The following is a 72089-nucleotide window of genomic DNA, read 5'->3' on the forward strand; positions in this document are numbered from 1 at the left end:
TTAATAAAAATTAAGTATTATTATGAATTAGGCATACTTACTCTTGTGATATTTTATCGGTGGTAGTATGAGATGTTTAATTACCATCCTAAATGTCTGTAGATGTAAGTAAGGAAGTAATATCAAGCAACCTTATACAAGACACTCATTTCTACTGAATGGCAGTTTCAGAGTTTCTTATCTTTAGTAAATAAGACATAATTATATAACAAATAAATATATTTGAACAAAAATACAACACAGTAAATGTCACAGCTGAAGTTAAATTCAACAAGCTCTATATATCACAAAATTATGTCCGGGTTTCACGTTCTCGGAGAATGAAACCAATATTCGGTCTCCAGTCCCACAATAGCCCGGAAATGAGGAGTTTGGCCAGCTGCTTTGCCTGGACATTTTTATATCACCGTCACCTAGGCTTCAGGGCTAGTACTTAGCCACAAACAAAATTTCAGTAGTTTTGTCAATTTATTTTAATATGTTAACTGGCTAATAAAAACCAATCCTTTATAACATAAAATAACACTTTATTCTTTAATAAGTAATTGTAAGTAGAATTTATCATGTTTAAGTAAGGATAATGTTTTCCCAAAACATATAATCTCCGTTAAATGTATCAATTGTTAATCTACAGTGAGTGCTGATTAGCAATGAAAAGTGCAACTTTAACCTGTTTCTGTGAAAGTAGTAGCAAGTAATGGCGATATACCCTCATAAGGGGAGCAGACCACTTTAAAATTTAATTTTTATGGGTTTTCTGTTCTTGATACTACTGGAAAGATTGAAGTTTCCTCTTTAAAATGATATATAACATGATATGGTTAGAAATTGTCTTATTAAAAAAAAATATATTTGTAAGGGCTTGCAACAAATGTCTGCTATCGAAAACACCGCGCAAAAAAGCAAAATTCACATAATGTACTGGAGTGTGCTAAATATGTTGAACTGTTTTATTTGAGTGTCTTTGGAATCAGCTGTTCTAAGCATGTTGAGTCAATGAAAGAGAATAGTTAGTAAATAGCAACTTTTAGGTTATGTTTAGTTTACTAATGCTGAATAATTGTGTAGTTGTGATTTAGAAGTGAATTAATTGTGTTATTAGTGTTATGTTTTCATAGTACTTTATTTATTTCTCATCTACTTCTGTGATTCTATTTGGACTTATGGGTCTAATGCCAAGACAAACAAAACTTTTTTTTAAGAAACGAAAAGCTATTGGTAGGCAAAATCGTGATAAACCTAGGTCTATCAATTCTGAGCCTAACCTAGACCAGCCTGGAAAAGCAAGTATTGATGACGTTCCCTGCCCCAAAGACAGCACATCCAAGGTGAAATTGGGCAATCTATTAGAGTACGAGCAATTTACAGAAACATTCAGATATGAAATAGTAGACCTTAGTGTTGTTGAAAGACTAATCTCTGGAATAGCTGTGAATTCTTAACATGAGAAATCAAGACATTGACACGGTAATAGTTGATTTTCAGATTTTTCTAACAACCAATTACACGACCAGTGTAGTTTTATAAGCCAAGATCCAAATTTTTACGTTTTGTGCTTAGAATAAAATATTGGTAAAAATTAGTTAGTATATATATATATATATATATATATATATATATATATATATATATATATATATATATATGTATGTGTGTGTGTGTGTGTGTGTGCGTGTGTGTGTGTGTGTGTGTGTGGGATTATTTTTTATTTTATGCTTTAGTGGTAGCACGCTAGTTCGGTATTTGATAGATCCGGGTTTGAATCCCAGCGGTATATATTAGTAGCAATATGTTATTAGAGTGCTACTTAATTTTTCAGGAGAAGAAGTACAACTTTATTGGTACAAAATTTCTTTATATACATAACCGCGGAATGTTCTGACGAACCTTTGGTTTTGTCAATTGGCTGAGAGGGAAGTCACATCGTCCAAACCCATTTGTTATCAAAAACCAATTCGAATATGGTTTCGTGAGATGGAAATACATTGTGTGGCTGACAATCCTATATTTAATACAACCCTGTATACCTTTCCTGAACATACATATTTTTTCATTCTAAGAGACTCACTTTATTTCTAAAAGGCAGGGTAGATTTTATGTGGGTATACTTATTTATTCTATTATCAAATCAATTAGGACGAATTAACTGATCAATTAAACCTAGCAGCGTATATTTCTAGCAAGCAAAAGCTTCCGGAATTATCGTGCAAAACTGGAAGTGTCCTCTGATAAATTAATCTGTAATAAAGAGAATATTGTTTGACCTGATTAATATGGATTGTTTGCACTTTCATATAGGTACAATTTGTGAGAAAATAAAAATCTTGCTTTAGAGGATGAATTAGTATTTGAACGATTCCCTTCAATTAGTAGTAATAAATAATATAGAGACACCACTGATGTTTTACTATTCTTTTCCTGTACGACAAGAAGAATGAACCAGTTTTAGATTGATCGTTATTCGTTAAATGAATAAATGATGAATTCATATGTACTATTGGATATTTGAGTAAATAGTGACTTAATTTAATTTTAAGGTACTAAGGTTTTAAGGTTATTATGTGTACTATCTCCAATTCGTTAATTCGTGTTCAGAACCAGTAATATTAATTTTTAATTTAATGAACTTACGATTCGAAGTTTTGAGCTAGTCCATTATAACATAAATATTTTAGAAAAAAAATTTCAAATATTGTAATTGATAAAATTGTAAACAATAATAAACAATATTATTCTTAGTCTTATCCCAGTTGAGCTTGTAATAAAAGTTGCACCTGCCTGTCCGATAATAATAAACAGTCGTTTTTACAGTAAATTAAAACTGGTTTTACTGCTTCGCTAATAAACTCGCGACGTAAAATTCCCACACAATTCAATGTTCTTTCAAGCAGAAACAACGATTGTTTACTATATTCTATAGTATATATGTGTGGTGTGTGTGTGTGTGTGTGTGTGTGTGTGTGTGTGTGTGTGTGTGTGTGTGTGTGTGTGTGTGTGTGTGTGTTTGTGAAGCAATGTTTGCACTAAAAATTCCAACTTAAAAGATCCCTAAAGACCAAAAGGTAATACATCAGTATAGGTGATTATTTACTTTTTAATAACAAATTTAATTTAAAAAGAGACAATAAATATTGTTTAAAGCAGGTCATTTATTTATTTACTAAAAGCTTATAACAAATGAACCGTTCACTGAAACGATTCTATAAAACCATCTGTTCTAATTGTGGCCTTAAAATATGTTAGTAAAATAAGTTATTATACTACAATAAGCTCAAATAGCAGATCAGTGAAATTTTAAACGCTCGTTCCAAACTCAGCTTGGTTGAGAGTTTTATTGGAGTAATTAAATTACTTGCAAACGTAAAATGTATAGAACATCGAACCAAGAATTTAGTACTTAAAAAAACTGATACACTTATAAATACACGAGTGAAATTATCTAAGTCTCTTTTGACCATAACAGGGTCCACTCCTCATAATTCCTCTAGCTTCCACATATTGGATTAAGAAAGGATTTGACTGATCTTATACAGCTCTGTTAATTCTTCACGCTTCACCTATTGAAATTCTTTGCAACAGTTTAATGGAATCTAATGGAAAACTGAGATGTGATACCGAAATATATTTAGAATGACAGAGCAACCTAACCGAACCAAGGAAAAGTTATTTAACTTGACCTAACCTCTAAATTCTGATAATAAACGTAATCTTAAAATTCATAACTTGTGCCAGATGACATTTGGACCCATCTGATCCCTTGCTTCTTAACATGGCCTTTGTTTCAAGCTCTATGGCCCAAAAATTTGCATGTATTTAATTTGCCTTTCACATTTTCTATTTGCAAGGACCTTTTTGAACATACTCGAGTCTTTACCTTTTTTGTGGTACAACACTTTGACTAAAAATGTCTCGATTGCGTAAACATTTGGTACTTTAGTCCTGTTATTCAATTTTGACCTTGAAAGTCTCTCCATTATTTTAATCCTTTTGAAGCAAAGGCATTTGGGTTATCATAATTCACTTAATCCTGTATACTACATGACCTCACTATACTAAGTCTCTTTATGAGCTCTGGGATTAACTGTAAACTTGGTTAGTAGGACAATCCCAACAAATTCCTTCAAACAAGCTTCCAATACGCGATAACTTATTTGTTACATCTTATCTTATTATGTAATGATATGCGGTGAGTAACCAGAAAACCAAGTAATCTTGGATGTTTTCTCATGTATTTTAAACCTCCTCACTCATAGATGTTTTGAGGCACTTCATTTTAGTGGGTCTTCCAGCCAATATTTGAAAAACATCATTTCATATATTATTATTTAATAACTATTACCTGAATCGGGTTTTAAGGACACGTTTCTATAAGCCTGGAATCCTTTCTTTGTATCTACAGATGTATTGTTATTTAGATACCTTATTTCGTTCAAAATATTTTAACATTTTATTTAGAAATATGCAATAAAGAATCTGAGGATATTTTTACGTACTTACAGTATTAGTTTCCTTTCTCCAACAAAAAGTAAATGAGGTTGGGCAGCTCAAACTTTGTGAATAGTTTTACCTATTGGAATTAACTTAAACATTAAAAAAAAAAACTTGATTTAAATATGATCAACGACACAAATAAATCCAATTCATGATTATTTGTACTAAATGTATACAGAGCGAGTTATATTTATAATGGAAGCTTTATTAGATGAAGTAAATTTAGAGATATATATTTTTCACAGCCCTTCATGTTTTTGTTAAGATCTTAAAAACGCATTATCGCACGAAAAGACGTGACGAATGCGTTATTAGGATAACATCCCAAACTTAATGTTAATGTGTGACATAAACAGTTGAGCATTGCTGCAAAGCTGAGAATTTTTGAAAAGATGAGCGTGTGTTGGCAGTTCTTGCGATTGATGTGACGTAGTGTTGTGTTTAAAAGTTGTATTTAATAAATGTCTATTCTGGTTTATTGAAGTCTTTGGTTTAGGAACGACACAAAGGGATTAAACATTTATACCCCTACAAACTCCCATGTTTTGGAGATAGCTACTATTTAAACAGTAACACCATCTTGTAAATCTAATTTTTAAAATCTAGGTAAGAAATAATAGTATTCTTCATGTTATCCACAGTATATGAATATTACATGTTTTTCTTAACAATAATATGAAGCTATTTTATAGCTTCTAACACATAAGGTATAAGACATGTGTATAAAATCTGTATGTCCAAACTAAAAGAAATGTAAATAAAGATAATTATATAGACGAATAAAAACAAGTGGTTTTGTGATCACTTAAAATAACGTGATTAATCTCTTTTTAATTAAGACTACAATTTTAAAATAAGAAATACCATTGCAGTCAGATGTGCGTATATGGAATTAAGTTTATTAATAACATAATTAATTCACATCGCACTACAATCTTAAATAAAATGTAGTAAATTTTATATTATAAATAAATGAACTACAATAGATTTCCAATTCCCCCCCACCCCCCCCCCCCCCCACCCCCCCCCCCCCCCACCCCCCCCCCCCCCCACCCCCCCCCCCCCCCACCCCCCCCCCCCCCCACCCCCCCCCCCAGTTCCAAAAAGGGTATTTTTGAGATTCAAGTTGGGCGTACTTTGCAATTTATCAAATGAGAAATCGATTCCCCTTTCAGTGTGAACACTATGAAAATATTTTAAACAAATTTACTTATTTATATAAAAAATTATATTACAGAACAGAAAATGCATTCTAATTGATATCTACTGTTATATTCTGAGAGATCCCAAAAAAGTATTACAAAACTATTAATTAATAATAATTAGTTTCCTTTCCATTCACATTTTTGTTAAAGTATTTATCATGAATATCAATAGGAACATAAGAACTATGTGAATAAGTTATTATACATTTGATTTGTAATTTTACATTCATATTCATAAATGAGTTATTATATTAATTTACATTTACAAGTTTTACTATATGTATGTACAGATACAGATGTATTTATGCATATAAATATATATATATATATATATATATATATATATATATATATATGTATTTTAGATTCATGAGACAAGAAATTTAAAATAAGTTTTGTTGCGTTAAACATTTACATATATTATATGGTCTTGCAAGTTGTATTTCATTTAAACATCATACATTATCCCTTAAAGTCGGTATTTTGTGCCAATGTTAAATGTATTATGTTTTCACCAATACACAGCAACAATTCAGTTAACTATCCCGGCAATGTGACCAAGGCTGGTACCACGGGCTGTTTTACCATACCTGATTTGCATTACCGATCTCCTATTGGTTATGCAAATTGCAAAATTTAACAGCCTGTAATTGTCCATAAGTGTTTATTGAATTATAATGTGTACATAATTGTAACAGCAGGCCATACATTGACAACGTTTCAATATAAGTATTATGAAGATAATACTATAAGTTAACTAGTTAAAATACACTTTTAAATGTTACAGGAAATAGCCTGTAGTAGTTAATTATTATTTATAATAATTTTAAAGTTGTAGATTAAAACATTTTACTGACTGAGATGTCCGATAGATCTTATTCCAGTTCAACTGTTCTGATTTACTAAAAAGGCATGATAATATGTATATGCACGGTAATACAAATATCTATAATATAATACATTAAAACGGTATATCGTAGTATATGTTTTCATTTATGGATAATTGATTGTTGGTAATAGTTGTATATTTATAGTTCACTGTTACATATACAGGTCATATATCGAGACAAATTTGCATTGTTACGCAAACAACCTGGTTTTTCTTCAGATTTCCCGGGGAAAAAAAAGAAATCGTTCATCAGCAGCACTAGTTTTCCTGGCGATCCAAATAGCAGGGTTTCAAAGTGAAATTTGAGTGAAAAATTTGAAATGATAATTTTTTCTTATCATAATTTTATCTTAACTTACAGATTCAATCGCAACAGTCACGCATGTGAATAAATATTTTAATAAAACATATAGATAATATAAATATTGTGATGTTCAATCACTTTATCTGGTTAATATGACAGCGATATATAACAATTTGCATTTTATAAGTACTCACCCGGGCTTTTTTTATTGAAATGTAGAAAAAATTCGATCGTCAGCCACACTAATTGTGGTGGAGGTTGCAATAGAGTTTATTAAAAGTATTAAACATTATAACACGATAATTTTTTTCATATCATATTTTTTAATTAATTAGGCTAATTTTACAATTATCCCTCTAAAGCATAGTCGTATCATTGTCAGAAAGTTTCTTAATCTACTACAAGACAATATTTTAAAGATTTGAATATGGTTAACTGATACTGATTTAACATCATTATCATTACTATTTTATACGATGTACAGTATTACTTTTTAAATATCTCTAATTAGTACATGTAAATACTTGCTGACGTCTACTTAGCGCTGTATATAAAGCGGTGCTTAGACCTAACACACTGCAACAATACAGGCTGAAGATGTTAATGACAGAACTGCTTCGACTAATTCCTGGAACAAGAACTCCTGGAGATGAGCCAGAACTTCTCGCAGAGATATATCACTAGAAAGGGGGCTCAGTGAGTTATGATGATCATAGTTTACGTTAGTTGCCATCGAAGGAATATATTTATAAGATACCAAGTAAGAAATTGGTATTTGGGTATATTTGATAAGCTTTGGATATAACATTACGTAAGCTTACCACGAAATAGCATTTTTCATTACTATATACATCTATCAACAATTACAAATTTGGAGGTTACAAAATAAAATTTTTCATTTAGTATATACAATTACATTTCAACTTGATTCTTATATATAACATAATAATAAAAATTATATAAATAGGATGGCTTGTAATCATTATAAATGGAAATTCAGACAAAAAACAAATTATAATTACATAAAACATGTCTTATTTTATCTTTCCTATATGTAGCTATTTGTGCTATAGAAATCTATTAGCATATATGTGAGAATTAGCGATGCCACTCGAGGAGCTGGGAATGTTCATTTCTGTCATTCTACCTGTCTCCATGATATCTCGAAAACAAAGTAGCCTAATTGACTTGAAATTTTGCAGCAAGCCTCATATTTATATAAGCCTATTATTCAATAGGATTTGTCTGAGCGTTAGCAAAATAATAAAGGTGAAAATGATAGCAGGACCTGAGAATAAATAAATGTCTACAAACTGAAAAGGCATTTTACCATGTGGCATATTAACTAAGCCCTAATTAAATGAGCAATAGACTTGAATTTTCCATGCAACCACAGTGAAGTCTGTTCCACAAACATGTGGTTTGGCGTGCTCTACCTTATAAATACTAGAAAGACTGCAGCTATTGTAACATGGTTGCTCTAATAAATATGTATATTATTAGTTATACACTGTATCCTCTGGTGGAGATACTCCATGACAAATAATTATAACCAGATTATTTGTATTGTATCATAAATAATAATATTTAAATGGAGTTTGTGTTCTGTCAAATGAAATTGTAGTCTTGTTATGTTAACAATTATTTTTTTATTTATCTTGTTTCAATCTTCAATCGACAATTAATTTGATGTTTTTTACATTTTTACATTTCTTAATATAATTTTAGTAAGAGTACATTTCATCATAAATTTTCAACAGTTAAACCATTTTATATTCCTGACTTAAGCTTGAATTTTTGTATCCAACAAAAATAAAATACTTCTTCTTATTATATACTGAACTAAAACACTCACACCTTTTATTTGGTTTCTTGTCCGGTTCACCGAAAACCCCGTAAACTGGGGTGTTCTTTCAATCCGCACTACTAACTATGTGCCTACAAGGCTAAACTACACAAGATAATGAGCAGAGCTCTCCAGTAGTTTTGTTCTAACATTACAAGACAAGTAACCAACTAGGTTTCCTATTGGTCAGCAAGTTTTAGAACTCTGAACCAATAAAAAAATTTAGTTTCTTACAATGGAGTACCATTGCTTTAAATGTACTGAACTGAACTTGTCCAATTCAAGCTATTTCAGGGATGCCTTATTTTAACATTATACCAATCTTAGTTTTATTTATTTTTTTTTTTTTAACAAAGCATATTACATATAAAAATATTTGGTTCAATTTTCCATTTATTTTGTATTAAACAATGTATTATTGTAACTATTCGCAATCTTTAAACAACTATACTATTTAGCATTTAAAAGTGTGTAGTATCATTAGAAGGTAAATTATGCCATCGATCTGCGGTGTCTGTAACGATCAGTGTGACAGAGACGGAAGTGAGGTTATGTGTGTTGGAGTTTGTGGAGCATTATTTCATAACAAGTGCATTAAAGGAGATTTAGAGGGGAAGAAGCTTAGATCCAACAGAGACTGGAAGTGTAAAGGGTGCAGAGGTTCTACTAACCAAACTAACGTGAGTACAACCATAGATAATGATTTAATAAAGAGGCTTACTGAAGAAATCTCCAATGTTAGGTTAGAAATGAATGAGCTTCGCACATCAGTGCAGTTCATGTCGGACAAAATCAACTCCTCAAATAAATTAATGCATGATATTAAACAAGAAATGAGTACACTCAGGAAAGAAAATGAAGAAATTAGGCTTAAAAATCATAACCTAACCTCTGATGTACGTAACCTGAAGGAGAGAGTACGGTCGCTGGAACAGTACACGCGAAAAAATAACCTAGAAATAAGTGGGGTGCCAGAAACTCCTAATGAAGACACAATATGCCTTCTAAAGGACATTGCTAAAACTATTGGAGTTGAAGTAGATGTAACCCACTTAAATGCTGCACACTGTATTCCTTCCTTCAATAAGCGCCGACCACCACCCATAATTGTACAGTTCCAACAAAGAATAATAAAAGATATGTGGTTAAAGAAATTCAAGGAAACACGAAACCTAAGTGCCAAGCAAGTAAAACCCCGCATATCCAGACCAACGAGTGTACATCAGTGACCACCTTTCTCCGGAAAACAAGCAATTTCTAACAAAGCTAAAGGCAAAATGCAGTGAAGTGGGCTACAAGTTCGCATGGACCAGAGATGGTAAATTCTTTGTGAGAAAGGATGAAGGGGACAAATGTCAAAAAAATTGATACTGTTGAGGACATTGAGAAGTTGAAATAAACTACTAGGCCTGTCAATTTACAATTTTTCATGTAAGTTTATTTTATGTTATGAAAAAATATTTTCTGTTTTAAATAACTAGATCCCTAGAATAACATTTTCTAAATAATATAAATGACATCAGAGAATTTGCAAGTAAGCCTTGATTCCTTTTTTCTCTTCTACTGTTAGTGATGGTTATATCAATCTGATCCATGTCAATATAAGAAGTCTTAGAAGAAATTTCAATAGTTTTCTAGCAGAGATTCATTGTGTCAAAAATAATGTTCATTTCATTGTATTGAGTGAGGTGTGGATTGGGTCCGATGAGCTAAATTTGTACAACATCCCAGGCTATAAAATCCTAGCAACTTGTAATGAAGACTACAGGGCAGGAGGGGTTGTATGCTATGTGAAGGATGATGTACAAGCGGATAAAGTAAACTTAAGCATGGTAACTGCTGATGTACTTATCATTGATATTAAGAGTGTGAGTTTGTACTTTAGATTGGTATGCATTTATAGGTTACAAAGTTTTCCAGAAAATGATTTTATTAATGAATTGTCAAATATCCTACCAAAGCTTAGTAAAAATGTAATCTTGACAGGTGATTTAAATATTAATTTACTAAATGATTGTGTAACTACCCAGAATTACCTTAGTTTGATGGATGGTTGCGGTTTTCAGTCTATGGTCAATACTCCCACAAGAATTACACACAGTTCACAATCTTGTATCGATCACATTTTTATTAAACACAGAAAATTAAATTCATTTAAAAGTGCTGTGTTCGATATTGATCTGACAGATCACTGTGCCATAGGTTTGAAATGGGCAATAAACTGTAAGGCAAATAAAATTAAGGAAGACCGATTAAACACACAGGTTAGTCTAGATTATAACATGGTTAGAGAAAAGCTCGAAAAAACCAATTGGGAACTTTGCTACAAATTCACTAATGTGAATTATTGTTATGACATTTTCAACCAAATTTTGACTGACATAGTAAATAGTAGTAGCAAATCTAATAATACAAATTCCAAGGTGATAAAGGCAAAGTCAATTAGTCCGTGGATGACAGCTAGGTTATTAAGCAAATTGGAAAAAAGGAAAAAACTATACAGAACTTACCGGAAGAGGCCTTATGATAATGTATTTAAAAACTATTACATTCGATTCTGTAATAACCTAAAACTTGAAATTGACACCGTGATTAGGCTATTCCTAAGATTTTATTTTTGTACTGTTTTTGTAATTTTTTGAAGGAATAAATCATTATTCTCATAAAAAAATATATACGGTACACTATTAGTTATAACAGTATTATAAAGTAAGTTAGGTTTTATTATATAATGTTCAAATTAGACTATAAGAACAATTTATATCTCAAACACATGATAAGTTTAGCGTAATATGTAGTGTTATATATATATATATAATATATATATATATATAATATATATATATATATATATATATATATATATACTTGATACACAGCTATACACATTATTTAGATTAGATTTTATTGGTTAATTAAAAGAAATTGGAGAGTTTTTAGTATTTTATATTAATTGCATAGTGAATATTTGTATGCACAGCTAAAAATATCTAACCTTATTCCTATTTCTACTTAAATAATGCATATATTATTAATTTAATACTACGTTCAATAAGGTTTAAAATTATCAGTATATATATATATATATATATATATATATATATATATATATATATATATATATATATATATATCAGGGCTAATATGTCTTGCATGAAAGAGTTAATTTATAGTACGACTTTTTTTGCGGACATGGCGCGCGAGTTGTATATTAAACAGTAACGATAAACAGGGTTGCGAAAATATGTATTATATAAAATACCACTGAGTAACGGTACAAAACAATAAATTGTAAAATAAATCAGTTAAAATTTAAGGGTTCAGCTCACTTACTTTTGACCGTGGAGTTGGGTTTGATACACGTTTCTACAGGGTTGGTCCCGAAATTGTTTTCGTCCCATCAAAATGAAACTCTTGTTACGGTTTCTTAAGATTCTATTTAGTGTTCTGCAAAGGAAGAAGTCTGTTTAAAACAAAGCGAAAATAATAATGGACGAAATAAAGGTTTATGGAGACTACCGACTTTTAGATGGGAGTTAATAACAAAATGTAAAGCGACAATTTTTGAGGTTCCTAAGAAACGACTTCAAGCAGTGGAAACTGGACAAAGTCTGTAGTATCAGGAAAGAATTACTTTGAGATTTTAAATTTCAAAGTGGTTTGATTACTGATGTAATAAAGTAAAAATGTTTTCTTACGATTCAAATTTAGTAGATTATGCTTTACTATAATACTTCATTACGTTAGTTTTCTTAAATTAGGAAAAAAATTCATCCTTAATTTAGCATACCTTGTAACATGTTATTTTTTTAACATACAAAATTAAATTTAAATTAAAAATATTCATTAGTAAAATTGAAAAATTAGAAACAGACAATTTTTTTAATATTACGAATAACGACTTCAGTTTTTGAATTATCATTAAAAGGAGCGAAATAATTATTTTACTGACGCTGAGTCAGACGCTATCTGGCAGGTCCGTGCCCGCACGGATATCGCCGCTTCCCCTCCGATCACGGCGAAAGGAGAAGGCTTCCCCCACCCCCCGCGATCGCGCGAACCTATATAATGACGGCCGATTGAAGACACAAGAGAGACAGCCAGTGACCGCGACACCGCCGACGACCGCTGCTCACCACTACTTCGACCCCTTCCCCCGACCCCGCTTGCTGAACGACTACATCGCGACTCGACGCCCGCCGCCGATATCCAGCACCAGGTAAGGAACAACGACCCTGTTCACTTACTAAAGTGTTTTATCTCCGCCATCAACAATTCTTCCAAATTTTTTTTATGTGAAACAGAATTTAATATTTTATTTGTCATTTATGAAAATTAATCGATCTGAAATATATTAGTAATGTTTGATGGTTATAGATTTATTTTGATAAGATAATTGTTTTGATTTTAAATATACTCTTAATAATTTATTTGATATTTAAGGGTATCATTAAATGTAAATAGAATATATTTGACTTTCTCAATTTACTGAAACTTTAATTACTTTTTCAACTTGAATTACTAAAGTTATTCTTTTCTTCAATTTAACTTATATTTAGAATTTCAATTACTCAGATCATTTTTTTTGTCATTTCGACTAAATTTTAATTACTGTGTTAAAATTTTCCTTTCTAAATTTTTCAGATCTCGCATTTCTTTTCCTGGCGATCGATCTGGCACCTCATCCCGAATTTCCTTTACGAACTTTCCTACCAATTATCTCCTACCCGGAAAAAAATTATAACAGTCGGGACTCGCCCTACCACTGCTTTCTTTCCGGCGATAGTACTGGCATCCTATACCCACGACTTCCTTTTATAAATAACTTTCTTCCCACCGACCCCGTCCTCATAAACTAAATCTTATGTTCAATCGATGTAAATTTTTATATTAGAAATAAAGTTTTCTCGACCATCATTCTGTTGTCTGATTATTATCACATTTCTTGGCGAATCTCTAATCTACGCGGAAATATTTTTCTTCTTCTTATTGAAGTTCAAAATAATTTTCATTTTATTAATTATTTATATTTTTGTAAGTGATTATCTTCATTTTTTCTCCTTTATCTATTTCGGGACTCGCCAACCCTTTCTTTTTATTTTTGCGAACGTCCTGACACCCTCACCCCGATAACCTCCATCAAAATATTTATTTAACGATATTTTAGTTTATTTTTCTGGTGAACTGTGGAGATAGGGTGAGTGTTCAATTTTTCTTTGATATTCATAGAGCCCTAATATTTATAGTAATTTAGCTTAGTAGCCTTATTGCATGGTTTAAATCATTTACCTTTATCTTAGCTTCCATATGGTAGGGTTAATTCTGCATGGTGTGTTATAAGTGATTACTTTGTTTTTTTATTTTCCAAAATTATATGCCTGAGAAAGTAAACTTGATATTTTATTTTGGAGCTATACACTTGCCTACAGAATAAATACAGCTTAGTATATTTTTATATTATAAATTCATCTTAGCTTTTGCATCCCGTAGAAATATTTTTTGTTAATGGTTAGTGCTTGCTTTATGTATATATAGTAGTTGCACTGTGATATTGGTGCATGGCTAATTTCTAATTTATAAGATTGTATATTTGCTATTGGTGTCATTTGAATATTGCTTTTGTTTGCCATTGCTATTCATATTTTGCTTCGATTTTGTATTTTGCTTCTACTAACCATCATTATTTAACCGATTACCTATTCCAACCCCGGGCTCTTACAATAATTACTGTATACGACTCCCCGACCCAGTTATCAGTGGAGACTACTCAGCTTACCTCACTGACCGACGTATTAATAAACAATACAGTTGTTTCCGAAAATCGAACTCGCTTGAAACAATAACTTTCCTAGAACAAGAAATTTTTATTTTCTGAGCAAGATTATTTTTTTATTTTTTTTACGTCTTCAAAATTTTATTGGAGTTGACCGTGATGAAGTAAGCCCAACGTTATTTTGGAAGTATCAATTTCTTCCGCAGGGCCCTCTGATTCGACTCCTAACAATAAATCATGAAGGTAAGCCCAACGTTATTTTGGAAGTATCAATTTCTTCCGCAGGGCCCTCTGATTCGACTCCTAACAATAAATAATAGTTATATGAAATTCTCGAACCCTGGGAATTTTCTAACCCAGCTCGACTGGCTATCTGGCAAGTTGCGAATATTTTCGCTTGCCCCGAAAATAACATCGCAACCTACTGCTTAAAACGTGCAGAGTATAAATAAAAATGTATTTATAAAAAATTAAGACCTTAAGAATAATATTACTTATTAGTTATAACTTCTCCATTTTACAAGTTTGGTGTAAAAATTTCATGTAAAAATTTGGTTTTTTATTTGTATAAATTTGTATATTGACGGTGGATGATTTGAAATAATAATATTATTTCTTACATTTGCTGTGATTATGTGTTACGAAAATTAAAACTATGTTTCGAGTATTAAATTCAGACGTCTTCTCACATGTCACAAACTGTAATAATAAGGTTTAACACACAAAATATAGTTAAAAATAACAAGTGCGACAATGAACGTTCCAAACATTAAACTAAATTTTACAACATAGTATGATGACGAGATTAGATTTTTCGTTAACGTGATATTTTTACATTTAATACATTACCACAATATAAAATATAACATTAAGACATTAAAATATTATGTTATAACACTATTAGAACCGTTTTGTAAGATTAAGCTTCAGAAAATCTCAGAAAAAGAAAGAAACCAAATGGATGGTTTGCAGAAATTAGAAAATCTTTGATGTTTTACTAACACTAACTACAATATGATATTTTTGTCGTATTAAATTCTTGAAATATTGAGCAGACAATACTGATAATTATTACGAGTATATTGTTTGAGGTCTGACAGAATACCATTTATTTGCGATTTCTTTAAAGTTTTATATGGTTGTGAAGATAGCTTTTCTACGAACGTTTTTAATGCTATGTGACTTATTAAAGCGTTATAATTATCCATAGATTATGAACATGTTTACTATCATAACAAAAAGTCTAATCTGAAGATCTCCCACTTACATTTTCAATTATAAATCACTTCAAGATCTGGCCCAAGTCCAGTGGTTCTTGTTCCAAGATAAGCTGGTGAACTCTACATCCGTCAAGTGTTGTTGTATTGTTGGTTGAGTTACGTTTAAAGGGTCTGTATCCAGTTTTGTTGAATGCACGTTGGATGAATGGCGTATGCAAAGTATTGTATTTTTTCATATCAGTATTCAAATAGTTTTCCAGGGGTGGAAAAAGTTCAAGTTTAACACTTTAGGTGATCGCTATACTACAATAAATTGTCAATATAAAAAAGTATGATAAAAATTATATTCATTACATTTTATAAAAATGTAAATAAACAATTTATTTTGAAACAAAATAATTACGTAAATGGAATATTTTTAACTTCCCACGTAGTTTTTAAGATAAGAATAAATATTTACTTCAGTTTCTTTATTCAGATTAACATTTTTCATCGTCATGTCAAAATTAAAATATGCAGTAGCTTCGCATGTAAATGTATTATCTTCCTTATGTCTTCATCAACTCTACAATAAGTTTTATTCTATTTTGGAACTTTTAAACAAGTTAGATGTACGCCTCACCATGTGTCGTAAGAGGCTTTGCTGAGATTTTTATGCAAAACTTAAAATCTCTTACGCCATGTGGAGAGATGTCCTGGAAATAGTTCATACATAGAATCAGACAAAAAGGTATAAGGTATAATCCCATATATTAAGTTGATAAAAGAAGGATAGAGTAATACAAGTCATATATAGGAAGTTATCACGCTAGTAAAATCTAGTATAGGTTAAATTTTAATCATATAGTGTTCCACCGAGTCGAATAAATTTGTTATACAATTCGTTATTGTTTGCCAAAAAGCAAAAGCTTTTATGGAAAAAAGGAGCAATTCTTTATATTTAGTAATAATTCTGACTTACCGTGTTTAAAATATTGTACTTACTTCTTTTAAAGTCTACTTAAATATTTACCTAATTAAATATGCCTTCTACCACCACTAATAAATAAAGACCAAATGAGTTCCTGACTGATGTATCGTTTTTCAACACATTATTCAACACAGGTTTGGAGTGTAATTGAAGGTTTCCGAGAACAGATAAATACTCTAGGCATTCACTCAACCGCCCACACGGATCAAACCTCCTGTTGGGATTAACTGACTCGTTCCAGGAAGACATGATTAGAGTTGACTTTGCTCCGAGGCAAAAACGTAAACGAAACACAGGCGTCACCACTCGACCCACTGTTTTAACGGTGTTAGTATTTTATTAGCCCTTGTTTACGAATTCCAATATTAGAAAAAGTGAATGGTATATAATGCGCGTAGGTAACTGATTTATTATTATATTGCATTAGTTTAAATATATTCCTATTGCATGTTTATACTACCATACAAATTACTACAATGATTTTTGCCTTTTTGAGATGATATTTACAGTTTCAATCTTACAGATTTTTGGTTATTCAAACTATGCCGGGCCCCGTTGTGAAGGGTACTATGTTTTCACGAAGTGAATAAAACTTTATTGGCCTTCTACTTATCGCCTAATTCTGAGATATAACATATATGAACAAAATAATACACGATGGTTGTTGATTCATACAACCTAATTGTGAGTTGATAACAAACGGTCTTGGGCTAGATCTTGCTGTTTAAATATAAAAAGCTACAAAATGTTTCAGTCACCAATTTTTAGATTGTAGAAAAAGAAAGAAATTGATTTTCTCTCGAGTTATCTTGTTATTGGATTAGAAGGAACCGAGGAATCGGATAATCCTAGATTACTTAAAACCAAACCTAATCCTACCAGTTGCTATATTACTTAGAAAACTATATTATTGTTACGCAATATACACTAGTATTACATCATATGTCACAGTATTTTCTTTCTCAAATTACAATAGTTCAATGGAAATGTGACAATACACGATAAACTATTAATATAATGTTTGATATTTATTTTTTACTTAAAATTTATGATTTTTCTACAGCATTACAAATTATTAATTAATTTACTTTTGTATTGAGATATTTAAAGGTAAACTGTTATACACGCTGGAGGGATCTTGTAAACTATAATAGATACAGCAATGATTAAACGATGCTAACAAATCAATGTAGTTAAGTTGATTATTGGTTGAACCATTCACTTGCTTCGATGAAAGAAAAATTTTTTTGGTAAAAATTACAAAACAGCACAGTTTTTTATTAGTGCCTATAATAGAACTTTTTTTATAAAACTGCATACAAGACAAATGTTCCTAAGGCAAGGAGTCAAGTGATGTAAGTTTTAAGTATATTTTTACGCAACTATCTATATTTCACTTCACAAAAAAGAAAGTTCGTAATTATTTACTGACACCAAATATACTATAGTGTATGTTATACTTTACTTGTGCGTTTCATCAAATAGTTAATAAAACAACAGTATTTGTATGATATAGTTATAAGGGGACTTTTATTATACTATTCGGATGGTTGGTAAACACATAGTGTAGGGATAAGCTGTTTAAGTTCAGCCAGAAATAATATGACAAGGTCAGTCTAAAAATAATTGTTACTGACATTTTTGTTACTGATTATAGTACAATAAAATGTTAGTTTGAAAATTTATAATATATATTATAATCTTATAAATAATCTAAATAAAAATCATCGTACTAATATTTAAACAACATACGTAAATTTTTAACGGAATTGCTTATAATCTAACAAAAAAATATCTGCTGTCCCACATGTTAACAAGACGCCTTTCATTTTTTTGGATAAAATAGGTAAAAAAATGTATACGCTCACAGCAACATATATTACTTATTATAACATATTTTGAGAAGTTATAATAAATAAATAAATATGTGTACACACACACACACACACACACACACACACACACACACACACACACACACACACACACACACACACAAAACCACGCACGCACGCCCATGTGAAAATTGAACACCGAAAATAATAATATCAGTTTCGTATTAATTTAAACATGACAGACATAAATGAAACATATATCTCTTTCAACTGCTTCTGAGTGAATGTTTAAATTCTTAAATTAGTAGTATTTTACCAATCCTAGTTATACATATTGTGTCTATAACTGCAATTAGATAACTGCTTTTTCATAGTTGGAACCTTCCAGTGTTAACTCTACTGTGACGATATATTTCAATTAAAATAATAGCATTACGCTATCTTATTGACCGTCTGAAATTAAACCCCTGCTGTAGCACTTTTTTATCTGGTTTATTGTACTTAAAGATACAAAGATATAATTATATTAAACTCATTAACTGGGGGTAAATTCTCTGCGCGTGGCAACCCTTGCGATTGCATTGGCTTGTTGCCTTCCAATCTCATCTCTCTATTTACATTCATCCCCCCAGCCATGTGTTTGATAGTCCGAACTGAAATTCCTATTTAGTGACCATCCAAAATCTTTCTGGAGTCCATGCAGTTTTTTGGGCTCCTAATGTAACAAATATACCGTCAGGTCACGAAGTATTTAAAAATAACTATAAACAAGTGATTTAACAAGAAGCATTTCGCGCCGATTGTATTACATGTTTTAATGAGTGTGGTATATGGCAATTAAACAAAATTTAAATAACAAATAAATTGCTGTACGTTGGCATGTTTTTACGTAAAACTGTAGTTAGTACCAGAATAAGTTACTAACAGAAAATTTAAAAAAAAGATTTACAAAAAAAACAATCCTTTACAGTTCACTCAATGCAAAACGTTAAATGTTTAATGTTCCGGAAATAGGTAACTGTCTCTGCCAGCTTCAGGAACAATTCCAGATTTTTAAATTTATTTGGATCAGGATTTGAAATCGGTTTTTTGCTGTTGGATATTCATTGCTTATATCCCTCAGTATAGGTGGTTAGGGTTGTATAAATAGTCAAATGCAGTTAATTAGTTAGTTATAAACCTATTTAATAAGCAATTATTTACTCCTATTATAATTTTTGGTTCCTATCTGAACAATATTTAGGCCAGATTTAAGACTTATTTAAAGAAAGAAATTTCGTAACTCTTTGACTACCCGCTAATTTTTAATTTTCTTTCCGACGATAATCATTGATATACTATACCAGAGGCAGAGTATCTACTCAGATTTCTACAAGTGAGAGATACTGGCCGCTGTGCAACTTTTTATGTAATTTCCTGTACATTCTTTTATTTTTAGTGAAAATTCATGATTTTTAAAATTGTAAAAAAGAAATTTTTTAGTGCCTCAAATTCGAATATTACATTAAAAAAATACAAAAACCAAAATACATATTGCACTTACCTAAAAAAAGTTTCCATTTGGTATTAAAAATATTGTTTTTTTAACTTGACCGTAAAAGTATTTCTGTTTACTTAATACTGCAGCTAAAAATATTCACATGACAATAAATTGATAAATTTTACTTAAATACAATTTTATAACACTTTGAAAAAAAATGTCGCATCTTTGTACCAAATGCTTTGTTGAAATTGCCTTCCTATATTTAATCAAAATAAACAATAAACAAGAGATAACTATGTTATTATGATTATATATTCTTAATATTTAATATGGATATATATTTTATATGTCTCGTGAAAAGTTTAGTACCTTTTTTAGTTACACAACCAATACTGTTAGTTATGATCAATGTAACTGAACAGTAACAATACAAAAACTAAAATAAGGATCTTTCGTTATTTTAACGTTAGTATTTCTCAGCACTTCTGAAAACGCTTAGAAATCCACATGTAACCAACCATAAGGTTTAAATAGTAATTTAAATTTTAAATGTAATGTCTCATAGGAAATTCCAATATTTTTGTTATTTCAAACGAATAATATAAATAATGCTACCTTAAGTGTATATATTACTTAAATATCGTATCTTGAAACTGTATTGAAGCTAATTGTCGTTTTATTTTGTAACTACTCGTTATTCTTGGTTTCACGCGTAATTCATCACGGTATAAAGAAATTTTCGGAGTTATACATTTTTAAATGGTATACATATCAAGAACTCTTAAGATAAGATATGACCAGGGTAGGGTATCTTGACAAACCAAATATATAAAAAATTACAGCAAGTGAGTGTAGATAAAACCCTTATATAACTCAATATAGATAATCATAATTAATGGTAAAATGTTATCGATTGAAAGAAAGTTTGATGAAACTTAATTATTATCAAACAAGCCTTTAGAATTTGTTACATTAATGAACTCTCTGAGTACCGTGTAATACAAAAATAACCAAGGCTGTAAACGTAAAGGTGAATCAAGTGATCATGTAAATTCCAAATCTGGTAAGTGATGGACTTATGTGAGAAGATCTGGCTTGTCTCCAGGAGTTCTTGTTCCAGGATATAGTTCAGTTCTGTCATTCACATTCTCAGACTGTATTGTCTCAGTGAGTTAGGTCTGGGCACTGCTTTATACAGCCTCATAGATACCTATAAATAGCAATAGCCAATTTATTACGAGTTAGTTGAATTTATTTGAAAATGCCGTATTAGGATCAGTCACTGTTACTGTTTTGATACATTGAATCATGCGTAGAATAGAGGAGTCTACAAAATCAGAACACTGAATCTCGAAGGTTGAAATTCACTCATACCTTTAGTTGTCAAAATATAGTAATACATAATAGAACAGTACTTTTCTGTGATTAAAGTCTACTCCCTTTATTAAGTGTCAATGAACTTTTGACACTTGATAAAGAGAATAGATTTGAATCCTCGAAATGTAGAGTAAGCTTTTTGTACCATTTGACGATTGCAAATTAATCATCAGTGGCAAACTTTAAAAAATCGTTGGGTACATATAAAATCGAATAAGTATTCATTATTAAAGCAATAGAACTACGCATCATACGCTTACACTGTATTAATACGCATCATCATTGATCACATCTTGAAACATTCCGGTATTTTGCAATTTTAAATTTACTGATTCTCACTTGAAACTCTTACAGAAATTGAAATAATAGCTTAAGATCTTTCAGATTATACAATACAAGGTAGAACAAGATAAACTCATAGTGTCCACAGTGATCTGTCTAACTAAAGTTTTGCAAACACTTGTAAGATAAACCGTCAATGACAGATGCAAAGTTTGACGACGTATTTGTGTCGCCTAGAAGTAGTGACATTCAAACTTAAACCAGGATTTACTATACATCTCATCTTCGAACTATTCTATTAAAATTCTTGAATATCCGAAGTTCTTTCTTTTTTTATTTCCTCATAATTAACACAGTTTTAATACCTTACCAATTATTGTATATAGATATATTCTTATACAGATATGTATTTATTTGCTTAATATGGTGCGGTGCTATAATAGTTATTTATCTGGCAAACAATGCCAACCTAGCCTTCAATAATTAAAAAAAATCTGAAATAGAGACCAGGAAAGGTCTTAAAAATGTTTACTTTAAGTTATTTGTTTTATGATATAATTAATTAAAAAATAATTTTATAAGACAAATGTTGCTCTTGGGCAGAGATCTCAATAAACAGAATACTACACAATATACATCCGTTTTTGGTATTACCGGTTCTCTTCATCGGGCTTAAAGTATTAGTGTACTAGTACATATAAAGTATTGGTGTACTAGTACATATAAAAGTATTAGTGTACTAGTATATTAAAAGTATTAGTGTACTAGTACATATAAAGTATTGGTGTACTAGTACATATAAAATTATTAGTGTACTAGTATATTTAAAGTACTAGTGTACTAGTACATTTAAAGTATTAGTGTACTAGTACATATAACTCATATATATACCCAGAATATGCAGCTGAGAAACTGTTACTCTAGCATACGGTTTTACTAGTAGAGGGTTGGTAGTGACTCCATGGGCTCATACAGGTTAAAATATTAGTGTACTAGTACATTTAATTGCAACATGAAAAATTAAGTAACCACATTCAATAAATCTGATATTATTACAGAATTGTATTTTGTATTTTAAAGTGATTATGCAGAGTGAACAAATAATTTAACTTCTATATGACATCAATGAAGTGACTAATTCTTTTGCGGGCTATATATGTATGTTTTGCATGGGGGAAAAAACTTTCGTTTCCCGTTCACGCTTCTTTCGCTCTGCAGCCGCTAGAGGTGGGACTGTCAGGGTGGGCTTTTCTCCATCCAGTGGCTATCCAGGTGTGCTACTGAGAAGTGTCGATTTAAAAAATGTAAGAATTTACAAAATCGATTCATATTCTGCTTTTAGTAGCCATAATGACGTTAACACACTAAAAAACTTCCGATGCCAAAAAATTCTGAAATACAGGTTAAAATACTTGTTTGATTAAATCTATGAACTACTAATTTATTTATTAATGAATCCAACGTAAAATTGATTAACTTACTGCATCATTTAATAACAGTAATTAAAGCTCATTGGATTATAAATTCCATATCAGCCCGGTTAATATTAATTCCTATTCGAGTTCACTACTACTTTCATCCTGACAAGATTTAATAAAAGTATTAAAAATAAACTAGTAATTTATTTTCTAGCTAAAGAAGCAGTAGTGTAATTTAATCCTGGGGGAAAATAAGCCTTTCTCTTGACTATAAATATAACCTTTACTCAATTACATTTGTCCTTACCTTACATTCCCTTAAAAATAAATAACGTAAAAACAGATTTTAATACAAGTTTAGCTGAAAAAACGTCAAAAGTATTAATTGGATTTTCAAAAGATGAATTAAATTAATAATTTCAAACGATAAAGACATAAGTACAAGGAGATATGGAACAACAATAGATGCAGTGTTAAAAATATATTTAGCAAAAATTTATCTTCGACCTTTTATTATTCTTATTTCAGTAATTTAACTGTAAAATTTCATTTTAAAATTATAATGACAATGCAGTTGAATCGCTTCATGCAAAAAGGGCTTCAGTCAGCCAGTTTTTAACTTTTGAGTAATTCAATAAAAACTTTTCTATTTCTATAAACATTTTTTTAAAAACCTCTTATTATTTTTTATATTTGATATGAATTACACACCTTTCAACAGTACTAGTGAGGGAAAACTAAAATTGTTATTTTCATAGTGAAAAATTTTTTTTTTACTAGCAGACTGAAGCCCTTTTTTGCATGAAAATTAAAATGACCCTTTTAAATATGATATAAAACTTTATTTCTTTAATTATTTTTTACTTTTTATTACATTAAAATGTATTTTTACTATTTCAAGCTTTTGATTATGAGTATCTGTAATCAAAATTCCAAAGGTATTATTAAACAACAGTTTTTTTATACATTTTATTGATTGAAAAATGTACTACAAACACCGTGTGGAAAAAAGAAAATTAGTACTAATAAAAATAATATGTTTGAAAACGTAATCAATCATCTGGAACTTCAGGTGCAATGTGGTCAAGTGTAGGCCAATTCATAATATCTTCGTAGAAGTCTATGTGTTCATGGGCAACGTACGGTAGAAGATTCCTGACGTCGTTGATTTTTGAAGCTTTTATGGGTACTTTACCAGCTGGATAACACACAGGTGGTGGCAATGTTGGTTTTTGGTTCTGGTCCTTACACATTTTAAAAGAATGAGTTACAATGCTGTCAATGGTTTTACTGGCTAATATTATACCAAACTGATTTTTATCAAAGGTCAACTGCTATAACTGCTTATTTCAAATCTGATTTTCTTTTCTTTTGGAACTCGCTTCGATCTTGTTTCTTGAGATATGCAGCTTTTTTTGTAGTATGTTTTCCAAAAGAGCTTGAAATCAAAGATGTCTTTTGTCTCAACTTCTTTGACAGAAAACTTATTGATTCCTGGTTTTGCGCTGCTGTTTTCTATGAGTTTTCTGATTTCACCCACAGAGTAAATTCTGTCATACTTTTTCACATGACGCTTTATCGTTGCAAAGTCCCCTGTCACAGGGCAAAAAAGAATGGCCTCTGACAGGAAAATACATTGTTATCTTGCTGAAACGGCCGGTGTCAGTAAGAAGCAACAAAAATCTACTCAGTGCGTGATTTTTGTTCTGCCCGCTGCAGTTATCAGAGAACAGTCGTAACTCTGTATATTCTGGGGGGATGGATTTTGAGATAATCCCATAAGAAAGAGCACACTTCATTAGGTGTCTTGCTGGCTGTACCTTCATGGTATACATACACTTTTGCTGACTCTTTTTTTATATCATGAATAGAGAATACATTAACCGTGATTTGTCTTAAATAAAACGTTTCTTGTACGGGAATTTGTGGTATACTGAGATTTTGCATGAAGTCCATACAAAGGGAAAGTACGTGTGGGCTCGTTCTTTGAGTTAGCTTCATTTGTAATCTTGATAAAAAACTTTTTTGCTCGTCTTTTATGAATGATAAGCTCGGCAGCAGCTGATCTCTTTGCTACATCATTCAAGTGAGGACTCTTTAGCTTTGTGTTGAGCTCTTCACACGTGCAGCAACAATCAATTTGCGGTCTGCCAAATCTTAAATTGTAGTTTTCATTGAAAAACTCATAAAAGTAAGCAGAACTACAAATTCCTGGATGTGTTTGTCGACCAATGCACGATATAAGGCGTTTGTGCAGAGTCTAGCATCTAAATATTTTCTAGTTTTCCCAGAATAAATGACTAAGTTTAGTTGGGTAACTTTCAATATGGTCCCTAATGATTTGTTGTTTTTCAATACTCAAAGTGTTTGCGCTCTGAGACTTTCCTCTTTTATCAATAGGGTTTTTTCCTTCCTTGGCAAGGGCTCTCAAACCGTTTAACTCGTTTGTCGCTTATTGATAACAGAGACAAAAAAGCTTTGTAACATACCTGCGTCCTTTGGTTACCAACCAGGAGAAAGTATGTATACATTTTGTCAACATTGCGTGCGTCTTCTCCTTTCCTTGGACGTCCTTTTCTTGACGTCATGAATTTCAATCAAGTTCTGGATGTACAGGTCCTGATCATTTTTTGATGGAAGGTCAAGAAGGGCGTTGCAATATGTTGATTTGGTCAAGTTCAGTCAATCCATCAAAGCATTTAAAATCTCTTGCAGCTGAAAAAAAATATTAAAAATTAGTGGTGACAAGTACAGTACATATTAACAAAATAAAACCTTAATAAATTTAGGAAAAATTTATAGTTTATATAAAATTAGGTTAGATTGGGTGTGCAATATACGTACTAATATGACCATTGCAAGAAATTCAAGCTAACAAAATTGTTAATAAATTAAAATGTAAGGACTCTTACTTGCATGGAGGCCCTGTTGTTTTTAGCTGGAAACTATCCTCCCTTTATAATCTTCATACTCCAATCCCTTGCACCTTGACACTCTCTTAGTATTTCTTTTCCATTCTGATTCTCTTTTTACACGTTTCCTCCCAACTACTACTTCATTTTCTTGGTCACTCTCGGAATCCGTCTCACTAACCATATTGAATACCTATTAATCTATAAACTTTAATAATTAAGTGATTTTCAGATCAGTGTAATAACAGTTAAGCAACACATAACCTCAAAATGAAAACCTAACTAAAACAAAGCAGGTCTACCAATCGAGCGAGACATACAACTAATGACCAACAATGCAATCAAAACAGATGTTTTAATATTCTAGGCAAAAAGGACTTCAGTCACTGACTGAAGGCCTTTCTGCATGGAAATATTAAAATTTTACTCTGGTTTTAAGACATTGGGAGCAATGGGGACTAAAAAGCCCTTTATGCGTAAAAATGTTGGTACAGTCATTAGCAACGATAACCTATAGCTAACTCAATTTCGCCATTTTGGTGACTGAAGCCCTTTCTGCATGAGGCGATTCAGTTGCCGTGTAAAAAAATTTAATAAGGCTTTATCTCTAAATTTTAATTTCTTATTTTAGGTAATATAAACCCATAATTTTATTTTTAATTATAATGAGAATGAAGTAAATATTTTGCAAATACAAGATAGAAGTGAAAATGATACTGCCCAAATTGTATAAACTAATATAAACAATAATAATCAAAACGTATAAATATTTATTACTTTAATATTTATAAGACACTGACCATTGTTATGTATGATATGTAAATAAATATTGCAAAATATGTATTAAATTAATAGAAAATATAAAACTATAATTTACGTACAAAACCTGAGTTTATGATGTTTGCATTTCAACAACATTTTATTCAACACAGCAAGGTACGAGTATTTACACGCAATATTATTATCTAAAGCAAAAATATTCAGCAGGTTAGTTACTAACTATAAACGCATTAGATAAAACTAACAAGGACAGCCACGGCCGGGTGACAGGGAGTAATTTGGATGGAAATGAGCTCCACATAGTTTACGTGATTTTACTTTTACACGGTCACAAACCATGTTACAGTGATGTTTAAATACTCTTAGTTAATTAAATTACTACAATATTAAAAAAAATTAAAAATAGAACTCACATATTCAAATATCATGTTTATTTCATAAATATACACAATTCGGAAAATAATAGTAATATATACGTTTTATAATTCAAATTTAACCAACACTAAAGAGCTGTTGAAACTTTCAATAGGAGTTATAGAGCCACATACGTATATGGTGTTTTATATAGTTGTTATTGTTTAATAAGGCAAACTCAGCTATGGCACCGTAATTGAATTAAAACGGCTAGAAGTATTAAAATTTTACTGAGCTAGGTTTCTAACTCCCGCGTATGTATATTATATTCTCTTCATTGGGACTACTTTTTATTTGTATTTTCTTGAACGAAGCAAGAAGCTAAAACTAGCTATGTCGTGGGAAATACTGTATGATCAGTTCAAATGCTTGTACATGTGCAAAACATGATATAAGTGTCAAGTAATACTCTGATACCCTTCGCCATGAAAACTGCTACAATATATAATTAATTTATGTTTACTTACGACTAGAAAATATTTTACAAGTCCATTTATTACATTATAAATGCTTTTAATAAATAGTATTGGGTTTTCTAAATTGCGTGCAAAGCAGTGGGTAACAGCTGGAATGTAGTATACCATAGACCATAGTGGTAGAGGAACGTTTTGCTTATTTTCACCTATTTAACCATATTCCAGAACAGTTATCCACATTTTAGATCACTGTGTATATACGGAGTAATTTATAAAGTTCTCCTACACACTTTATTACTACAAGGTAGGAATACGCTACACTACGTGTCGAGTAATAGAGTCTATAGCTCATTTCATTCTTGCGATGTCTTGTAGAGCTCTTTTTCTTATTAAATGCTGGCTGTAGTGCACTAGCCATGAGTGTAAAACCCACAAGCGCAAGCTTAAACTTAACACGCTTCTATGCGCTTACTTTTAGTCGTAGAAAATTTAAAATAAAAGTATCATTTGCTTTAAATAATCAATAACAATATTGAAAAAAACTAAAAAGTGTTTAATGAGTTTTCATTATGTTTAAAAATAAAAATAATTCATAATTGTAACACTAAAACTAAGGACGTACAAGTGTTAAACTTTGAAAATGTTCTTAGGGCCTGATACCTGATGTCTTCTTCATTGACCAGCGTTGCTGGATTGAAAGCGTTACAATAAAATAAATAACTAACTAAATTTTACTATTTACACTATTTACAAATGCAAGAGGCGGCAAGGCTAGGCTACGTTGCTCGCGTTCTCAAAAAAATCTTTGACTGAGTAGAGAGGGTTGGCCAGACCCTTGGTTTCTACTTTTAGTCGTAGAAAATTTAAAATAAAAGTATCATTTGCTTTAAATAATCAATAACAATATTGAAGAAAACTAAAAAGTGTTTAATGAGTTTTCATTATGTTTAAAAATAAAAATAATTCATAATTGTAACACTAAAACTAAGGATGTACAAGTGTTAAACTTTGAAAATGTTCTTAGGGCCTACAAGCATGATTACATCTAGATTGTTGACAGTTACAAATGATAAGGCCACAGTAATAAACTGAAAAGAAACTACTTTATTATTTTCACCCTCATACATATTTTAGATCTCAGTAAAATATTGCAATACGAGTAAATTCCCTGTCAAATCTTCGTCAAAAGAAGCAGTAAGTGGTACGTTAAGTCACAGGCCGGGGATTTGTACTAATGTCCGCCAACAAAGAAGTAGGTGAGAAATATCCCGACAGCTTTACAGCGTGGAAATACAGCCCGCTTACCCAGTCACTCGAGAAGCAAGACTGTCACGTTTAAGAGTAAATAAATAAATAAGGACTTTATTTTGGAGCGGTTTTCAACAATAATTGCTGGTTTACAAAACGACTCATGTCTTATTATAGTTCTTAAAAAATTAAAAGCTTATTTTATAGTTATTAATAAATAAAACATAATATTAGACATACAGTTATATATGGCTATATCACCTTGTATTGTACATTAAATACTTGTATATATTTTCTTTGTATGTCGTTTCAGATACACCCTGGCCTGTTACGCTGGAGGACAGTTCATTATATAATTTGGGAGCAAAGTACGCAAATCGCTTTCCTTCAAATTCACGGCGAACGCGAGGCATCTCCAACACTTGATCCTGTCTAGTACTGCGAGATCGGACTTGAGACCTGCTTTTTAGTTTTTCTCTCAGATATCCCGGCCTGCCAGTGGTCAGGATTCTGTAAACCAGGCATGAGGAGCGCAGGGTACAAGTATCAGCTACAGTCAACAAACCCAGCGATCGTCGAGCCTCCGAAACATGGTCAAACCTTCTTAAACCACATACATAACTTACACACATATTTTGGACCCTCTGTAATTTTTCTAAATCTCCTTTAGACACAATGTTGCCATAGACAGGGAGGCAATAATCGATCACAGAGAGCACAAGAGCCCGGACAAGGCGAAGCCTGGTCTCTCTAGGAAACATGTGCCTATGCTTGTATAGCATTCTCAGTCGACCAAGTGTTCGCCGACAAACAGCACTTACATGACCAGATAGTGTGAGGCCACTATCAAGCATGAGGCCCAAGAGCTTTGAGGATTCACACTCCTTCAGTCTGACACTGCCAAGCAACACCTCACCCACTGTCTCCGAACCCACATTGGAAGGAATCGACAACACACTACACTTTTCCTTGTTCAGTTTAATCCCATGCCTCTCAGACCAATCATGGACAAAGCTTAAGTCAGCATTCAAAATGGAAACTGCTGAGTCAGCTCTTCCGGCTTCATATGAAACACACAGTTGAGCATCATCGGCGTATGAATACAAGCGACTATGTTGCAAGTCTGAACCCATAGTGGCGGAAAACAGGGTGAATAGAATGGGCCCAAGGCAACTTCCCTGTGGAACACCAGCAACTCTACTTAAATATGAGGAGAAATCCATCCCAATTTTAACCTTTTGTCTCCTATTCACCAAATAGGAATCAAACCAAGAAACCACCTCTGGTCGAAAACCATAAAAATGCATGACAGCCAACAACATCCTGTGGTCTATTGAGTCGAATGCATGTGAAAAGTCCAGCATTGCAAGAAGAGATGCTTTCTTATCCGCCCTTGCGTGAAGCAACTCGTCACAAACGAGCAAAAGCGGAGTTGCAGTACTATGGTCCTTCCTGAACCCAGACTGTAAGGCTAGAAGGATATTCTCCGACTCCAGAAATTGTACCATTTGTGAAACAACCAGCTTCTCCATTATCTTCGACAGGGCAGGCAATACCGAAATTGGACGCAGCTCGGACACAGATGAAGGTGCTTTGACTTTGGGAAGAGGCAGTACAATTGCCTCCTTCCATGCACCCGGAAAAGTGGAAGTGGCCAATGACTGGTTAGCTAAATGTGTTATGGCATCAATACAATACGGACTTATCATTTTAATCATTTTTATTGATATGCCATCAGCTCCAACTGCCTCTGATGTGATGCTATTCAAAGCCTCCTGCACTTCTCTCCTTGTAACACTCCTGAAATAGAAATCACAAGTGACACTCTCTGATTTGTTTCTTTCATAGAACTGTACGCAATCATCATTTGCCATGATACCTAAGCCCATACTAACGAAATACTTATTGATTTCTTCCAAATCTTTTACAAAGTTGGGTATGGCTGGATCGAATGGATCAGTGACACCACTTGTCCTTATTTTAGTCCAAAAGTCTCTAGAGCTTTTACATTTCTCCATTTCATTTCTAAAATAATTTTGTTTTGATCGTCTTATTTCATTGTTGAGCATATTTCTAACCTTACAATATGTTTTTTTTTACAAGTTTCATTTCCTGTATATAGCATTTTCTTCTTATAATAATCTTTTTCTATGGTTAGTTGAATGATTTGTTTATTTCTCCATGGAGATTTCTTTCTGGTCACTCTCTTATGTACTAGAGGTGCATTTTCATTAAAAACTTGAATAATAGCAGAATTAATAAAATCTAGAATGTAATCTACATTATTCATAGACATATCATCTTCCCACCTAATACTGGACGTACAATGTATCATCTTGTCAATGTCAAATCGGGAGAAGTCACGATAAGTAACAAATCTAGGAGGCCTTCTTGATTTTTTTGTTTTTATATCGACATATGTCATCTTGTGATCAGATACTCGAACACCTCTTGAGTCATAGATGGTTGACATATCCACGACGTCACACTGTACGTATTTAACATTGCTATTTACAATAATGTGATCAATCAAAGTTGCACAGGTTTTAGTAACCCTTGTAGCAACTTTAACGAACTGAGTCACCTCAAGGCTCTTAAAGAGTTTATTTGCAAAGCGGGTTTCTGGGGATTATAAATCTAACAAGTTAATATTCAAGTCACCCATTACAACAATATTATCTGCGGTACTGCCGCAGTGGCGTAAACTAGTTTGATTGCGCCCCTATCTGCAAGTTTCATGGATACTGCTTCGCTACATACGGCATTGTACAATCCTATCCAATTAGAGAAAGATATATGATTGATACTAGGTTATTTAGGTGTATATCCTGTCCAAAAATGACGGTATTTCTAATTTTTTTAAGTTTTATAATCAAATGGATTATTAAAACTTATGATGTTAATGACTTTTTTCTGTTTTGTAATTTCTTGGTCATATTAGTTTCAAACTTAAGTAAAATTTAATTTCAATCATTCAATCACCTGGGTAATTGGTAAAACGTAAACACTAATGTTAAATTTGGCAAAAAACACCTGGTAAATGTTAACACCAATGATTGAATACTTTTGTTTACATTTACATGTTTTGATTTGTCAAAGATTATGTACAAACATTTCAATTAGGGCTAAACTACAAAGACTAGGATCACTATTACTTACTTTCAATTAATTATTGTGTACTTTTTAGGGACGATTCAAATAAGATACTTATTTTACTTTTTACATTTATTCAGTGACATATAAAAATGATGTGTAAGAAGCTCCAACATTATCTTAATGTTAATTTTATGACTTAAACATGAAACATAGACCATTTGGAATTGAGAGTTTTAATTCCTACTCCCACTCCCTGACAAAAGCCCCTACGGCTTTTGTTTCAGGAACGTCTTCTAGCTAACCTTTATACAATCTAAAGACCCGAGCTCTCCTCACGGGTCAATTCTAATTACACTAAGGTCACACAGTCTAGTTATGGACATAGAAATTTCTTAAGTAAGTTCTTAATTAAATTTTTAGTTTGGAAAAAAAAGACCTTTCACTAACTTGCCACAGTCACGGGTAAATGTAAGAAAGACATTATGAATGCAGTACATACGTTTGCACACTTGATGAAATAAACTTATTTTCAATCACTAGATAATCAGCAGCTGGCTGATTTGCTTATTTTATTACTTCTGATGTCGTCTTTGACTAGTATTCTAAAGCAAATGACTTCGTTAACTAAAGCATGAGTCACATCAGATTCATTATTTTTTACAAAAGTCAGAGGCTGACTGTACGAGTTGTTCGTCAGAAAACCGTAACAAATTATTCGGGTTTAAAAAACTGAAACGTGTCAGTTATACATAACATAGATTTAAAACCTTTCGTTTAACTGTGAAATTAAATATCAACAGCTCTCACAAATACCCTACTTGTAAGCAATGCAAAGGATCAGTAAACTCATAGTCACTAGAAAGTTCGTCAAAATAAGTCTTTACTTTTCTTTTACGTTTGGAGTGGTCATTCGACGAACTCAATATTCACTTAGCAGCTAACCTATGGACTTGATCTAGGACATCGTCGAAATTTCCTTCGCAGTTGTCACAGTATTTTTTAAAACACTTCTGAAGGAGATTCTTAGCTTCGGGTCTAGATTAACGTCGGACCTCTGTAGGAGTTTTCACGAAGTGATCTGGATTCTTTCTAAAAATTCGACTTTGAAACACTAACATCAAAAAAACTCAAAGAAGACATTTCCTTTATAAGGACCAAGTAGAGCTTCTGCGACTTAATTGTTCTTGCTTGAAGTCAAAATTATTTCGATAGACATTCAGCACAGCGACAAATTTACATTGATTGATAGTAAAGCGTCGTACCTTGACGACCACCTAGGAGGACAGAGTTTTTTCAAAGGTTAACTTGATAACACATGAGGTCGGTCAACTCTTTTTTTAAACATGCCTTCTGGTAGGCTTTGGCCGAAAATTACATAATTAATGTTTATTGTATCAAAGAATGATTGAAATCTCTGAAATCGATTTCCACACTGTCGTTTAAAACTAAATTTAAATATTGTGACTAGCACCATGGACAGTACTCAGCGTTAGGAGACTTTGATTTTTATTCTGGTCTGCAGTACTGTGTAATTCATTCATGACATAAGAAGCGCCTAATATCCTTGACCTCGGCACTTATCAAAAGATATTTTCTTTTCTTCTATAAATTTAAAACTACAAAGTTCCTTAGTCACTTCGGCTCTGACTGGTCTGTACTTGCCCAAAGGCCTTAAAAGGATTCCATTATTCAAGCTGATTTAGGTCTGGTTTGTTTTAAAACCATATTCTTAATATTATTGATAACTGATCAATTTTCGAAATGTCTTCTGTAGTATCTAAAATGAGAGAAAAAAATGGAGGGGACTGTTGAAACATCAGTCAATATTTCACTCAAAATCTGATGTGATGTCAAATGAATAAGCTCGTTTGAAATTGAAGGGCTTAAGTATTTTTACCCTACTATCTTCGTTTTCCAGGTAATTCTTTTAAAAATAGGGTCGTATCTAGAAAGGGGATCAAGTAATATTCAGAAATTTTCCTGTACTCACTCTTAAATTTTTTAATGGCTCTCAGATCGACTTGACCTCTAAGAGCTAGGATTACAGGTTGACATTGTTATGATACATACCAATAAATTCTCTTTATTACTTCAACAGTTTATCTTCTTTGTATAGGAAAAGAGTTTTGATATCTGCTATTATTTTTCTTATTCCATATGGCGATACATGCATTAATATGGCACTTACTCAAATTCGTGGTCTTTAATTTTTGTTGACAGATTTCTCCAATCATTAATTTTCACATTAGACCATGCATTGTTAAAGTTTTTATCAAGTCTGTTAGCAAACCAGCCACCATGGTTCACTAATACCACGCCATTTAAAGACGGAGAGGTAACAAAGCACAAAAGCGCTCAATTTTTTGACCAAGTTTCGTTTCGGAAAAATAATAATCTTTCGAAAAGGATCTATTTTGTTTTAATGTCTTTAGGGTAATGGCCCTTTAGGTTCTACACGGTTCGGAGTTCAAATTCCGAGATTCTTCAATTCATCATTGTTAATATCTTCTGAGAAAAGGAGCTATGTCTGTACTTCTCTACTCCACCTTCATTGCAGATTTATACCAAGACTCAGTTTTTCTTGTACTTGAAATACTTCCGCCAGTTGATTGATGTAGAAGGGAGCAGTAATATGTATAATTTTAAATCAGCAGACATACTTCACATTTGGTGACTTCTGTGAAGTGTGCGTTTATCGGAAGAACATTCAATTCCGACGATATTTCTGACGTGGATATTTTACCCCCAAAGCCACATTCATTATCACCAACACCATCGTCACTGATTGACTTTGAAGAAGGTATCAGCAAAATCCCGTTTTTTAAAAAAACGTGTTCAATCTTTGGTAGTTTATTCACTTTTTCTTCTTCTTGTTTTTTTCCTTTTTCGGAACTCGGCACCACTAGGTCTTTTGTTCGTACCATTTCGTTCAATCACAAACATTCATAACGAAATCATTAAAAACGCACAAATTTATACGGTAAAAACGGTCCATGATTTAATGTGTTATAACAAATACACAGACACAAAATTGTTTTGTATAAAAACTCACACTACTGAACGCACAATCGTTGACTAAACAAGGACCCCTCCCGGATACCCCCCCCCCCCCCCCCCCCCCCGCCCCACCCGCCCCCTCCCCCCCCCCCCCCCAGCCCTCCCCCGCCCCCCCACCCCCCCACTCCCCCCACGTCCCCCCCCCCCCCCCCCCCCCCACCTCGCCGCCCACCACCCCCCCCCCCCCCCCCCGCCCCCCCCCCCCCCCCCCGCCCCCCCTCCCCCCCCGACACCCCGCACCCCCGACCCCTTCCCTCCCGCCTCTCCCCCCCCTTCCCACCCCGCCCCCCCAATCCCCCCGCCCCCCCCCCAACCCCCCCCCGCCCCCCCCAGACCCCCCACACCCCCCCTCCCCCCCCCACGGCCCCACACCCCACGAACCCCACCCCCCCCCCCCCACCTCCCCCCCCGACACGACACCCCCGACCCACCGCCCCCCCCCCCCCGCCCCCCGCCCCCCCGCCCCCCCCACCCCCCCCACCACCACCCCCGACACCCCCCCACCCCGACCCGCCCTCCCCCCCCGCCCACGCCACCGTTCTCCCCCCCAACGACCCCCCCAGCCTCGCCCCGCCGCACGCCCCCCCCCCCCGCCCCCCGGCGCCCCCCCCCGACCCCCACCGCACCGCTCCGCCCTCCCCCTCCCCCCCCCCCCCCCGCCCCCGCCCCCGCCCACAGCCCCCCCCCCCCACCCCCCCCCTCACCCCGACACCGCCCCCCCCCCACACACACCCCGCCCCCCGCCACCCCCCCCCGCCACCCGATACCCCCGCGACCCCGCCCCGACCCGCCACCCCCCCGACTCACCCCCCTGACCCCACCCCCACCCCCCACCCCCCGACCCCCCCCCCCCCCCACCCCCCCCCCCCCTCGACCCCCCCGCCCCACCACCGCGCCGTCACGACTGCACGCCCCTTCCCCTCCCCCGACCGACCCACCCCCCCCCCCCCCCCCACCCCCCCCGCCAAATGACCCCCCCACCCCCCCCACCCGCCCACCCTCCCCCCCCGCCCGCCCCCCCCCCCACCCACCGACGCCCCCCCCCCCCCCCCCCGCCCCCCCCCGCCCCCGCCCAACCCCCCCCCCCCGCCCGCCCCCCCCCCCCCCCCCCCCATACACCACGCCCCACCCCCCCCTCCCCCCCCCCCGCCCCCCCCCCCCCCACCGCCGCCCCCCCCCCACTCCCCCCCCCCCCGCACCCCCGTCCCCCCAGCCTCACCCCCCCCGGCCCCACCCCCCCGACTCGCCCGACCCCACCTCCCCCACCCCCCCCCCCCCCCACCCTCCCCCCCCCCCTCCGCGCCCCCGTCCCCCCTCCCGCCTACCTCCCCGCCCCCCCCCGACCCCCAGCCCCCGATGCCGACCCCCCCCCCCCCCACGCCCCAACCCCCCCCCCCCACCCCCGCGCCACCGCCCCCGCCGGACGACCCCTGCCCCCCGCCTCCCCAAGACCCCCCCACCCCCCAGCCCCCCTCCCCCCCCCCCCCCCCCCCCCCCCCCGTCCCCCCTCCCCCCCCAAAGCCCCCCCCCGACCAGACCCACCCCCACTCCCGCCCCCTCACCCCCCCCCCCACCCCCCCCCGTCCCCCCCCCCCCCCCGCCCCCCCCCACCCCCCCTCCCCCCCCCCCCCCCCCAACCCCCCCACCTCCCCGCCCACACCCCCACCCTCCCCCCCCCCCCCCCCCCCCCCACCCCCCCCCCCGACTGTGCGCTCCCCCACCGCCCGCCTCCACCCCGCCCCCCCCCCCCCGCCCCTCCCCCGCCCCCCCGACTCCCCGCCCCCACCCCCCCCCCCCGCCCCCCCGCCCACCTGTCCCGCACCCGCGCCCACCCCCCAACCCCCCCCGCCCACCCACTCCCCCGACATCCCCGACCACCCCGACCCTCCCCACCCCCGCCCCCCCCCCCCCCCTCCCGCCCCCCCCACCCCCCCCCCCCCCCCGCCCGCCCCCCCCACCACCCCCCCGGCCACCCCCCCTCCCCGCCACCCTCCCCCCCCCCCCCCCCCCCCCCACCCCCCTCCGGCCGCCCCGGCCCTCCCCCCCCGCCTCCTATCCCGACACCCCCCACCAGCCCCGCCCCACCGCCGCCTCCTCCCCCCGCACCCCCCCACGCCGACCCCCCCCCCCCCCCCCCCGCCGACTCCCCCCCCCCCCCCCCGCCCCCCCCCCCCCCAACCTCCCCCCCCTCCCTCCCTCCCCACCCCCCCCTACCCCCCACCCCCCCCCCCCACGACCACCCCCCCGCCCCCCCCCTTCCCCCCCCGCCCCCACCACCCCCCCTAACCCCCCCCCACCCACCCCCCCCCCCCCCCCCCCCCCCACGGCCCTCCCCCCCCACCCCCCCCCCTACGGCCCACCCCCCCCCCCCCCCCCCCCCCGCCCCCCCCCCCCCACCCCCCCCCCCCCCCCCCCCCCATCCGCCACACCCCCTCCCCCCCCCCCCCCCCCCCCCCCCCGACCCCCCCCCACCACCCGCCCCCCCCACCCGCCCCCCCGCCCCCGCTCCCGCCCCGACTGACAGGACAGGGTGACTAGTCTGTGAGTGCGCCAGCGGCCACCCTCCCCCGCCGAGAATTGGACTCGCCCCAGGCACGGCACATGTGAGGGGAGGGGCGGCGGCCTACTACCATGCCCGCATGACCTTGAAAGATGCGCAGCAGTTACGGCGTAAAACTGAGTGTGTGGGGACAGCGCGCGGTCAGTAGTGTCCTCAACATTTTCAAACTGAACGTATCAGTCGGCATAGTAACATCGCAAGATAACTAGACTTGAGTGGACTAGTTATCATATTTCATTTCAAAAATATTTACTTCATCATGAGTATATTTTGTAAATAGTGTATTAATAGTTCATACTGTTGTACTGTTTAGAAAAATAACGAATAACAACTAGGTGGTCAAATGTTTTGTTACCCACAAATTGAGCTTCAATCAAAAAAAACAACACTTTTTGCGCCCTTCTAGGCCTGCGACCCCTGAAGGGCCTGCGCCCAAATGCACCGCATTGGTTGCATTGGCGTTTGTTACGCCAACCGGTACTGGGCCATATCATAAAATACAAAGTGGAGAGCGGGCTCTAGACAAGTGTAAGGCATATCTCCCGGTCTGTAGATAATGCAAATACAGAAAGATTCACTTTTACACTTCAATATTCCACAAATATGCTCTGGAAAATTACAATCTTCAAATTGAAGTGATTTCAGCGAAAATTGTAGGCAGTTCTTCACATATAGTGCCACTCCACCACCTCTGGAGGCAACTGCATTTCCCTTTCTGTCGCTCCTAAACAATGAATATCCACTCATCGCAAACTCATCAGAAGATTTACTTTCATTCAGCCAAGTTTCCGAAACACCAAAAACATCCAGGTTTAAATCCTCTACCACGGCACGCATCTCTTCGAAACCCGTGGAAAGAGAGTTCATATTTAGATGTGCTATCCTGATAAATTTATCAAGTTTACATATCCGTTTTTTGACTGCACCACATTCCCATCATCCACAAGTCTCGGCAAGCCAGATTTGTCACTGTCAACCGAAAGTTCAACATTCAATACGGCTTCAACATCGTCAACTACAGTTCCCAGCAACCCAACCCCAACATCATCCACCTCAAGCTCACCCCTCGTTACGGCGTCTACACCGTCAGCCACAGGTTTCAACAAGCAACCTCCGACAACATCATCTGGAAGCACACCACTCGTCACAGCGCTTTCATCGCTAGACAAAACCCCATCCGAAGCCATTTCACAGGATGTAAGCTGCTCGTAGACATTCAAAAAGTGCTGCTCCAAACACAGACACCCCCTTTCTGTTAAGGTGTCTGCCATCCCGAGCAAGATGGTACCTTCGCACCAGCTGATTCCAGTTCAAGAAAACGACACCAAAGTTTCCAGACATCAGCTCCAACTGCTCATTAAATTGTGCTAATGCAGTTCCACTTATGTCAGACCTTGGCAAAATGCTGTCAACTAAAACAACACTGTTTGGAAAAACGGATTCGTGTTGTGTATAACAGGTCCGCCATACAGTGCAATACCTCGCGCTTGCCGCATCCCCCATTGTACCCAGCACCACCGTTATATTTCAAAGGCAAGTTATTGGTTCCTACATTAAAATGAATTATTTTAGGTTAGTGCTGCAAGAAACCCATCAACTTATTTTTTTACATCTTTGATTTTCGCCCCAGGGTGTACCCTAACAGTACAACCATTTTACTTACAAAGCTTCCCCGAATATCGGAGAAAATCACCTATAAGCAAATAATCAGCATTACTTTGCTCAAGTGGTTTGAGAGAGTGATTGTCCTCCAGAGTAGTCTGGCCTGCACATTCTACAGCCGGTAACATGTCATGAGTGGCACACAAACCACTCAAAACCATTGCATTATTTAGGCCTACTGTACAACTACTACTTTCAACATTTATTTTACTCTTATTTTTAGAGGGGTTTCTTTTATCTTTGCTTTTCAAAGAGTCTGTTTTACGTTTTTCCTTGCATTTTACATGACCAGAATTTTCATTCCATACACCTGAAGAGCTCTTAACAACCTTAACAACTGACTCAGTAACAGAAGTGTGGTTACTTAAAACTACAAATCTATTTTTACAAGGTACTTGATTATGTTTATTCGGATTTAAGTTTCGCCTGGCACATTTTTTACCTTTCACAACTTTCCACACTTTATCATTTGCCAAATTTGACCTAGAATTATTACTACTTCGAGAACTTGGTACAAGAGTGGCATTAGTACTACCATGTGTCTCAGAGTTGTCAGTGTGATGCAGTGTGTTGTGAGTCAATGCGAATCGGTCGCACACCTGACCGAGCAACAGCCGAGCGTTAACAAGAACGTGAAACACCACATTCAAAAGACTCTGTCTGCTGAAAAGTCTGCCCCTCACTTATTGGAACACTATCTAATCCAAGGTTGACAAGCAACGCTGCAGCATGCCGCTCGTTCAGGCCGCGCACCGAGTCGTAGTGTACTGCTGTTCGTGTTGTGTTATCAAGGAGCAGTAGGCTCCAGTGTGACCCACCATTCTGCTCAAGACCTTGGTCACAATTGTTTTAATACAAAAAACACCCAGGATTTGTTATAAAACGACATGTCACTTAAAGCCTGATCTACATAAGTTCTACTATGCAGTTTGAGAAGTTGCGTCAAAGTTGGATCAACAAACAAAATATCATTTTGAATTCTAGTGACTTCAGAATTCAGTAACCTGATATGATCAGTTATAATTTCATCTGATAACCATTTATTGTTTAAAACCTTCAATGAAGATTCAAGTTGAACAATCTTATTAGTGTTTACTAGCAGCTTATCTTTTAAAACATTACAAATGCTTTCATTTTTTTCGACCAACTTTTTTAGTCTTCTATTTTCTACAATTAGCTTATGATTAGCACATTGAACTGTTTCATAGTCATTTACAATGTTATCATGTTCTGCTTGCAGATTTCTCAACAGAGAATTTGTATTTTCGGCCTTAGACAAACTTTTTACTAATGTCCTTAATCTTAAATTCTAAAGTATTCTTTTCATTAACTAAATGGTCATTATTGCTAAGAGAGATATTTAATTCAGAACGGTGAGAATTCCTTTCTACATCCCTCTGTGCACTCAAATAGTCCAGTTCTTTTTCAAGCGCTCATATTTACCACACACGTCATTCAGCTGTCCGCAGACGTCATCAAACTTCAAAACAACGCCAGAAGCTCCATTAATCAATTCATTGCAGTCATAATCACAATTTGATACAAGTTTATCTAGCTGAATACAAAATTCAGAAAACTAACGTACTAGCATCATCGTTACAATTAGCACAGTCAAATATAAAGCTATCCATTGCCAATAATAACTTTATTCAAATTTAAGGCCGATAAAAAAAACCAAATTAAATCAACTGGTCTGTTTCTCACAGGATACAAAATAAAATAAAATCAATAAAATAAAATAAAATCTTCTATACAAATGTCAAAACAATAAAATATCTAACCTAATCTAATAATAAATAATAATAAATATATTTTAATAAAATATTAAAATAGTCAATAAATAAAATAAATTAATTTAAAATGTAACATAAAATAGCAACAATAATATAGTTATAAACATATAAAACAAAAACAATACTTAAAACCTAACAACAACAACGAACAACTACAAATAACAAGGCTTCAATACGAAAAATGTAAGACATAAAATATATTAGTCTATACAGATGCCTTCAAGTTAAGCGGCGATTTAAGTAAAACTCAGATGTTGTTAGGTTGCGTCAATTTATTGAAGGCGCAAGATAAAATCCACCGTAGCAGCAGAGTGTAGTACAGCAGGCTCGGGCGTGACGAAGGTTAATAGTGGGACAACTAGTGCGGCGATGTTGGTAGCGCCAGCTGTGCCTTGCAGATGCGCAGTAGTCCCGCTTGCCGTTCCGTCTGACAGGCCGCTACAGACTTTCCTTCTCCGCTCCAAGTATGTTAGTGACGAGACTGACATACACTACTTACAGCTGCGTGTCGTTTTCTTTGGCAACTTGGAATGTTCTCCTTTGACACTTATTAATAAATTAAAAAACTTCCGTGACCAAAATAATAACTATAACAGTTTAAAATATACAACAATCACGGAGCATAAAAATAAGTAGACTTGCAAGGCTGAGCAGGTCTACCAACCTCTGTACAATGCGAGTAAGTACAATGCGAAGTTTCTCAGCTATTTTTCCTAAGTGAAAAAGTTATGTAACCCAATTTCTATTATTGCATAAAATGTTAATTAGACTCTGATTATATCGCTTTTTAATTTATCAGATTATAAATTTTTTATATATCTACTATCAGAGATGATGAAGAATTAAAGACCATATTTTTGGATACAAGTGGAAATCAATCATCACCTTTCAATCAATACAAAACAGTACGAGATTTGTTTATTTTTAACAGTTTTTATTAACTTAAAAAGAAAATTGTTATTCATTTTTAAGAATTTTTACTACAACCAATTAAACAATTGAAACAATTTCCCGAGGCAAGTGTGTACGGCTCTATGTGTATAAAGTAACTTTTTTTAATTAATTAAAATTCAGTTATTTCGTGGTCAACTCTGACGCGTTTTAATTATGCACCATTAATTACAGTTGTTTATAATGTAAAAACAATTCAGTTTTATGAGACATATTAATATCAAGAAGAGAATTTTATGAAGAGTAGGCAAACAACATATTTTTTCTAACTGTACAATAAAGAGTACAGGGTAGGACACACCATCGTCTTTGTTGAGTTTGTTTGCATAATTTCAAGTCTATAACTATAAGTGTTACTAAGTGTCTTGTTAATGTGTAACATTTTTCTCGGTTTATTAACACATAAATGTTTTCTATAGTACTCCTGTTGCCATAATAGTTACCATAAGGCCAGTGTAAAAATCTTCGCTGACGCTCAACCAAATTCCTTGGATGAAGTGGCATTTATCATCGTGGAACTAAATGTTCCTTATTTAGGAATAAAGCTTCATGCAAAATTTAAAGTATTTAGGTCAGTTCGTCTATAGTAAGGACAGACAGACAGATATAAATATTGTTCCAGTCCCTCGAGTGACAGACTTCGTTAATGATCAGCCAGAAATAACGACAAATGGAATAAATAGTTACATGATCCTAGCAGTTACCGCTACCGAGTTAGTTACAGTATGTATGATTCTCCTGGGTAAAAGAGCAGAAAAAGACATACAAAACTTCAGGAAAGGTTTACTAACTGGACAATTTTGAGGTTTCTGGCGTACAAATGCTAAAAAACTACTTTTAATAATGTTTTTATAAATTTTTGCACGAAATTCAGTTTTTTACACTTGATACTCGTTAACATTATTTATAATAGCACACATTATATAAATGAATAATCTCGAACATTAAACGAAACATGCTTTGTAAGAAAATTTAGTGCTGAGAAAAACAATGTCGAGGACGTTAAAAATGAAACAGAAATAAGTTTATATTCTAATATTTCCATTTAGTATAGTAAATAACTAATTTTAAGAGTTATAATTTTAAAAAAAAACTAAGTAAAATATGTTGGTTTTGAAAATTAGATAAATGCAATAATTGAATTAATCGTCAAATAGATTTTATTACTGGCACAAAAATATGTATTGTTAAGAAAATAAAGAAGGAAATAATTATCCATTACTAAAAATCTAAAAGTCTCATGAAAGTCAACAATTCACTGTACATTAAGAAATCTGTGATATTCTTAATCTTACCTGTAAAATGCAATTCTCAGCACAGCACAACACTGACAACAAATCTCAGGTCTTGGTGGGGAACATCCTGTTACCACGTGAGTGGCGGAACTCTCTGTTTTCCTCCTTTTATGTCTTCCTGTTCCTACATCGTAATTCTTTCCATCTTAGCTTTAAATGGTTCTTGAGTGTTCAATTTAACTCGTAACTCATAGTTTCCAATACAACGTTTGTATTAGGAAAATTATGATTCATGAAAGATAATTAGTACAGTTTGTTCTCGATATCGTGCGGACGAACGGACGGAAAAGAAATATACTCCATTATACCTTATGCGTTAGAGCAAGTAAAATTTTCTCATATTTTCAATGTGGTTATTTTTAAGATTATTTTGCAAAAAATTGTTTAAATATTCGACAAGTCTTTAGAATTCAAAATTTCAGATCAATGTTATGTTGGAGAACCCTGTATTAAACACATACATAAAGTTGGAAAAATAATGAGATATGATATATCACCAGATTGAACTTTTTGGAATAATAAATAAATCTTTGTGAGAAGTTCTGGCTCATCTCCAGGAGATCTTGTTCCAGGAATTAGTCAAAGCAGTTCTGTCATTTACATCCTCAGTCTATATTGTCTCAATGAGTTAGGGCTAGTATCTGTTATAGATTAAGTCTTATGATGTCCTGATAGATCTCAATAACGAGTTATAGCAAATTAATTATGAGTTAATAGAATACATTTGAACTTACCACATTAGGATCAGTCGCTGTTATTGTTTTAACACTTCACAGCATGTGGAGAATAGAGCAGCGTACAAAAATAGAACATTACGTTTTGAGGGTTAAAATTTAATCTTGTCCTCATGTGCTGCAATTTAGTAACACATAAGGGAAGAAAATACAATACTACGTGTCGCGGATTATAATCGAATCTCTTTCTCGAATGTAAAATAATGTATTAGTATTCTTTGATATTTGAGGAGGAGAGTACATTTCAATAATCAAAACGTAATGTTATATACTTGTAAGACATAACAATAATTAATATTGAAAGTAACAATGCTTCACAATTTAACCTTATCTGGATCCACTGTTGAGCACGGTGGAAAATATCCAGCAAAAAACTAAAACTTTCAGTCACAATATAATTTTTACTTAAAGTGGTAGCAAATATTATATATTCAGTGCATGGTCATGCACGAAACAGGATATTGATTAAACATACCAGTGTTAAGCACGGTATAAAATTGTAATGCATCAATTTGTAATGCACAGCAAATGAATAAATTCCCTTTTTGGGGAAACAACATCAACTAGGACACAAAAAATACTAACACCGGGATAAATTACATACCTCATAAATATACACTTTTGGATATATTTCCTTGATTGGAAGAATAAAGTATGGCACAAGAAATACTAAGGCCGTAGAAAACTAAAGTGACCATAATTATTCACTTTTGACGTGACAACTTTCTTTAATTAGGTTGCGGCTCGGAGTCACTCATGAAAAAGTGTAACGCCCGGTAACGTTACGATGCCCGTCCAGTGGGTCCGCCGCACGGGATCCGCACGGGATAAAGCAGATAACTGTGGGTCCGCCGCACGGGATAAAGCAGATAACTATGTTTATTCGTGAAAATGTGGAGTGCTTAGATTCGTCATTTACAACAACTACAACAATAAAGGTAAATAATTGTACACTGATATTTCATTATCGTAAACTATGATTGATTGATTAATTGTTAGATTGACACAAAAAGTTGAGAAACTGAGTTTATAGGTTATGTCATACTATTGACAAATGTTGATAGTGTTAAGTAAATTATTAGTTTAAATCACTCTGCAATCAATCGTAATTCAGTCGATTGAGAAGAAACAGCGCGTATTGCTAGTCAAACATTTCAAATAACAAATTATAACCTCTAACCTGTCATAACAGTGCGACCAAACAAACGAACTAAACCGACCAATCACCACGCGCGGAGTTAGAATTTAACTGTGTTTAGCAAGAATTTCAAATTCCAATTTTAGTAAATGTTTTATTCAACTTTACCATTTACAATAATAAATTTTAATTAATTTCAAAAATTATGTACAATGTTTTAGTAAACAAAATATATTTCTATAGTTAAAATTTGTGCAATTCTTATTTTCATTCAATTCCTTGTTCCTATTGTGCAATTTAATAATATTCGTATCAATAAATATTCTACCGAGAAAAAAGACGTTGTCACGTAAAAATCTTCGCCCGTAAAACCGACTTTACAGGCAACCATAATTTTTTTTTTTGTCATATTTTCGAGGCAACAAGGATAACTCCACTTTGGCGTCGAAAATAAAATTCATTCTAAGTGCGTATTCTTGTTCAAAGCCTACGAAATTGCGTAAGAAGTTTTGGGTATCTTTTCGTTTTTTAAGTTAGTATTTTTCCTATTGAATTGATTGATTTGATCTAATATTAGAACACACTGTATCCTTTCAAAATACCAACACATCCCTGATCATTGAAAAGATCTTGAGTTCTTAGAAGATTTCTTGTTATTTTACTTGTACGAATTCTCAATTTTAGCCGTTACAGAATCATTAAAAGAAGGATTCCCTTAAAGATTATAATATGCTAGTAGGAGCAAGATAAACCGTCAAAGGCGTATGCAGGTTTTGATTGACACATTTGTGTCACTCAGAAGTAGTGCTTTACAAACTCAGACCGCGGTTTACTTTACATCTTGTCTTGGAATAATCTATTGACATTCTCTTGTATCCGCAGTTTGCATTTTTTCATAATTAATACAGTTATAAAACCCCGCTAATTATTCTAGATGCATCAGTTGTTTTACGTGCATAATAATATGAAGTATTATAATATGTTTTATTTGAATGCTTGCCAACACTTTAATAATTTAATTTATGAAAAAATGAGACTAAGTAACTATGGAATTTCTTATGACCTTACACTTTAAAATATCGGTTTTTTGACGAAATTATCTGAGAAATTAATGTTGTAAAACGGCCAGTACTCGTGATCAGAGACTACAACAACTACATACGTTCCATTCGTGATTTGGTATGGCCGACTATCTTCATCAGGCATCTTAACAGTATGGAGGTGCATAAATACACATTTAATTGAAGAAAAGAGTATTGTCTCTTAGTGTTTTTACTGCAGGATCCAGACTTCATTAGGTCAAGTAAGTAACCACATTAAAAAATCTGACACTATTATTGAAATCTGTTTTACAGAGTAAAACAATTATTTGAGATACTATAAGACATTAAGACAAAAGATACATTCTTAATCTGAATCAAACAAACTATAGAGTAACATGATTATGTAGGCATTATGGTAGTTATTTTTACTTAACAAATGTATTTTCACGTAATAATATTACAAATTGTAAAAAAACATAAAGTCATTAGATAAAACTAACAAGCTCACCACGGCCAGGTGACAGAGAGTAATTTGGATGGAAATGAGCTCCCACAGTGTTAAGGTGATTTTAATTTTATTTGGTCACAAGTAATGTTAAAATGTTATTTAAAGAGTCTTGTGAAGTCAACTATATTACAAAAAAAAAAAATATTATTACGTTGTCATATATTTACTATACTATTCTGGGATTACTATGTATCACATTATGTGTTAAGTATGAAATTAGAAAAAGGGTTGAAATGCTAAGAAAAGTTATATTATTCAATAAAAGTACAACTCAGGTGTTCAAATGGTATTTGCTTATATGCACTGCATAAACGAAACTAAATAGAAAGCAGTGTTAGAGGATAGCTTTTATTTACTTTTTGTATGCTAGAATATTTATCCACATCTCATATAATTGTAACATAATCGTACTCAGTTTGTACAAACTGATATATTCTGCAATTTTCTTGTAGCCAAAGTTATTCCCAATAACATCAGTATAAATATATTTGATAATTCATCGGAATATCATGCTCCAGCATCGAACTCAATGTTTCTTATTTCGAATTGAATATCAATGCAAAGCTTCTTATTTCAACATGACATGGCTAACTTGTACCCCGCCGTCTTTCCTAGCAGGAATAAAACTATACCCCTGATCTTACTCATACTGAATATCGGTTTGTAGGACTGTCGGTCCAGGCCTAATGTTGGCAAGGGTGGCTGGGTCACGTTTCTAGAGAGTAGGATTGTGAGTCCACGCCGACACCCTGGGGTACCGATCATACTTTCTTGGCAAGTAGTGTTTTTGCTCGGTCATTTTAACCCTAGGTAGTTCAGTGTTGCTTTGACCGATGCGTACTGCACTTGATTATAGATCCTTCTCTTATTAAGGATTTATAATCAAGGGTACTACTATGATCGTAACATATATTTACACCATTTTACTCACACAAAGCTTCACCTATCAAATTTCAAACTAATAAGTAATTATAATTAGTTATAGTACAAATCTATATACCAATATCTTGCTGTACAAACCTTTGAACAGCAATATATTACTCTCTGGGTTATTACCATTACACTTGTAAAATTATAGAATAACGAATAATTCACTAATAGTAATGTACTTTTTTATGCGTATACACACAGTACGTATTTTTATGCGTATACACACAGTACGTATTTTTATGCGTATACTGTAATGGATGGTTTATTGTTATATAAGAACAATTGTTAAGAACTAAAAGAAAGTTTCAATTTTCGTTGTACTATATCACATATGTATTTGTAATAAATTGCATTAAACAATTAATTGTATAATATCCAAACATTTGTATTGCGTTAAACATTTTACTACGTTACGTCATTTATTACTTACCTATCTAGAGTTACATACGTTTGTTTTACAGCGCACTAAAATGTCTTAGAAGAGATTATTGAAGAAAATGTAATTTGCTGACATTGGCTAATATGTATACAGCCGTATTATAACTTTCAATAAAACGTCACACTTTAACAAACATTAAAGACTTTACACAAGTTATTGGAAACTAATAATCTCATATTCAAAATGTCTACTCTTAATTTAGTGGAAAGTTTGCTTTCTCATGTAAAACTTAGGTCTTAGTTAGAACTTTTAAAACACATTTTCAAATTTTCGCTAAATTACCCAGGTTGCCAAAAAAAAATTAAAAACATTGTGTCACAAGTTACCCTTGAAGGTTGGCTAACTTGGGACAGTCATATAAATTCTGTGTTAAAGAGTTGTTAAGGTCTCTGCAGGCTAACTTGGGACTGAGAACTTTGTGGTAAACATTGTTCATGCTAAAATAACATTGATTCAACCAATTTTACAGTATGTTAATGGTGTAAATAATGAAGTACTATATTTTCCCATTGGGAAACAAATGAAAACGAACAAAGAACGTGTGGAAAAAATAAATTAAGACTCAAGTGTGTGAAATACATAATTATTTTAATTTGAAAAAAAAAACAAAGTGTTCCGTAGTACACATGGAATTAAAAACTATATACTTAGTCCATTTCATATAGAAAATATATCTTCCCCTTGACACATTGATGGGCTTAACTTCCTCCATGATCTGTGAGAAATCCACGGTCATAATGTCATAGATTTCTCGAAAAATATACACATTCATGGCTTTGGTTGATCTTCTAAAAAACTTTACTTCAACATCAGAGTTTTTAACAGATAAAACCTTGCCGATAAACTTTTTTACACTTTCCTTTTTAGTTCCCTTGTCATACAACACTTCAACCACTACGAAAGAATCAAGAGTGAGATCTTGCAGTTGCACAGTTTTTTTAGGCAGCGCACCACTACAACCTGGTCTATCAAGCTGCTTTTCTTCGCTGACATCTTCATCCTCAGAGGAAAAGTACATCTCATCAGACATATCATGAAGAGAATGGTGTGTCCATCCGAATCCTCGTCACTGGAATTCTTCAGCTGTAGGCTTTTTTCTCTTGATTGGTCTAGTAGTTTTTGCTTCTGTTATTTCAGGTTCACTAGAGTTCTTATTTAAGTCATCCTGGATCACACTTTTTCCTGGAGTAACATCAATTTCTTTTCTTCTTTTGTTTTCTTAGTGGAGTTGTTTCACTTTTTCGTGCCTCTTCAAGGTAAGCTTCAAAGCTGTTTACAATGAGACAGTGATTAGAACCACTGATTGCACTGTCTTTAGATTGCGGGCTCTTTTTTCTTAGCCAACCTCTTTAAAACCTGATCTCTGTTCAAAGGAACAACACCTGATGCTTTGAAACCTGACTTAACATTGTTGACAGTTGCTTCCTGGCCCATAGAAACTAAACATTTATTCAGTAGACGTGGGAAAACATCTTTTGAAACTCCCTCCACGATTTTTGCTCTTCCATTCATCCAAAACTTCTCTCCACTTCACCTTTAGGGGTTTGAAAAATGCTACGTCAAGCGGCTGGCAAATACCTGTGCTATTAGGTGTTAGAAAAACAAATCTTATTTTGTTCTTTACACACTCATCAATAACCCAAAGCGAAACATGACTCGCCAAATTGTCTCCAATCAGAACTTTAGGACTGTCTTTGAAGTTTTTGAAGTAGGGTAAAACTATTGTTTTAAACCAATCTTCAAAAATTTCCATATTGAACCAACCACTTTTTGATCTGTTGTACACAGTACCTTTTGGCCCATTTTCACACCAAGAGCTATACAAGTTCTCTGCTTTATATACTATGTATGGTGGTAATAAGCTTCCATCTGAAGCCGCACTGAACATAACTGAGGTACTAGGACTTTGACGAATCAATTATCCTCTCGGGGTGGCGTATTCCACGCCGTACTATAACATTTTTTCTTCCCGGGTCATCTGTTCAAGTTTGTTTCATCATAATTAACAATTAGATGAGGGCCCACGTCTTTTAGTGTTGCTGTAAGTTCATCAAAGTACTGATTCACTGTTTCAGCCATTCACACCTGCTCTGGATCTTTTAACATTTTGACATAAGCGTTTTGTCAGGGTATTTGAATATCTTTTAACAAAAGAAATAGCCCAATCTCTGCCTGGCATGTTGTTCTGAAAGCGTCTTTCATTTACACCTTGCCTGTCCAAAAATGATTTCACAACTAGTCGAATATCAAAAATGGTAAAGGGAAATCCCCAATCTCCAGCCAAAGCTATACACTCTGCTATTACTTCCTCACTTTCTTGATCAAACACATATGGACGGCCAACCTTCCCAGTGTTTTTTTTTTTCATTTTTGTATCGGTTTAAAGTTGACTTCGACACACCAAACTTTTCAGCCGCTTTGCGAGCGAAAGGACATGCCTTTTCCAACTTCCGTAAGTGCTTTTTACCATTTGTTCATGATCAAAGTCTTTATATTTTCTCTTTTTTAAGCTCTTTTCTTACTTTTTTCCATCCATTTTAGTCAATCTGGAACAATAAAACACATTATTAGTTATTATACACTTTTATACACATAAAAAAACAAAGCAGGGTAAGTTAGACCACTCAGTGCCTGTGGGAATTTTTTTTACTAGTCAACTAAAGTTGGCAGCACTGGAAGATCAAGACATTGAAAGTGTTACTACATATTTGAGGTTATGTTTTGAACCAATTCAAACCCTAATACATTTAAGAGTAATGTGTGTACAAGCAAAGTTTTGCAAGGTTCAATTTTAATGATAAGATTATAAGTACATGTTTTAGTTACTGAATGACACTTACCTGATGATTAAAATTCCAGAATGTGATGAAAAAACCAGTAAAAATACACTGACAGGACACTCAAACTCTTCAAAGCTCATTAACTCAACTCCACGTGGGAGCAGTAAAAAAAAATAAACAAAACAACAAAACGTCCCAAGTTTAACCTACTGTCCCAAGTTAGCCTGTTTGACGGTACCTTTTGGAAAATGACCTTGAGCTTAATCCCACAAGGTCAATATTATACTTTACACGATATTACACTCTTGATGTTTGTCGTATAATCGTGGCAGGCTTCTCTTCCGAAATATTTTTTAAAATATTTGTATTCAAAAAATTATATTTATTAAAATTTATAAACAAATAGTGTAATTATAATAATAAAGGTTTTTCTCTTAATCGTCAATGGCAATATTTAATAACACCAAAACAATTTATGTTGCGTATTCATTATATATTGAAAAATATATTTCCTATAACTCTGAGTTGAAAAATAAGGGTTCTCAAGTGTAAACTTTTAATATGTATTTATAGGCAAGGTTCTGGATTATTTGCGAATAACAGCCCTTCTGTACCGTACTAAAAGGAAATAAATTTATGATTTTATCTCACATATTTAGTTTAGATCCCGAAAAAAAACCCCGTACAAGAATTGCAATGTAAGTACAGTCCTTGTCAACCCTTCGTCAAAAGAAAATCATGAATTGGGACAGTAGGGTTCAGGACGTTACTGTCAACCTAAGTTCACCATCAAAGCAGAGGATAAGAAATTGTAGGCATGTAAAAGTTTTACGCCTTGGACCTACAGTCCTTTTACCCTGATTATCCTGTCACTCGGCAAGCTAGGCTGTCTTTTTTTTTTCAAAGAAATACAATGTACCGTATAAGATTATTGTCGTAACGAGAAGATAAATACATGTAATCCAATATCTATGGTTATGTAAAAAAAATATTTCACTCTAATATATTTTAATTTTTAAAATTTTCAATATTTATTTGTATACTACATCAGCAACAGTAAAATATTACATCCAAAATTTTTAATACAATTAATTAAACTTTACTTTTCAGTCAATACCTAGTTATACATGACTTTATATTCTGTAATCTTTTTCATTATATAGATAGAATAATTACATTTAAAAATCACTTGTTCCGTCCGAAAGAAAATAGTTTACAACTACTTTACTAAAACAATTGGATTTGAACAATTAATTATATTTCCCGATCCACTTGCGCCAGCTGTAAGTTTTCAAAAATGAAGAAACCATTTTTAAAGTAATTAAAATCCAGTAATTCCGCTGTCAACTCAGACAAGTTTTTATAAATGTAGAAGGCAACTAAAGTTCTGTTTTTATGAGGTGAACTAATAGTAAGAAACAGACTTTTGTAAAATATGGATTGTTCCTAAAACTGTTTTGTTTCTTCCCTTACAATACAAGGCACGGAGCACGCCATACCACCAGTCTTCGCTGTGGTTATTTGCAAAATGTAGAGTCTGTTGCTAACTAATTACTAACACCACACGTTTAGGATTATCATATTATTGTCATTAGTTTATTTATATAAAAATGTACTCATCAATATTCGTGTTGCCGTATTGGTTGTCCATAAGACCTGTGTCAAAATGTTTGCTGACTTTTATCCAATTCACATAGACGCATTGACGTATCAAATTTAATTTTCCTCATATAGGAATGAAGCTTCATGCAAGTCTGTACGTAATTTTGTTTTTTAGATATATTGCGGATACAGAGGCAGACAGAAATAAATATTTTCCAGCCCCTCGAGTGATAGTGTTTCTTTAAATGCTCAACCAAAAAATAATACAAATTTTTATCAACAGTTGCAGCTAACGAAAACGTTCCTGTATGACGCCGGTTACGTGAAGACTAAAATAAAGCCATATTCAACTTTTGGAACGGCTATTAAGGGAAAACTATCTTTTTCTGTGGTATTTTAATCTTTAAAAGCTAAAAATCTAATTTCCGAACTATGTCTTCAGTAATGTCTTAACAATTTGGATTTAAATGACAGAATTTGGCGCCAAAAATCCCATTTTTATATGTTTGATATTAAAAAAAAAATTTACTTTGTAACTGCTGAATGAATAAAATAAATACTTAAAATCACACGTGCATTGTTGGGGTTTTAATGCCAAGAAAGATTGATTTAATATATGGTAAATAAAATAATAATAAGAAATAAGTTTCAATCTTTTATTTCAACGTATTATAGCACATAACTAACGTTAAGAAAAATTGTTAATAAGAGAAAAGGATATTAATGTTGAAAGTTTTTATGATGGAGAATTTATTAGACCCTATAAATAATCCTAATGCTAATGCTTTTCGTACCTACTAGTAGATACCACCCCCCCCCCCCCCCACCCCCCCCCCCCCCCACCCCCCCCCCCCCCCACCCCCCCCCCCCCCCACCCCCCCCCCCCCCCACCCCCCCCCCCCCCCACATCGATCTTTGTGGATTGTTCTTGCATGTTGGAATTTTTTCTAATATACTCTCAAAATCCATATAAATAACGTACGGATGGCTAAACTTCTTTTGATAATTAGTAAATTTAGTTGTTTGACCTGAAAACGGCATAATTGGCTTTACAAACTTCATGTTGCTTGCAAATTTCTAAATCTGTTAAATCTCCAGATTTGTAGAAATGGCTTAAACATCTTCTACATAGAAAATTTTTATGTCCATGTTTGGATGTTTTGAGAACTCAATAATCTACTTAAATCGGTTATCAAAACAAAATGAGATTTGTCTTCTTGTTTACATACAATAAATCGATTTCTAACTCGGCATTATAAACTTTGGAAATTTGTAATGGAACAATGTTGAGTTCGTCATAATTTTAGATATTTATAGACATTTTTTGATATTTGTACTTGGAATTGGAGCTGCGTTTCTCAAATAATTGTATATCTTTTAAAGACATTGGATACTCAAAGCCCGAAAAATTCTCGTCATTTACAAATTTATCGTATTGCTTTGCTCTGTCAGCATTCTTTTCGGGTTTTCCAATAGCACATCGGATAGAATAAACAAAACAGAAATCATCTTTATTTTTGATATTTACACAAGCTTTCTGTACCTTGATCTCTTGTGGGTAAAATCGATATATGATCCCTTGCGTTCAATAAATTCGTTTTTATTTAAAGGCTCAAAACTAATTGTTTACAACTTTTAAATGTCCATCCAGAACCTCTATTTGGATGATTTGTCTGTTCCTCGATGTGTTAATTTATTAAATTGCTTAATAAAGTCGTTTACGTCAAAGATTTCATCTGCTTTTATAGTAAAGTACATTGGACACGTTTGTGTTTCACCCGCTCACTAAAATCTTTCGTATTCACATTCCAAAGAGAGATATCCTTTCATATTTTTAACATTTTCCTTGAAATTTTTTCGATTAAACTTTTAATTTCTGGCCTCATAATTGATAGGTATTTTGTAAATTGACATGGAATTGTCGTTTAAGTTTGTTAAAATGTATTGCTTGAAAAGACCGTGAATTGAGGATAAAACTTCTACATCAATGATATTTTTTATGTTTTTCGTTAAGAGTTTTGTCAATTTCTTTCGATCATTTCAGACTTAGTTTTATCGTTTGTTTCAATGGACAATTTTTCAGCGATTGATTGAATTTTTTCATCATTAAATAGATTGAGATCTTTTTTATCTTCCTTAAAGATTTTCTTTTAATTCACGCAATTTTTCTATATTGTACATCTTTTCATGATCGATAATTTGATTTTCTTTAGCCCCAATTCCTCAAATAATTCATTTCACTTTCGTAAAGTTGTTTGTTTTTTTAATGAATTTTTGAGCTATAAATGCCTGGTGTAATGATGTTAAAAACCTTTTTTTTTGCAGTAGGGGCATGCTATCTTTTTGCGCTCCATTTAAATAAGAGAAATTTTTAACTACCATTTTTTTTCTAAATTCCAATTTTATTAGTGAATTTTCGAGAAATAATCGTTCAAATGATCAACTTTTAAGCTAAAACTTCGCAATAATTTGAGATATTTTCGGTAGATTTTTCAGGATTAAAAAAAAAAAACTCTAGTACCAGTTTTGTATGTACCTTAAAAAGTTGATAATTTGAACGATATTTCTCGATAAATTCACTATAAAATTGGAATTTAGAAAAAATTGGTAGTTAAAAATTCTCTTATTTAAATGGAGCTACTAAAGGAAATTAAATGAGGTTGGTGATATAAAGTTCAAAGAAATATAAGAAGTTGAATGAATTAGAAGAAAATAAGAAATACAAAATTTTGAATCTGAAGAAAATGAAAGATAAATTTCGGGTTTACAATAATTGCCGAATTGGAAGATTATAAAGTACACTTACCGAACAGATTTTTGACTGTTTTGGATGAAAAAAAGATTAAAGAATTGAATAAACATGATAAATTACACTTGGTTGTTACTGAAAAGAAGACTATTAAAGATAAGGACTGTGGTTACCGTCAATTTTGTAGAATAGAAGATTTTTCGTTTTATTCGTAGCAGACATTTCAAATAGATTGATTTGGCTAGACAGCTATAGATTCGGTAATTTTTCATTCGTGAGTTACTGTTTGATTTTACAGATTCGTTTATTGTCCTTTAAACAGGAATTTCTATTGATTTACTGTCTGTCCCAAAAGTGAGCTAGAATCGGCATATCCATATCTACTTATATATTATATATGTTAAATTGTATAAAATGGCAATAGCCTTATTTAATTTCAATAAACATTGAATCACAAAAAGTACTTTGTTCCGCCGGGAGTCGAACCCGGATCTCTCACTTGCCGGGTGAATGTGCTACCATTACACCAGAGAGCTTTTCAATTTTTATGATTCAATTATTTTGTATTTGGCCGTTTTCTTTCACATATGTGTTTAAATAACGAAACTAACAATATGATCGAAAGACCAAATACCTGTCAAATGACTTCAATTTACATTCATAAAATTTGTATAAGTGGCAATAGCCTAAATTTTAATTTCAATAAAAATTGAATCGTCAAAAGTACTTGCTGCGCCGGGACTCGAACTTATTTATAATACATATATATACATCTTATTGTCCCTCTAGTTAATTGTGTATTGTTGTACAACGTGATTAATGTTACTTTGAAATATTTTGGAAAGAATACTCGTGTTCGTTAGTTTGATAATCGTTTAAAATCTATCAAAAGCTTAATCGGATTACTGAAGGTACTATAGAAAGTATTGCACGAAATTTACTATAACAATAATGTATTGGGAATTTAATGTGAAATTCATATGGCATGCATTGTAATGATTAGACACACAATAACGTCCTTTTAAACTTCTCTATGTAAAAATTCGATTTTATTCATATCTTTCCTCAATAAACCGTTTCTTTTCTTGTTATTCACCGAAGAGATGATGAAGTGATTTACATCACCTCAAGGGATGCTCCATCAGCAACTCTCCAGGTCTTACTGGAACTTCTTCCAGATCTTGATTGTTCAAGTTATTTCCTGACCTCAGGTCAACCCGTCAGTATTGGACATTTTTCATTCAACAGGTAACTTTGCTTCTAAAGCGCAATAAGAATAATGTTTCCTTTTTATGTAAAAACATATAATTTAATTATATGAACTTGCATTTATTAACATATTTTCTTCCTTTATCACATCCTTTTATCCTTTATGTACATATTAATACGTATATCATTGACATTATATACTGGTGGCGAGAGAAAAGAAGAGACCTGGCCCATGCCCGGCGCACAGCTGTGTAACTAGTGGTGTTGCCGCGCGGTAATTTCAGGCGCTTCGCCCCACAGCCAACCCTGCGAATTGTTTATCCTAGCAATGGAGTTATTTGTTTTCAGTAATGTGGCATTCCTGCAGAGTGTGACTCATCTTAAATGTTTAAATTTTATATACATAAAAGCACTACATTTACATTAGTAATTGTTATCTTAAAAATACAAAAATCTTCAATTTCAGCAATTCATTCCTTATAATTATTGTTTGTTACAACCACTGTAGAGCCTAATTATTAGAATTTATTACAAACATAAATTTTGCTCAATTTTAATTGATCAAAACAGTTACCGTCATTTAAATTATCTGATAAAATATAACAATTAGGCCGCAAATAAATCAAAACAGTGAAACAATAATGGAAATTACGAAACAAGGCGCGGCAACATACTAGTAGTAGCGCCTGCAATTTTCAGATAGGCCAGAATCCAGGTCACTTCTTTTCTCTCGGCATCAGTAAATACACACCCGTATGATATACGCATATAATATCAATCTAACACCATTCATTTAAGGGACTAATACAAATCGATTATGAGTGAATTCTTCTTTCGAAATACAAAATGAGGTGTTTTAGAAGACATTTAGAAGATAATCTATGTTATTAAAAAAAATATAATGTTGCCTTTCTGTGTGTGAATATGATTGTGTCTTACTCAATAACGTAAAAACTAGTAGAACAATATTGCACTGAAACATTTACATAGACATTCTTAGAGTCCCATGTTAACATTTAGACCTATTTTATTTTGGAAAAACACGTAGCGTTAAACTATACAAAAATTTACTAACATCACCACTCTATAAAAATATTGGAATTTAAAAGTAGTTTACCAAAATTATTACCTTGTAATTCATATTTGTAAAATAAAATTCACATATATTAAGTAGTAGTAATTGAAAAGGTTTTACTCCCGAAATTTATTCAATTTGCCAAAGTATAGTCATTATTGGATCAAAGCAAACATCTTACTAATAAAGCTTCAAAAACTTAAAAAATTCTTAAAAAATAAAATCAATTTCTGATTTAGTAAGAACGATGTAATAAAAAATATAATAATAAATTAGAATTTCCACAATTTATGTTATAATAATCAGTTTATAAAAATAATATAAATGTATATAAAGCAAATAAACAATTTAAAAAACAGGAACGTAAAGCAATTGAAAAATATGAAGTATACTTAAAGTTAAAAATAATACTATTTACATTTTAGTCACACTTGGCTATAAAATATTCTTTAAAAGATTTTCAAAATAATTCGATCTACTACAACCTGACAAATAGTGGTATTTAAAGTAGAACTACAATAAAACTTGATATCGTTTCCCTAACGTGTTAGTTTCTAAAGTCACTGTTTTGTTGAACATCAGAAACTTTCCCAATAAAACTGTTTCAGTTGTTGCCACTGACTCAACTAGTCTATTAGATTACACTTATGACTTTTGTTTCAGGCCAATTGTTAGTACAATGGAATTGATGATAAATGTAACAATAAAAGTAGAATAACGCTCACCTTCAGAGGTCACTACGAAATGTACATAAAGCCTGTCCCAGAATGGTTCATACATTTAAAAAAGTATAAAATATACTATACAATATGTATAAATACTAAAAATATACTAAAAGGTTTTTTTTTAGGTTAAACTAAATAAAATAATAATTGATCAAATATACACGTTGGACATTAGTTCTATAAGCCTACACACCAGTTGTAATCATACAAATAATACAGCATAATTTCCATATTAGAAGACTTCATTTTATATACAAGAAATTATAATAAAACCATATATTTTAATATTAAATAGACGTTTTCCAAGATATCATAATCAATGGAAATTTTGAAGGTATTTTTATGACAATACTCAGAAGCATTTGTCCCTTCTTTACTAGTTTCAGAAAGAAAATCAAACATAATATCGATAAGAACAGAACACAGTTACGCAAGGTGAGATGGCTTTTTCATAGTTGCAAGCACACTATATACTATATACGGGCTAGGAATGTTGAGCTAGTCAGTACGAGTGTGAGACTCAGTACAGGGATACAATATTTTTTTTATGAACGCTTCTTCTTACACGTTTTTTTTTATTTATATATAACTCAATGGGCACGGTGTCGTACGTCCATATACCCGTACGTGCGATAACTACTATTGATAGAGGGAGTAGTATCTAGAAGGACCCAACCCAGAAACCTCAAACTTGGTACACCAGATTTTTTTAGTGTAAGATAGATAGAGTTGTATTGTTTTTATGTTCAAAAAATCAAAGAGAGTACTCCAACATAATCTCTGTGTATTTGTCTGTGTCATAACTCTTGATAGAAATGTCCCAGAGACTTGAAAAGTGGTATACAGGTTCCTATTTCTCAAAAGAAAGACCAACAAGAAAAAAAATATACCGAAAATGGGATCATTTGAGTATAAATAAATGAATGTATACTTCCTAAGAAATTGCATATCAAGTGTGTTTTTCAAGAGACACTTGAAAACTGCTCACTATTTAAAATACTATATTAATTAAGGAACATTTAATTTTAAATAGGCAAGTAGGATTTAATTATTAGTTTATTTAGTCACCCAATCCTATGTTTAGAATAAAATATATTACAATTACGTAGGTAGGGTAGACCGTACAAATATAATTTATAAAGAAATATCACATGTTTTTTTTCTTTAGTGTTTGATCAAAAGTAAAATATAATACAAAAGACCTTCAAACATGCACTGTTTTAAAGAACAGGACTGAAAAACGCCTGACACTATATTTCACAATAACATGTAAAGCATAATTTAAAAGCCCAGGATTTATTTCATCAAAGGGCCATTTGACTGGTATATTAGTGAAAATTAAAGTAAGAGAAATTTTAAATACTCGTGCAATTCAATTATTAATTGGTGAACGTGTCAAGAGCACAGTTCCAAATTCAATTGGTCAGCCAAAAACAGGTTTGGGTAACAAGAGACCTCTAGTTTGCATAATTCCTATTTTTTATAAATACCTTCAAAATTTAACTTTTATTGATATGTTGAAGGTTCAAAAAATATTGATTGGGGGTCAAAAAATCTTTACTTACCCCCAAACAAACTGCCTCGATTTCAGGAGTGGTTTATCATTTTGTATGCATAAAATACTCCTTGGTTTGTCATATAAACATTCCTCAAAGTAAGTCCATATCTTTTTGCAAAAAAACAGAGGTAATGTAAAGTAAGGTTGGCTATTTAAAATGATCCATACATATAAAAAACAATACTACGGTTATTACGTATACATGTTATTGACTTTAACACGAACTTAACGGGTCAACCCGTATTTGTTGTGAAACAGTTTTTCCCTTATTAAATAACTAAAACAGTAGTAAAAGGTTGTACAAACCAGTTTAAGATTGGATGCAATATAATATCTATGAAATAATTAAACCATTATAAAATAATGAATTTAAACACTACAATCAACCAACACTATAATTGGTGAAAGTTACAACACACAAATGTACACTGATCAAGTCTGAACAATAACAACTTATATAATGATATAGATTTAACATCGTAACTGAAACAATACATCAATATCTATGTTAAGTTGTAATAAGATATAGCTTGCAATAAGAATCAAGGATATATAATGTGTATGAAGTTAACAAAATATGAAAAAGTGCTTATTTTATTGTGTATATTGTTATTTTCTCAACAAGGATGATTACCTTCTAGAATTACAAGCATCCGACATATACTATAGGGACATATACTATTACCACTGTAATGTTCAATTGTGGTGCAGTAAAACTAGAACATTATATAGTAGAGGTCATCAATACTTCAGTAGCAGTAGATTTTAATTACAGTTATTGGTAGAAAGTGTATAGCTTTTTACAAACCGCAAGTTTTTTAAATGTAGCATTAAATACCTGCTTTTATTGATTCATCTATTTATTTTTATCTATTTAGTTCAAATTATATCTCATTATCTCGGTACACTTCAAAACATAATAGCAACATAATGGAATATTGCATAATCACAAAGATAGTAAACCGACCCTGCTAATAATACAAATGCGGTTAATAAGTTAGAGTGGGAGCAAAAACTTTTTATAAGTGAACAGCATACTTGTATAAATAACAGTATAACTTATGAATTTAAAGGCAAAAGAGAGTATAACTAACATCGTTGATTACTAGAAAATGAATTAGCACATAAATTAAACTGATAAACTTTAAAAAGATTTTTTCTACATTTATCTGATGCATACATATCAAAGTTTATATTAACTTCATTCCTGACACTTATCGTTCCACTCTATGTATCATAAATTAAGTTCTCAGTGTTTTTATAAAGCTAGTATATAGAATTACATTGTTCATTAAAGATTTCCACTGACTGCTCAGAGCTAGAAACTCGGAGATGTTAAAATGTTGGCAAATGGCAACTAAAAGTAGTTTTAAGGCCTACATAGATTTCACGAATAATATTCAGCGGGTAAAAATAAAATTATGACAAGAATATTAGTCTAATTGCCTTACCCATGCACCCTGCTGGTGATACAGCACCGAGAAGTATCCACACCACCTGCTTCTTCGTAACCCCCAACTATATTCCTATACCCACAGCAGAGTGGATGTAGAATATCTATGGACCGCAAAAAGAATAAAGGTATAAACCCCTGCGGGGTGGCGAATAACTCCCTACGATGTTAGATCTACTGCCAGAATGCATCTGATAATTGATTTATCACTAGATACAATTTAGGATGTAAATGAAAGTTGATGTATAAGGATACTCATCAATATCTAGCAGTATTGTAACCTAAATGTTGCCTAAAGGGGCTGAAGCCAGTTATAATAGGTAGAGGTTGAGTTATAAAGCAAGTTCTGCAGTACTACATCAACACAATTGAGTCTAAACGTAAGCAGTGAGAGTTTATTCAGACCTAGGTCAATTACCGTTGAATCTACAGTCCCAAGGCTGTGCTTGTTGTTTCTAGCCTATTGTTTGGGGCGCTCTTAACGTATCACTGTAACAATAACACTGTTTAATATTTGCTTAGTTGCCATTCATAATCCTTGCTAATTAAATGACCGTTATTAAATATAGTAATTTAAAACTACACAGGTGTACACTATTGTTGTTGTATATTTAAAGCATTTTGAGATTAGAAATATTTAAGATCTGGTTCAAATTAATAATTATATCTACTGAAATATCAAGATAACTTGCTTAACATTTATACTTTATTGGTTCAGTCACGTACTTTTGTATATATTAAAGTATATTTTACAGATAAAATTGACGTTGAATTTTTCATTACACAAAAATGTGTACTGCTTCCAGCAACAAATAACGGGATTAATAAGGTGCTTCCATGATTTCAGTGGCCTATTTCTTAAAAAAAAAAAAAAACTTAAATATGACTCTAAAAGTATGCATTCTATAAAACTATTCATTTTATATTCAGTATCCTTATTACTATCTATAGTTACCAACTGAAATATTTTTACACGATAAAATAGCAGTGTATAGGGGTAAACCACATCAAGTAACGCGTAACAGGCTTTGTTGAGGTTGTACGCAAAATTTCAAGTCAGTAGCCCATTTAATCTAATGGTTAGCCTACACGTGTTTTCTATGTCACATGTAAAATATGATGTGATTATACGCTACATGTTTACATATATTTTTATTCTGTGACATTTTATTGTTTATCATGGTTACCGATACAGTAAGACAAAAAATATTAACTAACGCTCAGCCAAATCCCATCGAGTGATATTCACACCAGTTTCAAACTCGATATTGGATATATAAAAGTAAAGCTTCATGCAAAATTTCAAGTTGTTACGTTAGTTTTGTTTTGCAATATCGTGTAAACAGACATACAGAAAGATAGAAATTAAATTTTCCAGCCTCTCCAGTGGTAGGCTTCACATAAATATTACGAAACAAAACCTACCTTTTTTTATTAAACAATATTTTTGTGGGATAGGGCTCTTAAGAGACTGTATAAATAACAAATATATCATACATAACAGATATTAAAACGAAAACTAATACTCTAATGATGAATAATGAAAAAAATAGCTTATACGAGCTATATATGTATATATATATATATATATATATATATATATATATATATATATATATATACATGTAACTTTGAACTAAGGCAACAACAAAGAACAATGTAACAACAAAAACGATATACCATATCAACCATAAATACTTAGAAATATGAATGAAGGAAATATTCTGTGTATAGGATTAATAGAATAACAAAACATGTGCTTATTATATTGCAAATATCGTTATTTACTTATACATAGATGATTAGTGTTAGAAAAACAAAGAATTAGAAGTACAATCTCAGTTTTAAGATATACATAAATTAATCACGACAAGACTTATCCATGGTGTATTACATGTATCCGTGGCAAGAAGAGCAGACTTAATCAATAACATAATTCCAATTCCAAAAGTCAGAAACAAGTTTTAAACAGAATCCGTATTGAACTTTCGTTAACTTTATAGAATTTATGATCAACTAGTACGGAACTAACTAATTTTAAACTTTATAGATTTTGTCCTTTAGTTATTTCTGTTATCTAATGGTTAAGCAGATGCACCTTTCATATAACCTTGCTAAGTGCAGCACTAATGAGTCGTGTCACTGCCATCATAATATGCTAAACGATAAGTAGTTGCAACCCGTATTGTGTTGAGTTCTTAGTAACGATATATTAGTTCCTCAAATACCCCTAGAGGGACCTCTCACTTTAGGTAAAACATGAAACTGATACTCATTTACATTCAACAAAGTACGATATGTTTATACAAAATGTTAATATTTGTTGTTTACTTAAAATAAATCTAGTGATTTAGCTGTTTGTGCCAAGCTATTCCAACCTGTATATGCAATGAAATTTAGAAGAAGAAAAAAGCACAAGTGCAAAAAACTATCTTAGATTTTAAAGGATTAGTTACTTGTCATGACTGCATATAAAAGTTAACGTTTTAATTCTTATAAATTACATGGTTACAATGTAACTTTTAGTTGTTTTGAATATAAAGACTGGTTTCATTGTAATCTCAAACCTTCGAACTTTCTTAATTTCCCGTGCTTCACCTACATTCGTCCACCTATTGGGTATAAACGGTTGTGGATTACGATGGTTCTGGGTTCTTTATTATCTTCTAATTATCATCATAATTTCAGTAGGGTATAAAACAAAGAAGTGTCCTACTTTATTTTTCTTAAAGTGTTTTAATTTGCTAATAGCAATAGACCTCCTAAGATGTGTTGACTGACTTCATAAACCTTCCTGCGGGCGTCATAAAACTAGAAGCTTCTGTTACTATTATTACCACATCTCTTGGTAATTGTAATGATGCAAAATTGAATTAAGTTTTTATGTTGTAGCTCCATTGTATAGGAAATGTAATACATGGTAATATATGGAGATACCCGTTATGGTAGATTTACTTAGAATCTTCCAAAGATAGTGGTCTCTTCCACATTTCGAATGATCATAGATAATCAAAAAAGATAAATTCATCCCATCCACTATCATTATGTACTAACTGGGTTTCAAAGTCTCTTTGGAAGCTATAAAAGTATTGATCAAAAACTGCCATAAAATTGTCATACTTAACACCATGATGCTTAATACATTACATGCGATTTTAAGAGATAGTGGTCGGTTTACGGAGCAATATTTGACATAATGAGGAATAAAGCAATCTCATGTCTAAAGAAGTGACCATCTCTGAGAAAGAATCTAGTGCAAGGTGTCAAGATAACTAAAAATCATAATTAAAGTACAGCAAAGATTGTCTAATCTCCTTGTACGAAATGTTTGTAGAATATATCGCAAAGCATTTAAAATGTTTAGGGAACTCTTGCAAGTGTTTTGAACAACTATAAGATTGGATTTTCACTGGAAATCCAATTTGAGCATGCTAATCAGTGACTCAGGTCTCCTGGAATCAGCCTTTTATGTACAATACGTTAGAATGTGTGTTACGTTACCTAAGTGATATAAGTTGTGTACCTAAGTGATATAACTTGGAAGCTACAAAGGTATTATCAGTTGGAAATCCAGTCCAACTATCCCGGTAACCCATTATTGATACAGGATTTGTCCAAAAAACTAGTTTGTTGAAAAATTAAGCTGTTTGCTTGATTGTCTAAACCTTCTAATTTGGACCATAACATTAATTACGATTTGGGTGTTCCTTACTTACTAACTGGCTAGTAGCTGGTTACCCTCGACCTAGAATCGTACTAAACCTAATAAACTTTATTCGAGTTCAACAATATAACTAGATGATGAATTTCCATAGAAACGTGATTTAAAATTTCTTATTGAGCTAGTTTGTATCATACGGATGAATAATACTGAAATGTCAGTTTAACATCAGAAATTTAGTTCATTATAAATTAATCTGAAGAAAATCAATAGTAATAACGTTCTAAACGTCCAACTCATTCTTCCCACGCAGACAATGTGCTTCATTTCGACCATGGTGTTACGGTGGTTCAGGTATGACACTTTGTTAAAGTAATAGGTTATAGTCCTACATAGGGTTTTGTGCCTTAAACTACTTTTTAAATAATAACAATTAATCATGAAAAATATAGGTGCAGAGATATTTGCAGAGATATTTGGCGGGAATAATTTGTAAATTTAAAACAGTATGAAATAAGTTGGAAATTTTTAACTATAATAAATAGCAATATTTTAAGACTTTAAGTATAAGTAATAAAGTTAGAAATAATAAGCAAAGTTACGGCGATTCTTGTGTAATTTGCGCTTGTTTCAAAAATGGATTTCAATTTGTCAAGCAGATATTCAGTATCTACCAGATTAAACGTGGAATGTATTAATAAATAAAATATGCAATATCGTAAACTGGGCAATTGTAGAATACATTTCCTAACGTGTAATACGATCGACGCGACGTCTTAAATTAAACAAAATGCAATATGTAATTTTTCCATCCTTGTAATTATTTAATCAAATCTACAGTGATAAAATGTTTGACAGATTTACTAAATGAAGAATGATAAAATACAGTGTTTTACTAGTATAGGATTCATATGTCCTGACAAGAATTTCTGCATTTTTATGAGAGAAGAAAACAGCGTCTTAAAACCAGACTCACGTGACGAAAGAGTTTAAACCATAACTTTATGTAATCACATTAAAAACCGGAAAAAGACTATAAAGGAAAATCTTAGTAGTTAATTAATTCTCATTCTTTATATGATATGCTGAATTATTTTCACAAAAAGATAACAAGTATTTAAGCGTTTTAATAAAGGATTCATATGTCTTGTACTAATTTAGTAATCTTATGCTATTAATATTTTGAGTACACTTAAAATACAGCAAAACAAAATTTAACTGGATCCTGTTCATTCCGATATTTAGGGTTATTGAGAATGTCTTAGTCCTACAGAGTGGAGTGAATCAAATTTTTTATAAAACATTTTTTTTGGTTTTTCTGCAAACCACATATTCAGAGTTTCAAATAATGTATAACATTCATACATCAGATGGGAAATTACAATTCATGAATTTAAATTACTGGAAGTGTCAATTTCAATCAACGTACAAGATCAAAATCGAAAGAGCCGTGCATCACAGAGAAAGATTTTCTGTACATCCACTTTAGGTATGCGATTACTGTTAAGAGCGACGCATAGTAAAGTACAGTTGTTTTGAGATTTAGCTCGCGGGAGTTCAGGTATATGTCGAATTATCATTAGATCATGTAACTTGTAATTACTCTCGGAAATAGGATTATTTATCCTGTTGCTGATGAAAAAGGTTTAAGATTATATAAATAATACAGAAGAGTAAGGATTAGAAAAATAGATTATAAAAATAAATAAATATATCTAAATATATATTATGGGTGATGCACAATTCCAATTAAGAGGTTCAGTTTAGTATGTTACTACCATTAAAAAGATAAGTGATATTCCAGTGGACCAATGATTCTCTTGAAACTATATATAGAAATACGATTTGTATTGACATTTTATTTCTAAACCTCTAAATTATAACTTATTTTTAAAGTAATATTTGATTACGTATTGCCATTATATATTGGTAGGTTTTATTATATTTACTTTTGTATGAATATGCAGAGAACCTTATAAATAGTAAAAACTTTATATTGTATAACAATATTTTTAAATGTAGACTGTGAAACTTCCACGTAGTGTACACGTATAATATAACTTTTGTTAAACTTTTGGGTTTTTATTTCCTTATAAAAACCTCTGTTTCAGATTTAACTTGAGTCTAATGATTCGAATAATATTATTTAAAGATTATAACTATAAACTTATAAAAGTGAGTTGTAGAGTTCAATTCGAATTTATTTTTTAACGATAGAAGAAAAAAACTGTAGATTATAAAATCCAATAACAGCAGTAAATTAATTTCTTATTGACTCCCTAAAACATTCTATTCTTTCCTTTTGCAGATAAGAAAGCTGAAAGGTCATGAAGATAATATGAAAGCCTAAAATCAATGTAAAGTGGATTACTAATAAGATAAATACACTTGAGGAACGTAGAGTGACGGTATTTATATAATAATTTAAAAAATACAGTGAAATTTTTGTTACAAGAAATTTAAGTAATTGATTACAGATAACACATAATTTATAATTAGTTGGTATATAAATAATTCGTTTTAATATTTTTCTCTATGTACTTTTACATTTATAGGAAGATGCAGAGAATCTTATAGTAAGACATGTATTACACATTTTATAAAAATATTTTTGAATGTAGACTGTGGAACTATGTAGTATACGCTTAAAATATAACTTTTGCTAAACTTTTAGATTTTTATTTCCTTTGACAAGTTCCTCTGTTTCAGATTTGACTTAAGTCTAATGGTTCGAATGATATTACTTAAAGATTAATAAACAAATAAAAGTGAGAAACTCTATAATGCCCTAATGGGCACATAAAAACAGGTAGTATAATTTAAAGAAAAAGGTAAGTTAATGAGTTAGGAATGTGTTAGAAAATGTTTGAACTTTTAAATGAATATTTTTGAACATAGAATAAGTAAAGTTTTGGTTTTTAAAAAGTATTATATGTATATTATCACTTAGGTGTAAATTTTCTTTTGTGTACCTCGTAAGTTTACCTGTTACAGATGTGCGTGGAGGTAACTGGATTGTATATACTAATTAAAATTTATTCGTTAATGTTTGATACAAAATCTGTAAATTATAAAATCTAATCACTAAAGATAATTAATCTCTTATTAACTCCTTTAAAAACTATTCATTTCTGTTGCAGATAAGAAATAATAATAATGTTTTTCTCTATGTACTTTTACATTTATAACAAGATTCAGATAATCTTATGGTAAGATATTTATTAAGGGGAGAACATTTTATAAGAATATTTTTGAATGTAGACTGTGGAACTTTGTAGTGTACACGTACAATATAACTTTTGTTAAACTTTTAGATTTAAATTTCCTTTAACAAGTTACTCTGTTTCAGATTTGTGTTGAGTCTAATGATTCGAGTAATATTATTTAAAGATAATAACTATAAAGTGATAAAAGTGAGAACCTCTACGATGACCTTAATTAGCACAAAAATAACAGGTAGTATGATTTACAGAAAAAGGTAAGTTCAGTAGTTAGGAGTTTTTTTTTTTTTTTTAAAAAAGGTTTGACATTTTAATAGAATACTTTTGTACGTAGAATAAGTTTAGTGTTTTTTATATGTATGATATTATAACTTAGGTGAATTTTTTTGCGTTACTCGTAATTTTACCTGTTACAGATGTGCTTGGAAATAACATAATTGTATATATTAATTAAAATTTATTCGTTAATGTTTGGTAAAAAACTGTAAATTATAAAATCTAATAACTGAAGATAATTAATTTCTTATTAACTCATAAAAAAAATATTCATATCTGTTGCAGATAAGAAAGCTTAATGATCATGAAAGTAATAAGGAATCCCAAAGTTAATGTAAAGTGTATTACTAATAAGATGAATGCACTTGAGGAACATATTAAGAGTGACGGTATCTATATTATGATTTAAAAAATATATTAAAGACTTTCTTAACAACAAACTTAAGTAATTGATTACAGGTAACACATAATTTATAACTGGTATGTATATAAATAGTTCGTTTATATATTTTTCTCTATGTACTTTTACATTTATAGGAAGATGCAGAGAATCTTATGGTAAGGCATTTATTACACATTTCATAAGAATATTTTGGAAAGTGGACTGTGAAACTTAGTAGTGTACACGAATAATATAACTTTTATTTAACTTTTAGATTTGTATTTCCTTTAACAATTTCCTCTGTTTCAGATTTGATTTGAGTCTAATGATTCGAGTAATATTATTTAAAGATAATAACTATAAAGTGATAAAAGTGAGAACCTCTACGATGCCCTTAATGAGCACATAAATAACAGGTAGTATGATTTACAGAAAAAGGTAAGATAATTAATTAGGAGTTTGTTAAAAAAGGTTTTATATTGTAATAAAATATTTTTGTGCGTAGAATAAGTAAAGTAACTGTTTTTTGTATGTATGATATTATAAGTTAGGCGACAATTTTTTTATTGCGTTACTCGTAAGTTTACCTGTTATAGATGTGCCTGGAAGTAACTGGATTGTATATATTAATAAAAATGTATTTATTAATGTTTTTAAAAATCTTTAAATGTTTTTTCATAAAATCTGTATTTTATGAAATCTAATAATTGAAGATAATTAATCTTTTATTAACTCTCTAAACAAATAATAATGAATCCTAAAATTAATGGAAAGTGGATTAATAATAAGATGAATGCACATGAGGAACATATTAAGAGAGACTTTATCTATTTTATGATTTAAAAAATATATTAGAACCTTTCTTAACAACAAACTTAAGTAATTATTACAGGTAACAGATTATTTATTACTAGTTTGTAAATAAATAGTTCGTTTATATATTTCTCTCTATGTACTTTACATTTATAGGAAGATGCAGAGAATCTTATAGTAAGACATTTATTACACATTTTATAAGAATATTTTTTAAAGTGGACTGTAAAACTTAGTAGTGTACACGTATAATATAAACCTTTTACTAAGCTTTTATATTTGTATTTCCTTTAACAATATCCTCTGTTTCAGATTTGACTTGAGTATAATGATTCAAATAATATTATTTAAAGATAATAACTATAAACGTGAGATAAAAGTGAGAAACTCTACGATGGCCTTAATGAGCACATAAAATAAAGGTAGTATAATTTCGAAAAAAAGGTAAGTTAATTTATATAGGGATTAGTTAAAAAAGGATTGACACTTTAATGGAATACTTTTGTACATAGAATAAGTAAAGTTAGGGTTTTTTATATGTATAATATTATCACTTAGGTAAAATTTTTTTTGTGTTCCTTGTAAGTTTACCTGTTACAGACGTGCGTGGAAGTAACTGGATTGTATATATTAATTATAATTTATTCGTTAATGTTTGATAAAAAACTGTAAATTATAAAATCTAATAACCAAAGATAATTATTCTCTTATTAACACCCTAAAAAAACGATACTCGTTTCTGTTGCAGATAAGAAAGCTTAATGATCATGAAAGTAATAAGGAATCCTAAAGTTAACGTAACGTTTATTACTAATAAGATGAATGCACTTTTGAAGAACATATTTACAGTGACGGTATCTATATTATGATTTAAAAATAAATTAAATACTTTCTTAACAACAAAATTAAGTAATTTAATACAGGTAACACATAATGTATTACTAGTTTGTATATAAATAGTTAGTTTATATGATTTTCTCTATGTACTTTTACATTTATAGCAAGGTGCAAATAATCTTATGGTAAGACATTAACATTTTAAAAGAATATTGTTTTAAGTAGGCTTCAGAAATTCATAGTGTACACGTACAATATAACTTTTTTTATACTTTTAGATTTGTATTGCCTTAAACAAGTTCCTCTGTTTCAGATTTGAGTTGAGTCTAATGATTCGAGTAATATTATTTTTAGATAATAACTATAAACAGATAAAAGTGAGAAACTCTATGATGCCCTAACGAGCACATAAAAACAGGTAGTATTATTTACAGAAAAAGGTAAGTTAATTAGTAAGGAATTTTTTAGAAAATGTTTGAAATTTTAAACGAATACTTATGTACATAGAATAAGTAAAGTTAGGGTTTTTTATATGTATAATATTATCACTTAGGTGAAAATTAATTTTTGCATTACTTTTAAGTTTACCTTTAAGATGTGCCTGGAAGTCACTGGATTGTATATAATTAATTTAAATTTATTCGTTAATTTTTGATAAAACAAATCTGTAAATTATAAAAAGTAATAACTGAAGATAATTAATTTCTTATTAATTTCCTAAAAACTCTATTGTTTTCTGTTGCAGATAAGAAAGCTTAATGATCATGAAAGTAATAAGGAATAATAAAGTTAATGTAAAGTGTATTACTAATAAGATGAATGCACTTTTGAAGAACACATTTACAGTGATGGTATCAATATTATGATTTAAAAAATAAATTAAAAACATTCTTAACAACAAATTTAACTAATTGATTACAGGTATCACACCATTTATTACTATTTTGTATATAAATAGTTAGATTATATGTTTTTCTCTATGTACTTTTACATTTATAGGAAGATGCAGATAATCTTATGGTAAGACATTTATTACACATTTTATAAGAATTATAAATAGATTTGAATTTCCTTTATCAAGTTCCTCTGTTTCAGATTTGAGTTGAGTCTAATGATTCTTTAAGGATAATAACTATAAACTGATAAAAGGTAGAACCTCTACGATGCCCTTAATGGGCACATAAAATACAGGTAGTATGATTTACAGAAAAAGGTAATTTAATTAGCTAGGAGTTTGTTAAAACAGGTTTGACATTTGAATGGAATACTTTTGTACATAGATTAAGTAAACTTAGGGTTTTTTATATGTATAATATTATCCTTTAGGTGAACATTGCTTTGTGTGTTCCATTGTATAATTAAGTAATTAATATCAGGTAACACATCATTTATATCTAGGTTATATATAAATAGGTTGTTTATATATATTTCCCTGTGCACTTTTACGTTTGAAGGTAGATGCGGATAAATTTATTACATATTTTATAAAAAATATTTTTGAATTTAACTGTGGAACTTTGTAGTGTACACGTAAAAAATAACGTTTGTTAAACTTTTAGATTTTTATTTCCTTTAACAAGTTTCTCTGTTTCAGATTTGACTTGAGTCTAATGATTATAATAATATCATTTAAAGATAATAACTATAAACAGATAAATGTGAGAAACTCTTTGATGCCC

General features: G+C 33.3%; 1 protein-coding gene across 1 annotated transcript; it reads left to right on the top strand.

The window, feature by feature from the left end:
* Positions 1 to 10564: 10564 nt before the first annotated feature.
* LOC124365463 (basic proline-rich protein-like) lies at positions 10565 to 37550 on the top strand. Its single transcript, XM_046821446.1, is given in 7 exon segments — positions 10565 to 10603; positions 35044 to 35227; positions 35402 to 35518; positions 35934 to 35982; positions 36027 to 36544; positions 36576 to 36994; positions 36996 to 37550. Coding segments are annotated over 7 exon segments (1881 nt in total).
* The last annotated feature ends 34539 nt before the right edge of the window (positions 37551 to 72089 follow it).

This window comes from Homalodisca vitripennis, chromosome 6, assembly GCF_021130785.1.
Source record: "Homalodisca vitripennis isolate AUS2020 chromosome 6, UT_GWSS_2.1, whole genome shotgun sequence".
NCBI classification, from domain to species: Eukaryota; Metazoa; Arthropoda; class Insecta; order Hemiptera; family Cicadellidae; genus Homalodisca; species Homalodisca vitripennis.